General features: G+C 35.9%; 2 protein-coding genes across 4 annotated transcripts in view; one reads left to right on the plus strand and one right to left on the minus strand.

Moving 5' to 3' along the window:
* bwa (alkaline ceramidase) overlaps positions 1-7,184 on the plus strand; it is a 17,018-nt gene extending 9,834 nt beyond the window's left edge. For all 3 annotated transcript variants that reach the window (XM_090171647.1, XM_090171646.1, XM_090171645.1), the window contains 6 exons: positions 69-104; positions 171-217; positions 856-957; positions 1,400-1,504; positions 5,148-5,193; positions 7,030-7,184. In XM_090171647.1, coding sequence (XP_090027773.1) covers positions 69-104; positions 171-217; positions 856-957; positions 1,400-1,504; positions 5,148-5,193; positions 7,030-7,083 — 390 coding nt within the window. In that variant the 3' untranslated portion in view covers positions 7,084-7,184. The remainder of the gene's footprint in view (positions 1-68; positions 105-170; positions 218-855; positions 958-1,399; positions 1,505-5,147; positions 5,194-7,029) is intronic.
* Positions 7,185-9,185: 2,001 nt separating this feature from the next.
* tst (superkiller complex helicase subunit twister) lies at positions 9,186-35,980 on the minus strand. Its single transcript, XM_090172117.1, has 20 exons — positions 35,901-35,980; positions 30,128-30,276; positions 29,954-30,060; positions 29,447-29,643; positions 20,671-20,828; positions 20,019-20,072; positions 19,652-19,798; positions 19,435-19,580; positions 18,717-18,863; positions 18,408-18,492; positions 18,239-18,345; positions 17,825-17,971; positions 17,231-17,540; positions 16,900-17,010; positions 13,530-13,760; positions 12,856-13,128; positions 11,048-11,370; positions 10,770-10,965; positions 9,903-10,376; positions 9,186-9,401 (listed from the first exon to the last, which is right to left on the minus strand). The coding sequence occupies exons 2-20, from the start codon at positions 30,227-30,229 to the stop codon at positions 9,201-9,203; spliced, it is 3,516 nt and encodes a 1,171-aa protein (XP_090028243.1). The 5' UTR covers positions 30,230-30,276; positions 35,901-35,980; the 3' UTR covers positions 9,186-9,200.
* Between the last annotated feature and the right edge of the window lie 36,109 nt (positions 35,981-72,089).

Consider the following 72,089-nt stretch of genomic DNA (forward strand, 5'->3'; position numbering starts at 1 on the left):
TTAAACTAGGGTATATGTCACATCTCTTTATAGTAAATAAAATTAATATATATTTTTTTCTGTTACAGCTTTATATTATCTACAGAGAACCTTTAATTCACCAAGTGAGTTTTTGTTGTTAAGCTGTCACATTTTTTCTTTACTAATAAATAAATACAACCTGATTTCAGATATTTTATGGATCTATTGTTCTTTATACCACAATTTTGGATTTGCAGTAAGCATTGCTATTAGTTTTTAAATTGCACTAGCTCTCATTATAGAAATAAGTAAGAACTGTGAAAGTATTATATATAAAAAAATTCAAATCTTCTTGCTACTTATAGCCCATGAAGTTTTACTTCTCAAACTCTAGGGCCTACATTTCCCTACAGCTAGTTGAAATCTATAAATTATAATTTATTATTATCATTATTTTTAAATTAGAAATGATTATACTTCAGTCAGATAATTTAATTAAAAAAATTATATTCCCATTTTTTACGTTAAGGTGTAAAAAAATAGCCATAAATCCTGAAGCATAAAAAATAGTCTAGGGTGCAGAGTAATTCTCAGTCCCAGAACAGGCTCATAGTTCGTTTTAGGATTGAAAGAGAACACCTTTAGTCTGAGAACATTCGAAAAGTATTCACCTAGTATGGCCACTAGTAATCAAGGAGCTGGACATTCAGCTTTCTTTCATTCACAGGCTGTTAACAGAAATGTCACCCATAAGTTTCTGCCCACGCTAAATTACTTTCACAAAAATATTATTCCTTATATGTTGTTGGTATTCCAACAGCTTTTCAATTTGCATTTTGAGAACCTAACTTCTAGGAACTGTTTAGTAAGACACAATTTTTATATTTCACATAGAACCAAAGATGCACCAATGAAGATGTTTTGCGCTGGAACCCTAATGTTTATTACTGGATTTTTTCTGTGGAATGTAGACAACGTTTATTGTTCTCAGCTTCAGTAAGTAACTTATAATTAATCTGGTTTAATTTTTACAACTTAAAAAAAATCAAGGAAAGTTTATATTAAGTAAATTTAAGTTTATCAGCACTGATAAAAATTTACCTTAAATAAATGCACGATCGAAGGAAAACACAACTAAAGCTTTGAGTGATCTCAAAATTGGTTTTGTGCATTATACTACCTCAAATTGTTTGGATCAAGCAGGCTGATTTATTTATAATTTTAGACCATAACATGTAATGGTATTATAACAAAAAAAATGAATTTTGAAATCGGTCAATTAGCAGTTAGTTTTTAGACGTATAATTATATAGCTACTCATTTTATTTCTATTGTTAATAAATGTAAGAAAAGTTTGATTTTCATAATGGTAGATCAAGAAATCTCCTATTCTGTAAGAATACCCTGGACTGTGCCTCATTAATATTTTTCTGGGTAGGAAAATAAGAAAAGCAGGTCCTGTGATTCTTCATCCGCTGACTCAACTACATGCGTGGTGGCATGTATTAGCTGGATATGCAAGCTATATGCATGTAGTATTCAGGTAAGCAGAAACTTCTCTTAATTTTGCATGGTTTTAATAGTATTAATAAATTTTGTTTTTACTATTTTGATTGTGCTTCATTTCATTCCAAGCCATTTTAACCACACATGTTACCATATGAGATATTTAATAACATTTTGGTGTATTTAATAGTGGTTCCTAGCAGATAATTATTATTAAAACTGGGGATAAGAGTTCTAAAGAGGCAGTTGAATTTTGAGCATCCTTTTTAGAGTTTGGTAATGTTGTGCCTTGAGCACCCTCACTTTCATATGGTTATTTTTGATGAGTTTATTCATGAAACTGAAACCATGTTCCAAAAACGTCATAAAATACGTCGAATTTAAGATGTTGTGCATTTTATCAAATTCATTGGCAGGCTGCTGGTGAAGAAAATGATGAACACTCACACGAAATATATACTTAACAACAAAAGAATTTAACGTGTCATGTTTTTCACAAAAGTGATCTAGTTTCAAGTAAAATCACCTAGATGGTTTATAAAGAGCACAGGAGGTTAGTGAATTTATATTCGAGGTTGACAAGGCTTAATATTGATTGGTGCTGAGTTTAGCTTAGGATATCATTAGGGAAAATCGCCATTGTAAACTACACCTGTTTCTATGCTAATCATCAGGGTCACCAGTCTTCCTTAGGCACATATAGTTTCCTGGCTTAATCAGAAGCTCCAAACTTTCTATGATATCTAGCTCTCTCTGCTAGTGGTAGCATGTTTTGTTGAATTGGCATGGAAATAAATGTATCATTTTAAAGGATTGAAGTATTTTTTTTTAATTATCTCCGCTTCTACTATTTTAAATAGTGGCAAATGTTTACCAATGCAGTGATTCATTTAAATTATTAATTATGGTTTCAATTAGAAAATATAAATTTACAAGGCTATAGTTATAACATTATTATTAAACTAGTTTTAAAATCGTATTATTAGGCTTCTACTAGAATTGAAATCTATTTTAGTAACAGTTTTGATTGATGACACGGCTCCCAACTTAATTGCTATATTTGTAATACAGTCAATTTGACAAAGGTTGAAGATTTTTTCATTCAAATGTATATTATACATTTAGCTTATACACTTGGTTCTGTCTTGAACTTTATTCAACTAAACATTTACATTTTGCAAATAAGTAAGTCTATATGACTAAGTTCCAGTAATGTAGACATAATAAGTCTCACTTTCATTTGTGGTTTAATGCTGTAAACATTTCTAATCTTTAAACTTTATCTGAAACTCAAAACTTTCTTTACATGCCTCCAAAGTCCTTTTTCATGATATTTCAATACCTTTTTTGATAAATCACATATATATGCTATGAGAGAATACACCAAAGCCCCCTTATGGAAAGTCAAAGTGGCAGAGAGCCATCTTGTAATGACTATTTATGCAGAGGGTACAGAACATAAATTAAAATAAAATATAGATCAAATTTTGCAGCTTGCCTAACACCTCTATTGCTTAATTCCTTTTGGGAAAAATGGTTTAGTGTGCGCTTCTGCACATTCCTACTTTTAAGTTTCTACTGTTTTCTATAAGGATGTTGTTACTGAGCTCTAGCTAGAAAGATGTGTTCATTGCACTTTTTCACAAAAATGACTTATGTGCTCTTATAACCAGATGGTTAAAAAATTGTCTTTAAAGTATGCATTCTTAGTTAGATTATCTACTCTTAATTTTTAATTTACCATATAAGCTTGTATGTGCTAAAGCGGCTTTTTGTTGGTAGTTCTGGTGTAAAATATACCAATTGTGTTATTTTTATAATAGTTATTATTTTCTTGTTTAGATCTACTTTTGAAAAGCGGTTTTTTAGTCAAATATTTTTGTGCTAAAGGAACCACACAGGCCTAAATCAACTAGTGACTTGTAAAGCCAATTACTGTTGGCCGAGTGAAATTGAGTAGGAGGGTCGTGGCAAGCCCAAACAGCTTGCTACACTTACTATTACCATTAACCCCAGCAATCTTGGAAAGGGGAAACCGAAGAGTTCGGAGGAAAACCCCTCGAACAAGCAGGGAGAGACCTTAATATCTCAATGCAGGAGGAGTACTGATTCTGAGTTTTAACCCATTGCCACAAGCTGGGATCAAACCTGGCTTCTCTTACTGCGAGGTGAGAGTGCTAACCACTTCGCCACCCCACACATCCAATTGAACATTTCATTTAAGATAAAAGTTAAAAGGATCCACCTATGGACTGCATTTTTTATTTTATTTGAGTTTTTCACTCTAAGATCTATTTGGTCCGAGTTTCGCGCCTTTTTGTTTGCCCGAAGACCTATCAGTACGAGCTATTAGTATGTTTTTAAATTTCTTCAAATTTGTTTAGGGTTTAGCTTTATTATCCCTTTTCTTAATGGACTAATGTAGTTATTCGCTAATTATTTCATTTAAGAGCATTGCGACATTGCACTGTAATATTTGAAAGTTGGTTGCATTCCCTTAGTCATAATAACTTCAATGAGGAATAAAAATACTGTAGACTAGGCGAAATGAGCTGTCACTATTTGGACATGGCCAAAAGTCTTTACGGGGCACATTTTCTCCTCATTACTTGTGTGCTCTGAGCAGAAATATAAAATCTGTTACACATTTTTTTATTTAATTTGAAATCTGTAAATTTGACAGAACATCAATTCTTAAGATGACTTCGATTATCCTTTTTCTAATAATCTAAAAGGACCCTAGAGACTGCCCTTATTCTTGATTTTATTTGCAATTTAGGGCTAAACTGGGCCACTTCCTAGCTTAAAACAACCATTCAAACCAATATTCTCCTAGGTGTTAATTATATACACTATGAAGTGCAAACTACATTTTAAGTATCTGTTTAAGAATACTATACACAATTATAAGATAAAGATTTACCCTAAGGAATGGAAAATATTAAAAATTTAGGTTACTCTTTGCTTTCTTGATATAAGTAATTTAAAATTATTTATTTTTCACATTCTTCCATTTGTTACGCGTTTGCTGTGTGACTTGCAATCTCACACTTTTACAATTCTACGTTTTCTCTTTCTGTTCTTTGACAATTTATTTTCAAATACTTCTTCACCCTCTTAAGTGGTGTTCAAAATCTTCCTTGTGCCATTTCCTTCCAGATATCATCATTTTGATGAGATACTAACTACCAGTTTCACATTTTAGCAGGTGAAATATCATGAATGTATACCTTTTTTTCTCTAATTGCTTAATTGCTATTTTGCAATTGCGTTTTAAAAAATTTAAGAAAACCCATTTATCAAAATTCTGCAAATGTAGTTTTTAGAAATGGTACTGTACAATTGATTGAGGGTTCTTAATTGCAATTACTACTAAAAATTATGGTCCTGCGCAGTTTTAACGAAAAAACCATATTCCAATAAAAATAGTATGGTGTGCTGAAACAGTGTAGTAAATTCAAATTTAGAGACCCATTTATGCTGGTACCACTGTCTGAGATAGTAATAATAAGAACCTCTTTACTGTGTTAGGAGTATAGGAGGCCTGCTTTTTTTTTCACTGCTTTTGCTGAAGTGATTTTATTTATTTTTTTACTTAAATTTGGAAGTTTTATGTTACTTGTACTTTTTAAATATAGCTACAATTTCAGACCATTCATTTTTAATGTCTTTATATTTAGTTCTGGGGCAAGAGCAAGATTCCTTAAACAAAAATGTGCAGTAAAGGTAAGCCTGCTCAAATTTAGCTTAAGATACAAATTACCAATATTATAACATTTTGGTGGTGCCCATTTCCAACAGAGTAGGAGCAAATAAAAACAATAGTTTCTATTTAAAATACGGTATGTACTCTAAAGAGACAAAGGCCTATGTGTGATGTAAAAGTCAAATTAAAGTCAAAAATGTTTTTTTTATTGATTATGGGACTGTCAAGGGACCTGATCATAAATCTATCATGTGGCAGAGCAAGAAAGTTATCTGATTTTGCAAAATTCATAGTCTATAGTATAGTGGTAATTTCTTAGATTTTGCACTAAATATATTTATGCTGAGAGTAATCCACATGATTATGATATGAGAACCAATGTAAGTGGTTCCCTTATTGATCGGAAAGTTGTAAAAAGTTAAAAATGTATAGGATTGATTACTATTAATACTTTAACAAAGAACCTCATTGGAAAACTAAATGTAAATATCGCTATCGCTTTATCAAAGAAACATTTAGTTATTATTACTGCAAATGTATAGGGTTTGTAAGAAACTGAAAATAATTGAAATGTTATCACAGTACCTTCTACGGCCAGTATTGCTGATATATCTAAATATTGTAAAATATCTAGATACAGTTTAAGTTTTGCTAAGTATTTTAAATTCCAATGAATAGTAAAATGAGGTGCTACAAGCCTATAACGTTAAAGAGATAGTGTCAGAATATTCTTGGTGTATTAGATTTTTGCATGAGGTGTATAAATAGATGATGATAATAATAAATGGAAGGGTAGGCTTCACTGCATTTCTTGGGTGCGTATTACTGACGTCATTTGCGGGTAGATGTTAATATTGGTTGTTACTAGAGCGAGCCGAGAGATATTGTTTAGAGAGAAAAAGCTTACAAGCCTAACTTTGGGATTTTGCACACTAATACGACATTGGATTCAAAATTCTACCTTTAATAAAATAATATAATTGTTTTATGTATAAGGAATTTAACTATCAATAAACAGAAATCAATACCTTATTTCAAAAACAAGCGATAGTGCTTTAGAAAAATATTGGTGGTTTTCATTGTTTTCCTATGCACTGTTAAAATTATTGAGTGTGCGTGTTTTTATTTTTGAAGGGAGCAAAATCACATTCCTCTAAAAGATTAGGAACGCTGGCCAAAAGAATAAAACATTATTTTACACACGTATTTAATCATAAACATAACTAGACTGGTTGGGTAGGAAATCTTCTAAATATCTCTAGCTCTGCAACAATTTTAAATTTCATAACTATTTGTTTTAAGTGCCATAACATGTTTATTTTATAATTCTGGACATAGTCTTTCTTATTATGTACCAGAAAAATACCAGAATCAATCAAAAACCTTAAATAATAATAATCAGCTGGCTAATACCCAAGGTACCAACTTAGGCTAAAAGTCAGCTAGCGACTTGTATTGCCTTTTAATCAGATTGCTGCCACTGTCCATACTGAAAACCAATGCTCAATTTGGGGGGTATTTTGTCTGATAAGTTAAATTTGATGGGGGGATATTGTCTGTATTCTGGTGGCAAGCCCTTGCCAATTGAGCCAACAGCTCCCTATAACATTAACAACCTCAAACATTATTCAAATCAAAATTGGGCAACGTCTTAATTACTAATTATTAAAAATGTGTCGTATATAAAAATGGCTATAAAGAATGTTGACAACATTCTTCAGTCTACTGGGCTTACATAAAAAAATTAACTTTACATTTCATACTGTTTGAGTACCTGGACTGGGTACCTCTGAATAAATTTTTTTAATTGCTATAATTGTTTTACTTTTATTATAGATAATAATTATTTTTTTCAGTTTGGATGGATGGGTGTTTACCTAAGCTATGAAGATAAGCACAAAGTTATTTAAAATATTGTTATTCATAGTTGCCTTATATAAGTATTGACTTAAAATTAAACTTAATTTTTTATTTTATAAATTATGGGCATTTTCATATTCGATATTTTATAACATTGTAAAATAAGATAATAAATTTTTAAGTTTTTGAAATTTTTGTACAATGCTTATTACTACCTGAATTAAGATATTTAATACAAGAGATGGAATGTCAGTTAATAAATTTTCATTTTGTTGAAATTTATCTGTGATACATGAGGGTCTTTGAGAGTTTTAATTAGCAGTCTCTTAGCAGAGTTAGCAAAATAGAAGTATTCAACTTTGCACATCTTCAATGGGATCTCTCTAAGCCATTAAAAATTGAAGACATAAGTGGCGGCAATAAACAGCAGATTGCTGTTTTTTTCTGTTAATTTTGTTGGTAAAATTTAAAAGTTACTAAAATAATGTTTTTAGCGTAGTAGTCTCTCTCACTTGTTTATTTTTATATCAAAATTTTCATTAGGTTTGCCATTGTTTGATAGGTTGTACCCTGGGAAAAGGGTGTGTTTTTAATTAAATTTTAGTTTCACAGGAATTTCAGCCCATTTGGTTTTAAATGCTCTAATTTACATGATGTAGAGCATCTGCATGCAGTGGTATTCCCAGGATTTTTTCGGGGGGGGGGGGATTTTAGAGAGATGGTTGACCAACTTTCTAGTAGTATAGATTTAATAAGTCCATTGACTAATATAGTTGTTGGTGGCATCGCTTTCTAGCCCTTATGAAAGTTTTACTACTTCTCACAGTGAAATAGAGCCGTGACGATAGAGGGTTGGAAAATTGAAGTTGTTGAAAAATATTTCTAAAAACACTGAAAATACCAATCTATGGGCCCGTTCCAGAGACAAAAGTCTCATTTTAATATATTTGCTCCACTATAATAAAAATTATTTCAATTCCTCAAATAGAAGTATTTATTATTGTAGCTATCATTTAAGAGAAAGGGGGACGCATCTCCTTTTTGACCTGATACCCAATGATAAAAAAGACCCAAATTTACTTAATGAAATGTTTATTGAACCCCAAACTGCTTTTATGGGTAAAAAATTACAGGAAGTTGATAACCACATTGAAAAATATCCAATTGAAATTAAAATCTAACGCCAAACTGATATTAAGAGAGAAACAAGTATGAAGATAGAGACAGCTCTGACGGAAAATAACAAAAATTTTGGTCAGCTGACAATAATAAAGAAATATTTTTTGTTGTGGGAAGTTTTACATCTGAAAGCTAGAGAAAAGGTAATTAGTAATATTCATTAAATTTATTTTAAAGGAGTAGACATACTGCTGGTAAATGTAATTATCTTTCAGGGTTATTATTAGTTTATAAAGGCGAGATCACTGAAATAAAATTTTCAATTTCCTTTTCAGCCCGAACAAGAGTTGTGTATGGCCAAAAGAATTTTATTGGTATATCTAACATTGTCCATCTTTGTTTCTATGCTTTTGTAGTCAGACCATTTTGTTCTAATTTGTGGGCCCGTTCTTTTGGTTCCCATACCAACGGCTGACACTTCCTTTAATTGCAATCTCTTTCCATGCTTTTTATACGTTTTTCTAGGCTTTCACTATTCTATAACTCTGTTGACCAAACCCATTCTAGCTTCAAGCCCAGCAACAATTGCTTCCTTTTCCTTTCGTTAAACCGGAAAGCGAATAACTGAATACACAAATTTAAAAATGGGCCAGAAATTTGGAAGTCATTTTGGCAAAGCTTCATTTTAATGGTGTTTCAATGATGTATGTATCACAATGAAAAATTTGAATTTCAAACACAAAATACACAACATTATATTTCATCTGTTCAATAATCATTTTGAAGCCTAGTGAGAGTGTAAACTTGAAGCTTGATAGTGCCCCCGTAAAATAAATTTCAAATTACAATAAAGAATATGTATTGTATTGTATGATACAAAACAAGCAGTTGCGTAAAAATCATATAAACAATGTAAAAAGTTTAATTATGCCTTAAAAATGTACAAAATGTGTTCCATGAGTTTATTTTTAAATTACAATTTTTAAACATTTCACTACCTGTATCAAAATAAAACTAATTTTCGAAAATTCAAATTTTTCTTTAAATTTTACTGTGTGTATAAACTTGTTGTAAAAACAATATCTCTTTTAACAGATTGAATGGCATCTTCCATTTTAGCCTTGAGAATATCATCACCAAATGTATGAGCAGCATTACGTATATCTTTCATTATTTCTGTTAACCTCTGAATGGTTCGCACAATAATACCTTCATCAACATCTGTCATTAGTGCAATTTCTGCGAACGCCTGTTAAAAATAATAAATATAAGTAAAAGTATCAAACATTTATCATGTGCCTTAAGATTTGCAAGTAGTTACAGCTTTAAATGGGGAGAAACACACACACACCTACACTTAGCCAGTCTGAATTTCATTTCTAATACCTCACACTACAGAAAAATGGCATTGGGAACTAACAATGTAAATGACTTTATTTCAAATTCCTCGTGGATATCGGACAAGTATTTCTCCCAAAAACAACTGCGCCATAGAATAGTATTGGCTACCCAATTTTTATATGAAAAAGTCCACAGCTTTTCCATACATGGCAAAAAATTGCGAACCCTGTATTTGGTGGTGTTTCATTATAAAAATTAATAAAATTCAATGTCATTGTGCAGTTTTTTCTGGAGAATTTGGTGAAGAGTTAGTAAATGTCTTTTCTGCTTGTAGGGGTATAGTGCTTTGAAACAGAACCTCTGGTTTAATCACTGTGTTTTTCAAATGATCTACTAAAATGATACTTACAACTCCTTTTGACCACTCATGAACCACCATTGTTAATCCAAATTTAAGTTCATCAATCAATTTATAGTCTGGTTCATTTTGTAATCCACATTTATTCTGCACTGCTTCAATTCGTTTAGCTGTTTCCAATATTTGTTCAACACCTTCCTTTAACTGCTTTGTCATGTCTGGTTCCACTTTAGGCTTCATTTGAAACACGAAACATGTTACAAGTCCTGCTATTTCAGCTGTGCTTTTATCGGCGAAAAAGTTTGAGCTAAGCAATTCTGTTAATAGTATTTCATAATTGCTAATTTCACAAGCCACCAAACCCTTCATACAAAGCATTCTCTGTTCACTAACATATCCTAGATGAAATAAGACGTCAACACAACTTCTGTAGTTTGGAAGAAGCTGAAGATTTTCGTCTGAAAGCAGTCGTTTTGTCTGATTCAGTTTCTCTTTTGTAGTTAGGTTACTTAAGGAAAGTTTATACTAAAATAAAAATAAAATAGTATTTATAACACATTACAAAGGACCCAATGATGTGGTAGAACGCAAAGTTTGCCTAAATTTGGGGTAACTTTGATACATAATTATATTTTAATATCTCTATCATTATTTCAATTACAATGATTTTATTATTTAATAAATTGGATAAATTTTTTTCAATATTTTGGGTATGGATAAAATTTATAAAAACATTTGTCATAAGTTTCCTATTAAACTGAGTCCAAAGCTGTCCTATAAAACCATTGAGCCATTATAATTTAAATTATATTTTTAGTTTTAAAATACTAATATTGCTAAGCTTAAATTGTAAAATAATTTTTAAAATATTTTTCAGAGATTATTGAAAAATATATTTGAGAAGATACAAAAACTTACATGATCTATGAATTGTGGGCATTTTATGCATGAAAAGCTATCCAACACTGCTTCATTTGATGTTAATTCTTTTCTCATTTCTACTAATTCTAAATCCAATTCAGACACTACTCCCCACACAAGCGTCTTTTTTTTATCAGCTATAGTTTGTAAATCTTGCAACATTGCATTGCCTATTTCTTTAACAGCTTCATTCCTGAAAATAAAAAAGGTTTAACCTGCATGAAGCAGAGGCCAAGTTGCAATCCTTATAACCAATATGGAGTTTTCAAACCAACCTTAATTTTTGAGCCTTCTTTTTACTGAGGATGATAATTTCTCCTGAAACTTTTGTCACACAGTCCACATCTATTTCTGACAAAATATCGGAACCACCTTTCTTGTCAAAGAATATTTCATTGGAAAAAGCATGCATGGAGGTAGCAATTTTGGAGTTGATTGCTTTATCTTTCCTTGTGAGGCAAATGACTGTGAGGCTCTTTTTTTGATAGTTACAGCATAAAACCGCAGCTAATACATTAATGTGTTGAGCAGTTGAAATGGTCACAACTCTTCCAGAACAAAAAACCTTTCCATTATGATCATTTGAGAAAAGATTGTTCTGTAAAGTTTAAACATATAATGATTTGGTCTGATTGTAAAATAAAAATTAAAATCAGGAGTGTTGTATTCATTGAAGGATGTAAAAATAAAAAGAGGTTCGTATGCATTAAAAGACATAAAAAATTGAGGTAAAATAGTATGCATAAACAGACTTCAACAATGTTGGAGCAAGGCGTGCATTAAAGGGTATAAATAAAAATAAAAGGTGGAGGATGGTATGTCCAAGCAAGTCGAACAGCCAATGGGGTCACTTTTTGGGCCTGTTGGTCGATGAAATATTTTAACTCAGTTTCCACAACACCTAGGCCAGATTTTAACGAGACAATTTGCTCTGGTGTTGTTGGATGTTGGAGTTAGTGAGAATGGAAGGAAAATTGGAATATTTGATAGTCAAAATTACTTGAGTGGCAAACAATACAAAGTAGTTAACTTATTTTTGAGGATTAAACAACAATGCAAAACTAGACTTTTACTGAGAGAGCTCTAGAAGGGGCTGTAGACCAATTACCTAATGCAATAAAATTGACTAGAACCATAAATTGTTAAATTTATTTGAAAATGTACAACCAATTTTTTTATAGTACTAAATTGTGATTGCAAGTTAAAATAATTGAAAGCTAGGTTTGGGTATAAAAATGTTAAGTAACATTAGAGCAACCTTCCCCCTCACCCCTGTAACATTTAGTACCACTATAAAAAAAAACCCCATTATTGCATTACATAATTTGTGAACAGTCCTAGACCGCTCAAGTTTTTTTAAGTTAAAAAGGTGTTAGTTTACACCAATTTTATTAGCTCTTTGGGTTACACAATCTCAACATCATTTAAAAACTTGTCAACCATAGCAGAAGCTAGAATATGCGATAAGGTCAAGACTGTCCCCCAATATTTACTTTCAGTCAGGATTGATAGCTTACTGGATTTCTAGACAACTCAGAATTTTTGGGGAGAACTAATCGCAGTTATCTGCGTCATTAATTTTTAGACTTTTTTACATACCATTTTCCAAGATAGCAAATAAGATTTCAACTTAAGGTTAATCTGCTGACCAACACAAAATTGCTATCAAATTAGCTATACAAATTACCAATGTTAGGAATAATTATATTAGCAGCTAGATTACAGCTAGTTGAATAGTAGACAGTTAAAGCATAAATGCATAGTTTGATATAAAAACACAAGTTAGAGACAAGACATTTAAATGAAATATTTTTAAAAGTGATCTCTTAAAAATATTTAATTGATATTATTTTCCATCATTTAACAATGAGAAAGTGATAATATTTCTTCACTTTTCCATATCTGGACTGCCAAATTTTGTATTTAACACCGAAAACCTAACAAAAAATTATCCCAATTGGTAGAAAAATTTAATTATATCTACCACATTGTTGTATACTTTGTATAGTTTTAATGAACAATAAATCTAGTTTATTGGTTCTGTAAAAAGGTTTTTAGTTTTAGCATTATTGAGTATACTCACAATATAGTTTATTCTCAATGTTGAATAAGATTGTACAGCAGTGTAGTATTTATCAATGTCTTCACATATATAGCAATCAAGTGGAATTATATTGGCCAACTGCTGAGTTAGAGATTTAAGCTCTAATTCTGACTCTCCTTTAGCCCTCTGCATTCCTGCTTCTCTGAATGACATTTTAAGAACTTCTTCAACCTTAAGCTGGCGAGCTCTCAATAAATTCAAAACCATGCTGTAAGTTATTCTAAACTTTGAAGTCATCATTGGTGGTTTGCCCTGAAAAAAACGATAACTTTTGCATTAAAAGATGATAGGTTCATAAAAGTTATAAGTGGCGGTTTATTAATTTTAAAATCTTGACTATACAATTAGTTAATAAATAGTGTGGGAAAAGTATGACTCACCATCACTAAAAAAAACATGCAAGTAAAATCTATTTTTGTTGCTTTTAAGTCTTATGACAATACAAGAGCTCAAACATCCTGAAAACCTTATGAAAAATATTGAGTTACTTTGCATGGAAATAAAATGAAACTAGATAACATTCTAAGTGTCGGCATACACTGTGGGGATTATATTAATTATTTGTCTATTTTCCCTCCCCCATCCACCAACATTATTACCAATTTGACGAAGTTAAATAAAAAATAGACAAACGCAATAGTGATAAAACTTACAAGCATCATAATTTTCAATGTAGAAATCGGTGGCATTTCTCCCTTAATAAGAATGATAACTGTTCCTGTAGTATCTAAACCTCTTCTACCTGCTCTTCCAGCCATCTGAATATACTCTGATGATATGAGACTTCGAAATTCTTTACCATCATGTTTTTGAATGCTATCAAAAACTACAGACCTAGCGGGCATATTGACACCCATAGAAAATGTTTCTGTTGCAAATAAAACCTAGGAATTGAAAATATAATCAGAAATACTATAATAAATATAATTGGAGCTATTAAGTTTAATTTTCAATTCTAGTTTTGTATATGTTGTTTAGCTGAACATTACTAATAACCACTAACAGGACGAACACCCAATTGAAAATTTCCCATGGACGCAGTGGCATATCAAGCGGACTGAAATGTATTGATAGGGGCACAGCAAATAAAGGAGTCACCCTGGGTGGCAAAAGCTCTAGCTATGCATGGCAGAATGACATATGCTTTATAAGGATCAACTTTATATGAAGTTTGATTTCATATAGTCAACTAGCATTTAGTAGTAGTAGCAGCAATCAAGTTTATTTCAAAAATTTCATATGGGACAGCTAACGTGCACATTTATGCATGATAAGCTATCTAACTGCTTCATTTGATGTTAATTATTTTCTAATTTCTACTAATTCTAAATCCAATTCAGACACTACTCCCCCAGATTTTTTTTATACTTTAGATGATACCGAACATTTGTGTCAAAATTATTTTGCGGAAATGAAAATACATAGTTGTGATCCCTTAAATCAGCTAAAAATCTACACTTACAAGGAGACGACCCACGGTGTTACACACCGATTTCGTTCAAACTCGAGGGATTGGTAGACCTTCATGTAACTTGAAAAATCCTAAAGGGAATTTATTCAATGGGCAACGGTTTTGCCATGGCAATGAAAAATGTTTTTGACAATATTGCGGCCCAAAAAATTAGTTTAGTAATCTACGCGTCAAGTGCTACATTCTCCACCAAAAAAAACGAAATTACATGAGGCCGCTGTAGTGCAATTTTGCCAAAAAATTCAAACATTGAAAAAATTATTTCAAAATTAATTAAAATAATTTTATTTTCAAAACTGAAAAAAAAATATAAAATTGAAAAAATATTGATCAAAAACAGTAGTTTCGATCAAAATTGAAAAATGTTAATAACACTAAAAAAATATATCAAAATCAATCCCTTACCAAAAAATAAGTTGGCTAAAAACCACTTAGGACAACTTGTATATCAACTTGGTTTTCAGTTTGTATTTGGGACAAATGCCTACTTAAAAATAAATTAAATCCGCTTTATTAATCAACTTATTTCCAACTAAACCAGAATCAACATTTACATTTAACTACTTAAAACCAACTTAAAAATAATATGTAACTTCCTGACTACTAAAAACCAACTAATTACAATCTTAGCAAAAGAAGTATTTTCCTACCAACTGAATAACAACTTATTACCCCTTCAACTAGTAACTTGAAATATGCTGACAACTTGAGCTTACTTAATACCAAGTTAATATCAACTAATAATGTGTATACAAACTAAATACAAACTGAACCAACTTATTTTTTGGTAAGGGATAACTTCGATCCAAAACGATCAAAATTGATAGGGATTGAGGGAAATTTATTTATATAGATAAATTACTTTTTTTCTAATTATTTTCCAAATTTGGAAAATAATAGATCAAAATTAGCAAAATCTTTAAATTTTGTAAAAAAAGTATAAACATCAGTAGTTTCGATCAAAAACCGCATTAATTTCCAAACTATATCCGTAGTTGTTTTGGTTGTTTAAGTTCTAAAATATTATTAACTTGATAAATAATAAATAAAAAAATTATATCAAATAAAATTGGGTAAAAAACTTTTTAAAAGTAAATATTTTGATTAAATTTGGGAAAACCTTTGAAATTAAGTTATTTGTAAAATTGGGTGAAATTCATTTATTATTTGACCCAAACTGAGAAAAAATGCTTAAGAAAATTCACTAAAATTGAACCAAATAGGGAGAAAAATAAAAAAAATACTAAAATTGGGTAAAATAAAGAGATTTTGCTAAAAATAAGCCAAATTGGGTAAAATAAAGAATAGTCGCCAAATGACAGCGATTTTGACCATTTTGGGCTTTTATACGTAAAACCAATAAATATTAGTCACTTCAAGTAAAATTGGGAAAATTATTAATTATTTCAAATAAAATTGGGTAAATGCGTAAATATTTTAATTATACTCGAGTAAACCATCAAATAAGTTACTTAATTAAAATTAACAATTGTTAGTAAAAATCATGTTGGTTGGTAGAAAATGTAAATGACGAACTAATTTATTTCCTATATAGTATTATAGTACTGTATATAAATATGTTTGTGTAAATATAGTGTACATAAAAAGGTAAAATATGACAAAACAAATGAGTAGAAAAACCGAGAAACGTTTAATAACAACGAATAAAACAATTTTGCTTTACACTGTTTCTTAAAATAATCAATAATAATAATTATTATTTAAAAATTTTGCTAATCTATTATTTTCGAAATGTGGAAAATAATTTAAAAAAAAACAATCAATTCCTATTATTTTGATCGTTTTGGATCCAAACTTGATTTGGATAATTTTTTCAGTGTTATTAATATTTTTCAATTTTGGAAAAAAGATATTTCAAACAATAGTTGGTCGAATTAAGTTTATTTTTATATAATTTTTACATATCTTTAAAATTGGGCTAATTTAGATCCATTAATTTCCAATTTGGGTCAAGTTTGACCAAAATAAATACTTTGTTTTTCAAAAAACCTCATCAATCAATTTTTTCGTCAATTTTTTATAATTTTGGTATTTAAAATTTTTTTCAGTTTTTTAAATTTTTCACTGGGGGGGGGGGGGACCCTCGAAATCGGTCAAAATCCTATGTTATTTTCAATGGGAAAATTTCCATTTACTGTTGTCAAAAACATTCTTCGCTGCCATGGCAAAACTGTTGCCCATTGAATAAAATCCCTTAAGCATTTTTCAAGTTACATGAAGGTCTACCAATCCCCCGAGTTTGAACAAAATCGGTGTGTAACACCTCGGGTCATCTCCTTGTTAGTTAACGTGTTATACCATCTGGCTTATACTTTATTATCAAGATACACCCTAACAAACGTATACTCATTTTTTTTACTTAGGAATAACAAAGAAAGTTTTATTGGGGGAGAGTTATTTTGTAGTTTCGACTTATGGAAGGGGGGGGGGGATTTTCTGGTTTTACTAACTCAAACAAATTTTGTCAACTCTGGAAAAAGTTCCCTCCTTTTACATTTCTTAATTACATGGTTTACTGAAGATTTATTTACCTTTATAAGACATTCTTGAAATAACATTTCAACTATTTCTTTAAGTACTGGCAGGATACCACTATGATGAATACCAAAACCTTGTTTTAAATACTTCTCCATGCACAATATCTAGACAAGAAATCTGTAACTTAGAATGTTTCATTTACAACAAAAAGGGATATGGTTTAACTATACTATGTAAAAGAAGAGCATTGCCATAAAAAACAGCTTAGGACTAACTCAAAAACTTTAAGTACACTTCATAGCAAAATTTTGAGTTTGAAGTGTTAGCACCAAACATTTGTAAATTTGATAATATCACGCTTTTAAAATAGTAAAAATGATTAACCTGTGGAAGTTTTTGATCTGGTGGTTTAAGATTAGAAATACTTTTTTTGAAAAATTTGTGAATAGCCGATTTTTCAGTTGCCGAAGTCAAATCCAATCCACTTAATATTTCAGCACTTAAATTGCAACGCTTTCTTGACAGGGTAAAACAAATCACTGGTAACTTGTCTTCCTTATTCAAATGGGCAATGATTCCTCTATAGATGTTTTTATCCTGATTCAAATTGACAACATGCTTTGTCCCTTTCGCTCCAAAACCCTGTACACTTTTCTTTGATCTATCATCTTTGGCTTCCTTAGCTTGATTATACCTACAAAGGAATTTACCCATCAAAATTAAGGTTATCTTTTCTTTAAACAAAATATATGCCAACAGAAGGCTGGTATCATAATTCCCGCAGTTTTAAAAGTGAAGAATCACCATTAGGTATTATTTATTTCATTTATTAAGAAAGTGTGTCTAGCCACATCTGACCCTCGAATTTAGTACTTCATTTAAATTTTAAAGGGCCCTTTTTGGGACAAAAAATCTAATAACTTTAGATATGACCCGTGACTAGTTTGTCATAAAGAAACAACACTTTTAAAAAATTACTTGTGGTCCAGGAACTGGTTATTTGAATCAACAATCAGGAATTTTTCATTTTGGGTTTTTCCAACACTTCCAGTATAAAGAAAATGCTCCAAAGGAACTGGTCTTTTCAAAGTACTTATCACATAAATTTTCTTATTTTTGGTTCTCCTTAAATAAAATTGTCTTGTTTAGAAAATAGTGCCAAAAGATCGTAAACATTTATGTAGAAAGCATAAGCATGGCTTTAACCCGTGATGAGGTATCCTCAAAGTAATTTTCAAGATAAAATATAAGAATATAAAAAGGAAATATCAAAATAAAATTTTTATTATAAAAGGTTTAAGGTGATAATCCAAAATGGTTATTGCTTATGCGTTCTAGATAACATTAATTTATTGTTGATGGTGGTTATTTAGTATAGCAAGAAAAGCATACCCAACCCAATCAGCCAAGTCCATAGTGTTTGAAACTGTTGCACTAAGAAGAACAAGTTTCACTTTTTCAGGTAACATAATTAATACTTCCTCCCACACAACTCCTCTCTGAGCAACAAAAATTTATTTGAATTTAACAAGACACTGTTTAAAACAAATGACAATGTTACCTCAGGATCATTAATGTAATGAACTTCATCAAATATCACCCATTCCAAATCTCTGATAGTCTCAGCGCCTCTATATAACATTGACCTATGAATAAAAGTGTACCATTTTAGTATTGAAAGTGTTAACGGAAGAAATAGTTTTTTAAATAGAGCAATCTTTTTTAATGAAAAGTATCCTAATAGAAAAATAAAAAGAAATTTAACATAAGGGGGATCAACTTAAAAAGTTTTAAAGTCATATCGTCTTATTTTTATTCCACAAATAAAGTACTGAACCAAACATTTACTCGCGTAAATAAAATTAATTACCTAAGGATTTCTGTCGTCATGATAATACACGACGCCTTCTCATTTATTTGAATATCTCCAGTTAAAAGACCAACATCAGAAAATGTCATCTTAAAATCCCTATATTTTTGATTCGAAAGCGCTTTCACTGGCGATGTATAAATGACTCTACACATGAAAAAATAAATGCCATGAAATTCATTAAAAAAATGGTAAGCCTGAAATTTAAATCTAAAATATTTTTTGTAAGCTACATACTCTGCTTGGGAAAAATTAATTTAACTATTACAGTGAGTTTTAAAAATGTATTTTAAATTAGGGCTGCCAACTCCAAGGGAAATTCAAACTAATTTTATTCAGAAAGTTTGGAGATTGGTACATATCAACACAAAATCAAATTAATTTAATTAATTAATTCAACGAGTGGTGCATTTTCATTAGTCAATAGTGAAGCAACTATATGTCATTAGCTTTTTATTTTTATTCAAATATGTGAATCAGTGATAATCTATTGGCTAAATTTGTGTAGACAATTTCTATCAAACCCTAGAGATTAAATGTCACAGCTTTACACTTATCCTGCTGCATATTCATAGGTTAAATAAATTCAAAGTTAGAATTAGCTGATTAGCGAGCCAAAAGACTTAACCACAAAGCTGTCTCTTTTTAATTTACAATAGTTAGTCATTATTTATATTCGAAGAACTATATTACTTTTCATGCATATAGATTTTCCCACCTAGTCCCATGTTTCAGAGCTAAAGCAATTGCATATTCAGCTACAACTGTTTTTCCAGCAGATGTATGAGCAGCAACAAAAACGCTGTCATGAGACTCCAGTCTCAAAATGGCTTGTTTTTGAAATGTATCAAGGTCAAAAGGCCACTGAAAATTAATAATGGAATTAAATACGTATACTTACAGCGTAAAGTTTTTATAAATATAGTAATACTTACTTCTCGTGCCATATTTGGAACAAGACTCTTAAAGTTTGTCACTGGTTGAGTGACATTAACATAAACTGCCCATTTATACCTTTGTGACATTTGACTGTCACCAGCCTTTTTCGCATTGCTAATAGCCAATACAGGTATTTCAGGTTTCTAAAAATATAAAACTTAAATAATTAAAGAAAAATACATATTCATATTTGCCAATGAAGACCTATCTAGCTACAAAAATTATTATTTATGTATGACTTTCTTTAACAGTGGAACCATACTATAAATTCCATAGAAACCACTTTTAATATATAAACAATATATAATCGTTAATGCTATAGTTAAAGCTATTAGCAAATATTTATAGAATAAATAGTCTTACATGTTTAAAAATTTCATCTATGTTGTCAATAGTCCCATCATTTATGTCTTCAGTCTAATATGAATATAAAAAAAGAGCTGATTTATGATATAATAATTACAAAAGGTAAATGTTTGTTACATGATCCTCAATCACTTTCAGTTTGAATATATTGAAGTGTTATCACAAGGAACCCTAATATTAGTCAAGGGACAATTGTCATTTTTGAAAAAAGTTTAAGTGTCTCAATCCAAACAACACCACTTATTGACCATTCAAATAATTCAACAAAAATTAAAAATTACAAGAGCAACCAATCGGATTGCCTGCAAGGATGCCAATGGTGGTTTTATAATATCTGTTTAGCCCTCCCTTACAAAAAAATAAGTTGGATTTTAGTTGGTATACACATTTTAGTTGACGTTAAGTTGGTTTTAAGTATACTTTTTCTTTTAAGTTGGTAATTAGTTGGTTTTTAGTGGTCAGAAAATTACATATTATTTGTAAGTTGGTTTTAAGTAGGTTTTAAGTTGGTATTTAGTTGGATTTAAGTTGGTATTTGTTCCAAATACCAACTTTCCTAGACCACTTATTTTTTGGTAAGGGCTTTTTTTGGATAATTAAGATTTTACTTAAAACTCAGGGAGTAAAAAACCCCATCAATAGTTGATACCTTAAATGTAGACTTTCTAGACGATTCGACGGTATCTTTTTCAAATAATGATATGCCATGCTCAGCAAGGACTTCAGCGATATCAAAATTATGATCAAAGGTTGAATCACCATCAAATAACAAACCAGAAGAAAAATCCGGTGGAGATGTTAGAAATTCTAAAAAATGTTTAATAAATAACAAATTTCAATTTCAATAAAACAGTGGAACTAAATAATGTATATATTGAATGTCAAAAAACACTACATTGAGAAATATTACTGTGCATCTATTTAAATCCAATTCTGATTACTACGAATTTCACTAATTAACCTTTGGTGATTTTCACCATTTAGTCCTTTTTATGGCATTTATTTTAAAGGGTTTTTCAAACATTACTTAGGGCCCGTTCCAGAGACATTTTAAAAAGTCTCATAAGTTAAAAAGTTACGAGATCAGAACTCTCTTATTTTAAACGCGTTCCAGAGACAATTTTCCACGAATTCATAAATTCACGCTATTGTATTTTTGGCCTATTTTTTAATAAGTGGAAATTTTCCACTTTTGACATTGTAATCTCGGCTTATAAGTTATTTTATTATATATTTTATATTATCATTTGTTTTTATACATTATTTACATTTGTTTTTACATATTATTTACATTTGTTTTTATACATTATTTAAATTTGTTTTTATACATTATTTACATTTGTTTTCATACATTACTTACATTTGTTTTTATACATTATTTACATTTGTTTTTATACATTATTTACATTTGTTTTTATACATTATTTACATTTGTTTTCATACATTATTTACATTTGTTTTTATACATTATTTACATTTGTTTTTATACACATACATTTATTATTTATACATTATTTACATTGTTTTTATATATTATTTACACTTATTATTTATAAATGTAAAATTGTTTAAAAAATGGGGAAAGCGAAGAAAAAAAAGACTGAATAAGGAGAGCAAAGGGCAAAGAAGTTTAACGAAAGGGAAAAGCAAGCAAATGTTGCTGGGCTTGAAGCTAGAATGGATTTGGTCAACAGAGTTATTGGAATAGGGAAAGCCTACAAAAGTAACGAAGACGTAGCAAAAGCATGGGAAGAGATTGCAAAGGAAGTGTCAGCCGTTTGTATGGGGACAAAGAGCTGCCCCATAAATTACAACACAGTTGTCTGACTAAAAAGCATAGCAAAGAAACAGGTCCAAGATATCATAAGGATTGGAAAAGCGACTGGGGGTGTTCCAGTCATTTACAATGAGCTGACACCACTTGATGTTAAGGTGGTGAAACTAATTGGCGAAACTGTGATTCATGGTATAGCAGGTGGTGACAATCGCATTGATACTACAGCAATGAAGAAACAGGTACATCAAACGGTACTTCATTTACTTCTTACATAAAATTTTAATTGTTAAATATACATTACATTTTGAAACCATAAAAACATAACCCCCATACCTTCTACAAGCGCCAGCAGTTTCACACACCACCAGCCAGAACATGTGGTTTTTTAATTGTTACGCCAAGTGTGGGGTGTTTTCACATTACTCGTATGAGTACTCCACCGAGTATGGGTGTTAGTGCTCCCCTTAGTTTGCCTTCACACTATGATCATCAGACCTATCCTGTCCTATGCAGCTGTGGTCTGGTGGTCAAGAGTTTCTTTAAAGACTGTGCAGTTTGATCTGCGCACTCTACAAAGGCTGGCTTGTGTCGGTTGTCATAAGGCGTTTAACAACTTTTATTCTATCTTTAATGTCTCTAGTATTGAACTGAAATCTCTCAAAAATATTACAAAAATTTATAACATCAGCCTCGTTTAGAAATATAACATTTCTGCGCTAAATTTATCCAAAATCTCGAAATATGTACTTTTTAATTTCTGGCTAACGTTCATGTTTTCATTTTCCCTGTTTCCTAAGCTATCGTAAACTGTGAACTCTTTCAATTTCTTACTAACTACCCTTTTCCTTGGACCAAATTCACTCTTTGGTATTGAAACATTTACTGTTTTGGCAAGCTTGGAAGCTTCGTCCCATATTTAAGTAAATTTAGTATCAGTTCTCATTTCTCTAAGTTCACTATATAACAGTAGCTTTGCACAAAGCAACGGCTCATGAATATGCCAATTTTTAGTTTTGTAAATATTCCGAAAGACCATTTGTTGTTCCTAAAACCTCGTCTAAAGCAATTAACAGTACCAAGTTTTGAAAGTTTTCTAACTGAGAAATGTACCCTCTACACTCCGCCAACTCTTCCGATTTACCATTTTCAATAATATTGTCTAAAACTAATAATCCAATCTATTTTTGAAGTAGTTAATCCCTTTTCGTTTACTCGACCACCTTGTATGGCAACTCTGGGGCATTTTCAGTACATACTTGTAATTGAGAGCACTTTGTGATTCTAAAAAAAACTCGGATCTAAGTACTGAGTTGCACTGAAAGTTGTAAAGCTTGAAGAAGTCCAAGAAGTTCTCTAACGGGCTCTAACTTCGAACAGCAATCTATTAAAACTAAATTCAAACGATGAGCGTAACAGTGTATGTAGGGACAAGGGCCACCAACAGCGGTTTGAATTTGTATGTTTACACCACTTATATTTTCTGACATAACACTCGCACCCTCATAACTTTGAGAAACGCAGTTGTTAATGCGAAGTCCACTTTCTTCAACAATTTTAATTATACCAGAAGAAATTGATTTGGCGTCAAATGAGTGTAGGTCTAAAAATCCAATGAACCTTTCTTTAACGGCCCCATTAACAGTGTATCTGACGCATACACTCAATTGCTCTAATCCACCTTTATCTCTCGACTCGTCCGCAATTACAGAGTAGTATCCACCAGAATAATCAATTTCTGATTTTATCATTTTTTTGAATTACGTTACCACTCAAAGAAATTAATTCATTCTGAATTATACAAGTAGTGTACTTCGCATTATTGGGCATTTTATCTAATTTATTTTTTAAATCAGGGCACATCTTCTTAACCATCTCTAAAAATTCGATAAAGTTACCTCTGTTGTCCGAATCACTCATTTCCCTATGTCCCCGAAAAGCAATATCTTGCTGAGCGCAAAGAATAACAATTTTAACCAACGTAGCTAAAACGTCGCGATTCCGCGTAACATCGCTTTCTCTTTGATTATCAATTTTCGTCGCGACTGATCCGTTATTTTTACTCTGACGATACATTGGAAACTTTTCGTATGCAAACATGTGGGGTGATTTATCTGAGCTAAAGAGTTCTTTAAATCTCATGTCTGTATTTTTCCAGTCTGAATAACCGTTAGTCAAAGAATTCTTAGCAATAGAAAAATGACGACAGCAAAAGCAATACGCCTTCTTGTTTTCAACCGAATATTCTAGCATTGGAAATTTATCATACCAATTGAAATTTCTTTTTTGCCCATTAAAATCGGTTTGTGGAAATATTTTCAATTTAGGCTGAACTGGGTCATCGTCTTTACTAAAGCTAATATCTTTAACAGGTTTTATTGTTGGTATCTGTGCTTTGTTTTTATTTTCATCTTTTGCTGGTTTGTCGTTACTCAATAAAACAGTAAATGCTAGTCTAATGTCAAGCATTGAATTCGCCAAGTTAATCTCACCAATAGTATTTGCCCATGTATTAATTATTTATTCGTGTTTTGGTTCGGAGTCGTTTGAAATACATTGATCCTCAACAAATTCTCCTTGCCCACTTGGTTCTGTAGCTTTTTCTTGGGCTTCAATAATTTCATTGGTTTTAATTTTGAAAAACTTTCGAAGTGTATCCTTTTGAGAATCAATTTGTTTTTGTTCTAATTTTCTCTTCTTTCATATTTAATCTCCACACTAAAACTAACCATTCAAATGAACTTTATAAGAGCGGGCTGAGCGGCTTTAAAAAATAATTTTTTTTCCCCAACCACGAAAAATTATTAACCAGAGCAAATAGTTGAAAAGTCCGTAGAGGCCCTAGGAGAAGTCAGAGCTTAAACCCTATAAAGGACCGTCTTAAAAGGTGACTTTTAATAGCCTTGAAATGGGCTTTTTTTTTTAAAAAGTAACTTCTAATAGCCTTGAAAAGGCCGTTTGAAAAAGTACAAAATTACAAATTGCCTTGAAAAGGCCGTTTGAAAAAGTAAAAATAGCCTAAAAAGGCTGTTTGAAAAAAGTGCAAATAGCCTTAAAAATTATGTTTCCAAATGTAAGTGCCTTGAAAAAGGCTGTTCTAAAAAGTAGCTAGTCACTACTAATAGCCTTGAAAAAGGCTGTTCTAAAAAGTAGCTAGTCGCTACTAATACCCTTGAAAAAAGCTTAGGCTGTTTCGAAAAGTAGCTACTAATAGTCTTCAAAAAGACTGTTTAAAATAATAACTAATTAGCCTTTAAAAAGGCTTTTGGTTTGAGATATTTTATCTAAGTGTTTAAATTTTAGAGAAGCGCATTAAGGCTTCTTAAAACCTCGAGGAGTTAGCAGTCCCCACACTTTTCGTTAAAAAAAGTTCCGATAAATTGAATTTGATGTTTTTTTATAAGCTAAAATTTTGATTTCCATTTTATAAAATTTTCATAAAACACTTAACCGTATTGTAGATGGAAATGATTTTTGGGCGGCGGGGACCCCTAGAAAATTACGGGTAGGCTGTAGCCTACTGATGGGTCTAAGGCCCACTATGGCACTGGTGCGAGGATGTACTGCCTTACTAATAATTTTGGCTTTTATGAAAGCCTAGGGATACACACTAGTGTATTCCAGGCGGGAATTTTTGCCATTTGCTCCTGTGTTGCTTACTGTCTATATCAGGGGTATCATAGGAAGGTTATCCAGATTTATTCGGATAGCCAGGCCGCTCTTAGAGCTCTCAGCCAGTATAGTATTCTTTCTTAACTGGTTTTTAGCTGCTTAGATCTCCTCTGTGCTCTTGGGTTGCACAATAAAGTTCAACTTTGTTGGGTGCCTGGGCATAAGGGGCATCTTGGGAACGAAAGGGCCGACGCCTTGGCCAAGGAAGGTGCGAGGGCTGGGTTCATTGGGCCGGAACCTGCTCTCCCCATCTCCTGGGGACTTGTACACGGCTTGATCTCCAAGTTTATGTCAGATCATCAACTCAGACAATGGTCTGAGATTGAGGGTCAAAGGCAGGCCAAAGAGTTTACTCTTGGCCCTTCTTGGGAGTGAGCCAGAGAATTACTCTCGCTCTCTAGGGCTAGTATTAGGATTGTTATTGGCCTACTTACAGGCCACTGCCATCTAAACATTTAACTCTTATTGGGGTCAGTGATAACCCGATTTGTAGAGCTTGTCTAGCTGAGGAGGAAACTGCCTCACATATCATCTGTAGCTGCGATTACAATGCAGCCCAGAGGTTTGAGCATTTGGGTATGCACCAGTTGGAGACGTATAACGTCTCTAACATCACGGCCGGGCAGATTTTAAGCTTTGTGTCGGCAATAGGACTCAATTAAGTCACCCAGTTTGGGGATGCACAATGGACGAAGTGCTTGGCTTGCCACCCCACTCAATAATAATAATAATAGCTTGCCTTCAAAGAGACGTGGTAAAATATTTCTAGAAAGTAAAGGGTATCATTATTTTATTGAAATTTAATCAAGCTTTTCATATTGATGACAACAAAACTACATAAAAACAAAAATAGACATTGGAAGAAATTGTCAATAAGAAAAAATAAAGCGCGAGCTGCAACGAATGGAAGAGTTGGAAGTTATTACAAGAGTCGACAAGCCGACAGAATGGGTCAACAACATGGTGGTGATCAAGAAGCCGAATAAAATACGGATCTGTTTAGATCCAAGGCAGTTGAATGAAGGGATAATGCGTCCGCATTATCCCATACCAGAACCAGATAAACTGTTTGCAGGATTTCAAGGCTGCAGTATCTTTACGTCGCTTGATGCAAAGGATGGCTTCTGGCAGCTGCCGTTGGATGAAAAGTCGTCATATCTTACGACATTTGCAACACCATGGGGGAGATATCGCTTTCTGGTCTTACCATTTGGACTAAACAATGCGCCAGAGGAATTCCAAAAGGCCATGGATGACATATTCGAGAAGGAGCCAAGAATCAACCCCTATTTTGATGAAATCGCCATTGGTTCCAAAGAGGTGGCTGAGCATTGTACATTGCTGCGTAGGACTCTGTCCGTTGCGAGAGAGGTCAATCTTAAATTCAACCCACAGAAGATTCAGTTGGCCAAGACGAAATTGAAATATATTGGTCATGTCGTTTCCAAAAAAGGTCTAGAGCCAGATCCAGGGAAAATTGAAGCGGTCGTAAAGTATACCCAGCCAACGAGTAGAGAAGATCTGCGAAGATTTTTGGGTATGATAACATATCTCACCAAATTCACCCCAAACCTGTCAACGCTGACCCACTCTTTACGTCAACTGTTGAAGCAGTCGTCAGAATGGTGCTGGGACGCAAATGTCCAGAGCGATTTCAACGCAATCAAGGGCGCTTTGTCTGAAGCGCCATGTCTGAAGTTCTTCAATCCTGGTCAACCAGTCCTGCTATCAGTGGATGCCTCCAGCACCCGTTTCTGAACCAATCCACCACGCAGCTCCAGTTCCTGAGTTACGACGCTCTCAACGTCTCCGTAAATCACCGGTTTGGGCTAAAGATTATGTCGGCTAAGTATTTACCGGCATATCCTCGTTTTACGAAAATTTAAAAAAAAAATCACACTCACAAAAGGGCGTGTTATGTTTTGTTTTGCTAATCTAGTTTTTTATATATGCTTTGTTTTAACAAAACCTAAAAGAGGTCTATTTTATTTGTATATAAACTCATTCGCTTGGTTCTAATAAAACACATTCAAGTAACCTTGGTGTTACTCTCTCTCCTTCTTATATTGTGGTACACTAAGCCAGGACATAACAGTTATCACCTTCCTGTAATTTTTTACCCATAAAAACAGTTTGTGGCTCAATAAACATTTCATTAAGTATATTTGGGAGTTTTTATCATTCGGTATCAGGTCCAAAGGGAAATGTGTACCCCTTTTTCTTTAAATGATAGCTACAATAATAAATAAATATTTATATTTTAGGAATTGAAATAATTTTTATTACAGTGGAGGAAATGTAAAAAATCAAGGTGTAATACAAAAAATAATTAGACTGTTCATGTTGTGAATGTTTCGACAAGCACTCAACTTGACAGTTCTGTGTCGAGAATAATTCGCCGTCTTTCCAAAACAAAAACAGCATATGATTTTGAAGATCTTTAATAAGATTAATTTTATTATACAATTGCTCCAAAAGTGACATTTCAAATATATCAAAACGAAAAGATCGTTCTTTCTTTTCGTTTTATTATTATGGTTAAGGAATTTTTACCTGCGTAGCATAATCTATGGGCCGCCCTTCAATACGGGCCTTGGCCATTCCCATTTGTAGCTCAATAAATGTGGTTTCAGGTAAATGTTTGATTGGTAGTGCCAAAAATTCTTATTTTATTAATAATAATAATAATAAATAGCTTTTATTGGATATTCCAGTTCAGATCATATAAAGATCTGATTTACAATGTAGTCCGGTATTAAATTCAAATAAAAATAATTGTCAAAATATTCCATCGCATTATGTGATTTAGTTCTAAGTCAAATTTTGAATGTGGTACTTTATTGCCTTTTTGAAATGCGGCAGAGAATTAATTTGTTTAATTACGCTTGGTAAAGAGTTCCATAAGCGGATGTCACGGACTTTTACACTTTTATCCATAATACTGGATTCCTTATGATTTAGTACAAGGTTATATTGACATGAGCGTGTAGTATATGTATGTGAAATATTTTCAAACATTTTAAGAACATAGTCAGGCATAGAATTATTATGTATTTTAAACATAAAGATACTTAAATTATATAAATATTTTTGTAATTCATAGTATTGGGTCACTCATGATACATTATTTTCAGTGGGACATCTGTTTCGATATGGTTTACACCTTCATTTATCACTTTAGCTCAAAGGAACTTCACCGCCATTTTCCTAAAAAAAATTATTATTTTTGCCTCCAAATGCGTTTACGAGAGCTCTACAATTTGCTCAGGAGCTCTTGTAGAAAATTCTAGACTATTTCTCGTTAAAATGTCTCTGGAATGCGTTTTTAAAAATGTAAAGTATTTTAACGGGACTTTTTCGTCTCTGCATTATTTTTTATAATTTTACTACAGGTTCTTCATTGGTTCTAAGGCAGTTTTTAATAAAATATAAAACGACAAATAAAAAAAATTATGATAACATAAGAACTATGTCCTAAAGGTAGCAAAAACCCCAAATTATATCATAAAATAATTAATCATTGATGTAGTTTATTATTAAAAATAGCCTGTTACGCAAAAGATCTTAAATTCTCAGATTTTTAGAAAGAGCGGTTGAAGTTAAAACCACATTCCCGCCAATCTGATTATTTTGGGTTGTTATAATGCCAGATAAATTTGTACTTCACACGTAGATTTGGCACTATATTTAGCTCTAAGTTACGAATTTCCATTAACTTTTTTACATCTAAAAATTTCCAGAAAAACTTAATTTAATAATTAAAAATACAAAATTCACCAAAAATTAAAAAAAATTATAACTTAAAATATAATTTCATTTATAGTCTGGAAATTTTTTAAATCAGTTTCTTAGTCTACTATATTTGTTGAAATATCAGCAAATTTCAACTTAAAATTAACACTGAAAATAACAACCTAGTGTATAATAAAGTATTGTAAAAAAATTGTAAAAAAGAATAAAGGTATGCAGAGTTAAATACCTTCAAAAATAGTAGCACTTGGCTTCGTGTTACCAGAATCACTATTAACAGTAACTTGAGAATTTTCAATAGATATGACTTCTACAAAAGTTTTAATTGCTCCTGTCGACGGATCCCGCACAGCTTGAAGTGTTGTTGGGAGTGGTAATATGTCAAATTGATAAAGTGACTTTGGGTTGGGAGTCCTTTCAATTGTCCTACCCATAAATATTAACAACATTAAGATTTACAGGATTGAGCTGATAATTTTTGCTTGCTATGAAGGTTCTAGATTCAACCAAACTAATATTTTCGTAACTCAACATTATCCTAGTTACATTATATAGGTTACATTATTGCTGTATGCAAATTATAAATAAATTTCATAGTCTAAAAATTTTTTTTAAATCATTTAAAATAAAAAATCCTCTTGAAATCAAATAAATCAATCTTTCAATTTATTTAAAAAATTGCAATAAAATAAACAACCCTTACTAAATACTATTCCCCTAAAAGAATGTCTCTTACTTTTGAACAAAATCTAAATCATGAATTGGAAGCCTTTCAGGTTGAGACAACAAATTTTCCAATTGGTCTGTCAGGTCTTCATCAATAGGTGCTATTCCAAAAGGGAGCTAGAAAATAATTACAAAGAAAATTCATCATAAGCTAACAATTATTCTGTACTCTATAAATACATACTGCACAAGCTGGCAAAGGTCTTTCATCAAGTCTAGGAAAAACATCGTGAGTTTCGGGTCCTATTCCTTGATAAAGATCAAGAATGCCATTCACATATTCCATATTTGTTATAAAATCATGATTCCACACATTTAAGTTGGTATAAATTTCTGAAATCAAAAACCATACATTATTTAAGTAATGATATTGTATACATATCAAAGAGAAAAAAAGAGTAGGCCAAGATTTATTTATGGATTATGCCAACTCAGTACAGTTTACAAAGGTGCCAATTAGACAGTTTTCCTGCCTGATTTGGTTTATGCTGTCAGTTTTTTCCATTCAGTTAGAAGGGTTTTGAAAAATCGTCACCTGTGTGTGCTTTTATCTCGTTGTAAGTTTTAGTGAACTAATGATTTTAGTGAACTGGAATGATTTGATTTTTTAAAGCAAGGGTCAGCTCAACATCAAGTAGCTCTTTTTCAACAGATGTCGCTATTGTCATAATCGAAACAAGTTACTTAAGAGCACATTTTTACCCAAAAGGCGGTACTTATAGGTACCTCTAGCGTTGATTGGATCGTTTGTGAATTGGTCAATGTCATAAATTACAGTAATTTTAAACAATATTTTTTACACGCGATATATAGGTTCAGGTTAAAGCCCACTAATTAGAGTATAAGTTGTCGAAATATAATACTCTACAAAGGCTCTTTGACAACGTTATCATTTGGCTATTTTCAATTTAACTTCCTTTGCAATTAATAGATGGCACCATGCTCTCCACTAAAGTCCCTTTTTCTCGAAGAATCGGATAGATTCATGGCCATCTCTAATAACAGGGCTCTTTTCATAATACAGGTGGTAATGATAGAGCCGACAGTTGCTTTAAGGGGATAGGAGGGAGCAACATAAAGAAATGTTTATCTGGGATTTGGACAAAGGGATTTTGGTAGGTTTTAAGATTTGGTAATTTTCCTATTGGTGGTTCTTCCAAAACCGTAAAATTATGAGAAAAACGACTTTTAAGAAGCTCCTGACAATGTTAGATTTATAATAATATACAAATTAGGCTTTTGTGACTCAAAATTTGGTTGTACCACATTTCAATTAATTGAAATGTTTCTAAGAAAAATTAAGTTGAGCGCCATCTATTAAAACTTGTTGGTATTAAATACATACAGAAGTAGGTGGCACCCTGTTTTTTATAGCAAAAGTACAAAAAGTACAAATCTGTATTCTTTAAAGTTACATCCAGATTATCACCCGTATTCTTCGCTAAAGGTAAGTTGAACGTCATCTTGACTAAGAGCTTTCATTGGGCGGAACACTGACGACCCCCGCGTTTCACCCCTCTTGACTAAGAGACCTGATTAGCGAGATCAGATAGAGTTTGAGTGACGTAAATCACAACTTCCGTCATGTTTTCCATAGACTTTCAACAGTACTCAAAAGTTTGAAATTTATTTAGTCTTTGCTATTTTCCCCATTATTTCCCAAAACACCTCGTGCTGGAGCTGTTGCTGTTATAGATGCAGCTGTTGCGGAATTAGGCTTAGCGAATAACGAAATTTATAGGAGGCAGCGACGAGATCCGTTCGAACTTCCAAATAGAGAGTGCAGAAAGAGGATGTAAGTAACTTGTGCGAAATATTAAAGAATTGGACAAGCAGTATGTTGAACAGGATGTTCTAGCTGCTCTGGTTTGTTTCAACGAGTAGTAGCAAGTAGCTACGAAAAAGAGATGAGCCAACCATCTGTTAGTATGGCAAGAGTAAGAGTAAGTGAAGCCATTATAGCTAGAATGTGCATTTCCCACACAACCAGAGTACGCTGAAGAAACCAAGGTACGTGCAAATGACTTTATTCAACATATAATACACTAATTCTGATTTTTACTTTTCAGAGGTCATTCTTGAGTAGGTGCATTGAACTGTACACATGTCAATTATTCCATCAGTGTACAAATAGTCTGCGATAATCATCTGAAAATTATCATCCTTTTTGCTGGCTGGCCAGGCTGCATCCATGACTCATTTATTTGGTGTCACTCGAGTATGTTCTGAGATTTCGTGCACAATAGAATGCCTGTGGGATATCTGCTGGGTGATGCGACCCTGTGTTATGACTCCATTTCTAAACCCTAACACTCCAAACGAGGTTGAATTTAACATACGCGACAAGCGAGGTATTCCATAACTTTCGCCAAAATAGTTCCCAAACGTTTATGTCATTTATTAAAGGGAGGTGTATGCCATCGTAGCCAGCAAATCCAGGATTTCTCCAAGATCTCGACAAATATGCTTCTTGACTTGCACGAAGTCGTCCATCACACTGCCCAGCATTTGTTTCAGAGAAAGTTTCTTTGATGGTGGCTCTGGAAGTAGGAAATGGTTAAGCTTCAAGTGGAAGTTTCCCTACCTCCAACTGATGAAGGCCAAGCAGTCAGAAACTGAGTGATTTGAGAAAAGCGTTCTCAAATCAGTCTTGTAGTGGTTATCAATATCGTTTCATCTTAGCAGGTAGTTCTCATGAACAAATGGCAATAGATATTTGTTACTAATGGATTTCAACTTACCAGTATTGTTGATATTAACTTGGTATTAAGTAAGCTCAAGTTGTCAGCATATTTCAAGTTACTAGTTGAAGGGGTAATAAGTTGTTATTCAGTTGGTAGGAAAATACTTCTTTTGCTAAGTTTGTAATTAGTTGGTTTTTAGTAGTCAGGAAGTTACATATTATTTTTAAGTTGGTTTTAAGTAATTAAATGTTAAAGTTGATTCTGGTTTAGTTGGAAATAAGTTGATTAATAAAGACGATTTAAGTTATTTTTAAGTAGGCATTTGTCCCAAATACAAACTGAAAACCAAGTTGAAATACAAGTTGTCGTAAGTGGTTTTTAGCCAACTTATTTTTTGGTAAGGGAGACGCTGCTTCTTTGTTGATTGGAAGAGGACTTGGAATCGTCTCTCCATGGTGACCGAAGAAAATATATGCAATGGAGCTCTAATGACTTTCTTCACCTTGTTCGTTCAAAGCCGTATCAGCGGAAGGAACAAACTCACTGGACCCGGATTGGCAACTTATGTCATGGGCCACAGCATTAAACAAATCCAGGAAGTTGGTGACTGAATAACCATCGCTGCCCCTGGATAAAGATGTTTTGTCAAATAAGTACTGTACATTCGAAGTGTAGGGAAAAACTTCAACTCTAATACGTACCAAGTTGCGAAATACCCAAACTGCGCAGGGACGGTGGTACTCCTTCCAAAGACATTCTAATATTACAAGTTGTTCAGATCTTTTGGAGAAAGATATTTCTAGTCATTGCTGTGCGTTATTCATTGAAAGAATGGGTTTTGTGGGGGTATGTTTTAAAAAAATGTTTCTATATTAATTTCTCGCATGTTTGTTATTTTCTTTAATTTATTCCATTTCATTTTTACTTGGAATTTTATCATATTTTGATTCTGGAATATTGTGCATGTACACGGTTTTTGACATCTGATATGTTTTTGGTTGGCTTTTTCAATGACTTAACCTATTGGTTTTAACACATGTTTTAATTTCAGTACTCATTGTTACATTTTGGGCTACCTAAGTAGCTAGCTATTTCATTGGAACTATGTATTGCTAAGCATGAATTGCATGTTGGTAACCTATTGTTAATTAGTATATTAGATTTTTAATTGCCATACTCGTTACTTCCAGAAGGAACTGGTGTCTCTTGGGGAAGAGTGGAATCGTAACTCCCTTGTATCCCTTAATTTATATGTGACTTTAGTTACGAAAGGGCTAATGCGCTCCTCCGTTGGAATTAATTCAGGCACATACGATGAAGATCGTCCATCTGTTTCTCGCAACTTCACAGTAACATTAGCAGCTTTGTCCTAATTTCTTCAGGCTGTCTGTGGTTTTGTCCAACTTCATTATTCCACAGTTGGTGATGATGTCCCATAATTCAGATTAAGCGGATGTCAGAGCCCCTCCATTATGGCTTCTCAATGCAGTAAACCCATCATAATCCATCTTCGATACAAGCAGGGTCGTGCAGAGGTTTGCTGGGCCCCGGGGCTAAAGATACTGGCAGGCCCTTTGATTTGCATCCCCCTCGAGCTTGGATTTTTTTCCGTAGATCTCTAAATTTATTTTCGTAGGTCTTCCCCCCTTGATGTTTATCTGTGGGCCCCCTTTCCGTACCTCATGGGCCCTTTTCAGTGGGGCCCTGGGGATTTTCCCCCCTCTGTACGGCCCTAGGTGCAAGTACTTCAATTTCTTCATGATTGTACGTTTTCTTTCTGGACTTAGGCCTCATAGGAAATAGTAATAAAACCAGATTTTTGTATTATCACAGCTCAACTAAATCAGCAAAACTAATTAAAGAAGAAATTTGTATATCATACCTGCTTTAAATACAAAGTATTATACCATAAATAGAAAGAAGAATCATTGTTTTATTTTAATATTGTATTTTATGCTTTTATAGTTGTATTCCTATGATTTCATTGAATTAAATTAATGGTAATTGGATGAATATTAGCACCATTATTGTATGTAAATTCTAAATCCTATGAAAATTTCAATTAAACACATGCCGGCTGCAGCATGTAAAATTTCATGCGTTTAGAGACTTACGTAACAGGTGGCGGAAAATATTAAAGTTCGATATGATTTGCATAGATGGCAGTCAAATTACTATTGTAGGTCACGCTGTAGATGGCAGTCAAATCAAGGTCAAATTACTATTGTAGGTCACACTGTAGATGGCAGTCAAATCAAGGTCAAATTACTATTGTAGGTCACACTGTAGATGGCAGTCAAATCAGGGTCAAAATACGTTTGGAGGTCACGCTGTAGATGGCAGTATTTGTTTTTGGGTTTTTCTCCAAATAGATGGCACTTTATTATGAGCTTTGAGTTATGCTCAAATAGATGGCAATTAAATATTTCTTCCGGAAAATGCGTAACATGTGACTTTGACTCACTCAGATCCCGCTAATCAGGTCTCTTAGTCAAGAGGGGTGAAACGCAGGGGTCATCAGCGTTCCGCCCAATGAAAGCTCTTAGTCAAGATGACGTTCAACTTACCTTAAGCGCAGAATACGGGTGAATAACTAGCGGCAACACTGGTCATTTAATAAGAAAAATATCCTAGTTTTTTAATCTTCGCATGGCGCTACACACAGATATAAGAAAAGTATAAGAGGATATTCCAGCAATTCCTTGGTTATTGTAATGTTTAAGGTGGATAATGACAATATTAAATATATTAAAAAGGTGAAATTGGTAACTGTTAAAAGAACATGCTATGATATTAAACACTTGATTTAAAAACTGAGCCATGGTTACTTTTTTTTCCTTACTCCTGTCTCAAACTCACGGATTAAATCTGGGTATCTTAAACGTGCAGATTCTTTCTAAGTGAATTGAGGATTTTATACCATTAACTTAAACTTGAGGATAGTGTCTTACTGTATGAAATTTGAACGCCACCGACTTGCCAATTTAGTTGTGTAGGAAAATTGTTTGTCTTAAACTTCCAGACTTGGATCATAATTTAAACTGTAACTCAAACTGACTGATTAATTTCAATTTGTAAACGGGCTGAGAAATATACCGACTTCAAACTTAAATTAATTGTTATTACCATAAGTCTATAATATTATCCAGTATCAAGCATTAAAATTAAATTATATGGCTGATTATTAAAAATAAAACTTAATAAAATAAAATTGATTATTTTAAAGTGATTGGCAACACGCTATACAAGTTTAATTAAAATATAAAAACTTACAAAAGCTGTTAACGTTACCCAGACAGTTGTCTTCTAAGCCAATAAAAAAACTAAATCCTCTATTATTATTTTGTAAACAAACCTTACCAAAATAAAATTACAAGCACTTCGCACACAAGACTTCCGTAACAGAAGCGGTAGCAGACAAAAAGTACTTGCAGTCAGGTAAGGGCTGTACACAAACTACACATGTCAAAGAGGCTTAAAGCCCTGGGCCAGGGCTACAAAGTTCGGTGGCAAAATGTGTGTAAAGTCAGTAAAGTGCGAAATTTACGGTTAACTCTGCCCGCCTCTGCATGCTCAATTTTATTCTCATAAAAACAGGCATGTTTTACAACGGAGATTTTCGTATGTTATGTGAGGTTACACGTGAAATCATAGACAGTATATTTCCCTAAGGGAACGAGAAAATGCCTACCTTCCCCTGCATTAAAGGGACTCCAAAGTTCGGTGGAAAAAAAGAAAAGAAAATTGAGCATGCTTCTCCTTCTCCCCAACCTCTCACTCGGCCTTGGCAGGGGCGGGCAGAGTCAACCGTAAATTTAGCACTTTACTGGCTTTACACACATTTTGCTACCGAACTTTGGAGCCCCTTTAACGTCGCTGTTTCTCTCACTGACGCTCTGTTATTGAAAGAGGGGGGACCAAAACGTAAGCTTCTAAGTGCTTCAAATGACCTTGAAATCTCCCGTTTTTAAAGTACGGCCGTCTTCATTCAGTTGGGGCCCTAGCACGAGGGGCTGTCACTTCGAGGAATCTCTGGAATATTCGAATATTCGGAACCTTGGAATCCTACTCGAATCGATGGATCACATACGAATCACGGAATCTCGTGCGAATCAAGAATAAAAGATTAATCACAAAATCTAAATTTGATTTAAGGAATCACAGTCATAAGCCTCGGTCACACTTACAGCAACTGTCGGCTCTATCATTGCCACCTGTATTTATAAAGGCCCCTGTTAATAGAGATGGCCATGAATCTTATTCTTCGAAAAAAAACGACTTGAGTGGAGACTGTGGAGCCATCTATTAAATGGGCTCCAAAGTTCGGTGGCAAAAAAAAAGAAAATTGAGCATGCTATTCATTCCCCCCAACCCCTTACTCGGCCTTGGCAGTGGCGGGCAGAGTCAACCGTAAATTTCGCACTTTACTGACTTTACGCACATTTTGCCACCGAACTTTGGAGCCCCTTTAATGAAAAATGAAGTTAAATTTTAACGTCCACTTTGTATTTTATGATGTGTTCAGCGCGGAACGCGTTTCTCTCCCACCCCCAGCAAAAGGCGCCAGGGGCGGCGTTGCGATTCTGGTTGCTAGGTCTCTTCCGACGCTACAGTTTCCTTCCCCAGGATGTGTCGGGATGGAAGTGCTGGCTCTTAAAGGGGCTCCAAAGTTCGGTAGCAAAATGTGTGTAAAGCCAGTAAAGTGCGAAATTTACGGCTGACTCTGCCCGCCTCTGCCAAGGCCGAGTGAGGAGTTGGGGATAAGTAAAAGCATACTCAATGTTCTTTTTTTCCCCACCGAACTTTGGAGTCCCTTTAAGATCCGCTTTACCACTAACTGGATTTCGCTTTTTAACATCTATGACTGAGGTGGTGTAGCCTCCAGACAATTTTTCGACGATCTTCTCCTAGGAGTTGACACACCAGCTATTATCCTAGGCGCTTTCAACGCCTACAACACACTCTGGGGTAGTAGTGATACGGATCAGCAATGCCGTCTCATCCAGAGTTGGCTAGAAGCCCAGGACAGTCTGGTCCTCCTCAACACTGGAGACGCCACCCGCCGCACAACTCGGGGCCCAGAGGCTGGCCTAGATCTGACTTTCGAAAGCTCCACATTGGCTCACTCCCTCCCCTGGACAGTCTTTAACCGAGGAACAAATGATCATTTCCTTTTTTTATAGGCGACCCAGCACACACTACAAGTTCTACGACAAATGGTATGCATTGGCACTAATCAACTAATCATCATTTGGATGACACACTGGGGGACGCTCCGTTATCTGGATACTCTGCAGAAAATCTTTTCCGCCAGACGGCCCTGGTTGCGATTCCTATCAAAAAGGGTGGGGGAGGCTCGTCTCCTCGTCAGCCTCCATGGTGGGATGAACGCTGTTCTAACAAGGCCAAGGAAGTCCGTCAGACCCGTCGCAGGGCCCAGCGGTCAGGCATCCTGTTGGACCAGGTTGCTTACATAAGGGAGAAGGCTGTCTATAAACGACATTATGACGTAGGGAATGAAAAGTCACCTGCTACTCGATCTTCGGGCTGGATTTTTCAAACACCAGTGGGACCCTTTTATTAAGTGGGCCAGTGAACCACTGACCCCTCAACTGACTGTTATAATAGATGGCGCTTCCCACCTAAATAGATAACGTGCTTCCCGCCTAAGCCGCTTATCAGTCTTTGTATAGCTATATAAACTAATGTAACTCGGCATAAGACAGGGTTATACAGTCATGTAATAAACTATATTTTATCTCTACTTACTTGTCATGATTAGCCTAGTCTAAACTACTTCATGGTGTCAGAAGTGGGATGTGTATCTATTGTATTAAAATTTAACAGAGTTATTTAGCCTAGACATAAGGCCTCAGTATGGCTACAGCCTCGTCTTTTCGCGCCCCAGACCAGTTCGATCCGGGGACTGTCAATCCTGCCTCTGCATGGGCTGCTTACAAAGAGAACTTCAAGATTTTTTCTACAGCGACGAAACTCTCCACTGAAACTGCAAGTACTCAAGTTGCCATATTTTTATATACCTTAGGCCCAGCTGGACGGAAGATTTACGATGCTTTGGTGATTCCATTACCACCAGAGCAAGCACACCCTGCTTTGGAAGATATTTATACTGCATTTGATAATTATTATGCACCATATCACAATCCAGATTCTCACCGATATGCTTTCTTCCATACCATACAAAAACAGAACCAGCCGTTCGATGAGTTCTTGACCGCCCTCCGCTCTCAGGCCAAGAATTGTGAGTTTGATACTGTTCACGACTCATTAATCCGTTACCAGATCCTTGCCGGTGTCTACAAAGATGAATTACGCAAAAATTTATTTACTCGTCACAATCTCACCCTGCTCCAAGCCATAGCGATTTGTCAAGCGGACGAAACTTCCTCACATCATGCCGCCCTGCAACGCCCTACGTCTCTTCAGACTACGGGTCCTTCGTCAACTAGCCCAGACGCAGTGTTTCAACCAAACCGTACACGTCCTCGACACCCACCTCAAAATTTCCAGCCACGTGCCTTATTGCCAAGACATCCGTCTCCCTATCGGGGCCGGGGTTATTCGCACAATCTGCCTCAATCTTCGGCGCCACGACGACCATTTTTGACCTCTTCATCATCGCAGCGACCCTCCTCTTCGTCTTCACGACAACCAGGATGCTTAAATTGTGGACTCCAGCATCGATACCCGGGCCGCTGCCCTGCTGCTGCTTCCCTTTGCCACAACTGCCACCGCAAGGGTCACTGGGCTGGCCTTTGCCGATCAAATACACTACAGTCTTTGGATTCCTTACCTGATGATCACTATCTACTTCACTGACCACCTTCGATTTAATTCTGAAACTGACTTAGACAATTTTTAACTGGTCATTTGCCTAGTCACACCGCCTTTTCTATAATATTCGAACAACTAGATTGGTTTTGGTTGCGAATAGATGAATCAAGGAACGAACTCTTGGAGTTGGCTGCCAAGCGAATGTGGTAGGATCTAAAAATCATAGCGTATTCTCGTCCCCGTTAAGAAAATAAACTGTCTATGGTTAAATAGGCCACAGAGTCGACATTAAGATTTGACCCTAATAGATCTTAAAAGAAATTGATTTGATAAACTTCAACGGTTCATTGTATAAATCATAGAAATCGGATAACAAACTAGAACGCTTAATCGATTGGCTGGCAGCCCACCGATTAGATTCTTGGCTAAACCGACAGTAACACCATCTACGCCACGCGCACGAAGCTTATTTTATCTAGTGATCAGATCTACTTTGTGAATAACGTAACCACTGATGCAAATAACCAGGCCCGGACTGACCCGGCCGGCTAACCGGCGATCGCCGGTCCAATCGGGGCCAACTCAAATTGTTGATTGTGCCATTATGCCTTTGATTGCCGTGCGTTTTATTGACCTTTCTTGTTGCGGGGATGTTGAAAGCAACCCTGGACCTGCTTCGAACGTTAAGTGGATTTGTGGACATTGCGAGAAGCCGGTTTCGAAGAATCAGATGGGTCTCTTCTGCGTTGGAGCTCTTTGTCAAAAATGGTTTCAAATTAAATGCGTCAATATGACCCGCGACTAATACCGCCGTATTTGCTCCGCAAACGAACCTTACACTTGTCCGACGTGCGCCTTACCCGCATTCAGTGACTCGTTTTTCGCTGTTGGTGACTGTTCGTTTACGAATTCCACACGATTTGACGCTTCCCTATCACCGAAACGTTCCAGCTATGTCACATTTCTTCTCTCCAACGTTTGTAGCTTACGTACCAAAGTTATGGACTTGACGCTTTTAACTTTGGAGCGCTATGATGTTATTGGTCTCACTGAGACTTGGCTGGACCCCTCTGTTCTGCACTCGGAAATATTTCCCCTAGATTATGTAACTTTTCGTTGCGACCATCCTTCACGTGGTGGTGGTGTCCTTCTCACTATTCACGACTCCCTCCATCTTCTTCCAGTGGCAATACCTAAGGAATTACTAAAAACAGAAGATGGCATTGTCATTGAGGTGATCTTCTCGACTTTTACGTGTGGTACCCTAACGGTTGTGACTGGATGCGTCTACCGTGGAATATGTTACCAGACTTTGTGACATTCTGCGATATTTATACGAGACTCCTCCGCCTCATGAGGTTTTCTTCCTGATGGGAGATTTCAACCTGCATGTTGACTGGATGAATCCATCTCCTAGTTCTGCCAAAGAGCAAATTTTTTGCGATACTGTACTCGGATTTGGACTTCAACAGACCGTGCCATTTCCGACTCGTAAAAAAAATTCCCTAGATTTGGTTTTTAAAAACGACCGACGTTTTCTCAAGAAGATTGGTAGCAAAGCCAACCTACCAAGCGATCATTGCGCTATTTCTGGCACCCTTAACTTACCACGGTCATTTGTACAGCGGATTTCTCGAACAATACTCAGCTACAAGGATTTATCTGAGGGAGATCTTGTTGAGACTGTGTCCTACGCTCCGTGGGATATGGTTGTCGATGAGACTTGGGAACTTTGGCTGGATATTTTTTGGGCATGCGTTAAAGATAATATTCCATCAATTACCATCTGGGGGAAAAAAGCGCTCGCCGTGGATTACGGGTGATATGGTAAATGACAGTCATGTGAAGAATTCCCTTTTAATAGGCCAAGAAATCACAGTTCAGAAATTTTAGCAACATCCTAAGAAGAAAAACTCGAGATGCCTACGATTTGTTTATTTCTCAATTGCACGATACTATCGTTGCGTATCCCAAACGGTTCTGGAGTTTCGTCCGCTCAAAATAACAGCTTCCACCGCCGTCGACATTTCAAGTGGAGAATCGTCAATTGTCATGTCCTTTGGCCATAGCCGCGGCATTTGGAGATTTCTTTTACCACAGCTTTAGTATTCCAGACCCAGACTTGACTCTTACCTTTTTAGACCTTCAGAGAGATGTTTCTCGTTATATTCTGTTGATGCTTCAGATGTAGCCTTGGCCTTTCAGCGTCTGAAGAATGGCTCTGCCTGCGGTCCGGATGGTATTACTCCTAGGCTTCTCAAGATGATGGCTCCAGCTATAATTGACCCGCTTGTGAAGCTTTTTAACTTGTTGCTCTCAACGTCTTCTCTTCCTTCTTGTTGAAAGTTTGCTAATGTCGTTCCTGTGTTCAAAGGGTCTGGAAAGCGTACCGATATTTCATTGGCAAGTTACTTGAATCGATAGTTTCCGAGAAGCTAACCAAATTCCTAGATGACAATTCCATTATACCTGCCACAAAATTTGGATTCCGTCAGGGCCGTTCTTGTACCCACCAACTCATAAAATCTTTCAACGAGTGGTCATCCGTTTTAGATGAGCGTATCCCGCCTGACATTCACGTGGTTTCGTTTGATTGGTCAAAGGCTTTGACTCAGTTTGCCACAAGCGGTAATTTTCAAACTGGAGAAAGTTGGTGTTAGTGGAGAAGATTTGAGAGATATATATATATGTCGTTGTGAATTCAGCAGTTACCGACCAGTTCGCTCTGGTGTTCCTCAGGGGTCGATTTTGGGACCACTACTCTTCAACATCTTCGTCTCGGATCTACCGTCTGCATTGACAACCGAGTGTTCTATTTATCAGTACGCGGATGACAGCTACATATCGCTCGCGATCCGATCTGTGACGAACCATTTCACCTTGCAAGATAATGTCAATCAAATGTGCCAATGGGGTGTTACGAACAACATTTCTCTCAACATCAAGAAGTGCAACTTTTTGGTGATCTCTCGGAGGAAGCCTCTAGATGACGTCATCTACACAACAATCAACGTCCCGCTAACTCGTGTTTACACTATGAAAATTCTCGGGGGCATCGTTTCCAGAGATCTGAAGTGGGCGTCTCACGTTCATTACGTTTTTAATCGAGCTCGACGACTATGTCGCCTAATTCGAAGAACCGCTGATTTTACGCGCATCCACCAAGCTATTAATAATAATAATCAACTAGGCTAATACCCAAGGCACCACCTTAGGCCTAAGTCATCAAGCGACTTTTGAAGCCTTTAATTCAGGTGGCCGGGTTATAATGCGTAGAAGGGTGGTGACAAGCCCTGCATGCCACGCGTTCGAGCCAACAGCTCCCTACACTAACTATTACCGTTAACCTCAACAAGTTTTTATGGAATGGGGAAACCGAAGAACTCGGGGGAAAACCCCTTAAACCAGTGGGGAGAGAACTTGCAAACTCTACGCAGAAGGAGTTGTTCCGAGTTTTTACCCAGTGCCACAAGCTGGGATCGAACCCGGCTCCTCTTGCTGTGAGGCGAAAGTGCTAACCACTCCGCCACCCCACTTTATTTCATTTGATGTGCCTACTAGTTCTTGACTATGCGTCTCCTGTTTGGAATCCTTACATCAAGCAGGATATTACATCGTTGGAACGCGTGCAGCGTAACTTTACTCGATTCTTCCTGAAATCTCCTCGACCTAATTCACCTGGTCATATTCCTTACGAAAAGCGCCTCGTAACTCTCCATCTGTTACCACTATCTGTTCGAAGAGATGTTACAGACTTGATTACGCTCTACAAATTCGTCAAGTCTACTATTCGATCTTGGTGAATATATGACCATGATTTCCAGGCGATCCCTCCCTACTTACTATGAGAAGTTTGCTAGATGCTTGGCTCTGGAGAACTCATTTTTCTTTCGGACTGCTCGAACCTGGAACAGTTTGCCCAATGACATCCGGGAAAATGCCACTCTGCTATCTGTTCCTCAATTTCATTCTCTAGTCCCTGAATTTTTATTTTCTCAATGAAGTCTTCAAAATTCTTGTTGCATGTTTGTGGACTACTATTGCGGATTATCTACACTTGGTGGTGTTTTGTAGCGGACACTCTGAAATCGGAGTTATAACGTTGGCATTGTAGTCCAGGTGTAAATGGTCTTAGATTTAATCCTTACGGCAGTCAATATGAACTTAAATTGAAGTGACCCATTATTCAGACTTTCCCATCATTTTCTCTCACACAACCCTCACAATAGCTTCATTTTCAAGCGATTTATTGCAGAAATAACAAGAGTTAGCTGGGTGATAAATTTTAAACGCGGTTACATGAAGAGCGGCGGACGCGTTTTAAGTCAACGAAGGCGCAAAATTGTAAGACGCGTTTCGGGTACAACGTCAAAACCGCGAATACGACACAACGATAGCTCGTATGTAAAATTTCCATAGAACATTTTTTGTGGAAAATAGTCGGACCCTAATGTTCGTAATTGGGTTTATAGCCGTACATACAATATTAACGTAGATATTCGCGATAAACCATTACTGTGCACTGGTTTGCCCCATAACCATTGCGCGTAGAACAACTATTTCTAACAGTAACCTGTGAAAATATATGTTTTTGTTTGTGTAATTACTCCCAGTGGCGTCGCCAGGGTTTCAATTTGGGGGGGGGGCATTCTGGGCCAACGTAGTTATAATATCCAAATCCTTTATTCCTTAAATAATTATATGCGGTGACAGGTGGTAATAAACTTCTTCAACTACTTACGATTTTTATGTGAAATGATTTACATTTAAATGAAAAACAATTTTATTTTTTTATTAAAATATACATTTTGTATATCAATTAGTTTAAATTATATTTAGATGTTTGCACTTCATCCATCATCAATAGAATTTTTTTAATATGCAAATATTACAAGATTCCTCTTTTTCGATTGCTATGAGAGTAAAGACGAAAGTCGAACTTGACCCATAGTGTTTCTTAAGTAACTTTTAACCCATTTCAAAAGTGAAAATGAGCGTTCACAGACAACAGATGTCACGGGAAGTGATAGAGAAATTTGTAACACTCTACAAAGATCGGGAAAAAGATTTTTCGGTAGCGTGTTCAGAAGATCTAATATTGAACCTGGTAGAGCATTTTCTTCTAGTTTTCCCAAATAGTTCTTGGCAACTAATATCTCAGCCTCAGGAACTTCCATATTGTAATGTGCACAGAATCAGCGTTTTGTCCACCAATAAATCTCCATTCCATTTCATTTATTATTCTATCCAATGAAGCGTAGTAGATTCCAATTCTTAAAGTTTGGTTTGATTCCTCCGTCCGTTGTCCAGTTAGTTCCGTTATCACAAAACTACTCATCGACTTGGGTAAAGTTTTTTTCCGCTTTGGTCGACCCCTCGTTAAAGAACTTGCTGTTGCCACAGGAACTATCTCCGATTCGAAATCCACCTCGATATCGAGATCCTGTGCTAGCTTTTTCGCTTCGTGAAGAAGATTTTTATACGCATCCTCATTTCGAAATCCTCTTAGAGTAACTATCACTGCTTGCACCGCCATAATAGCTTGGGATAGGTCAAGATTGGTTGATTGAAGTTGACTATTTAAAAGTTCAGTGATAGAGAGTATTTTCTCAAAAACAAGCAAAGTAATTACTGTATAGTGGAAAACTTTCGAAGAAAAGTGTATAATCCGAGAGCCTTACATCGCTCGGAGCCATCCTTTGGATCCTCCAAATACTGCAACAAAGCCAGGTACGTTTTCTTAACTGCCTTTATCGACCTAATTTGGCATGCCCAGCGTGTATTGCTAAGAGCTTGAAGTTCAGTACAACCTAATTGTAATTCTTGTTGGATTTCTCGAAATTTCCTATGTGCTCTGCCTGAAATTGAGAAATAAGAATGTACGCTGTTTAAAAGATCAAAAAAATCCTTGGCTTTCTGAATGTCGTTGCAAGTGTCAACCAAAACCAAGTTGAGTCGATGGACGTAAATCGCCATTGGGTGGTCTTCTTTAAATTGCGTTTGTACCCCTTTACAATTACCGCTCACGACGCTAGCACCATCGTATCCTTGGCCCACGCAAATGGCGGAATCAAAGCCGTACTTTGATATTCTATCACAAATGGATTTTTTTAATCCAGCCGCTGATAAGTCTTGGACTTCTTGAAAGCACAGAAATCGTTCGACAATTTTACCATTTCAAAAATAACGAACGCAGAAGCTCATTCGAGTTTACTAATATCCCTAGTGTCATCACACATAATTGAATAAAATTGAGCTTCTTTAATTTCCGCAACAATTTTGTTAGATATAATACTAGCAGAAACTTCAATTAAGTCGACCATTTAACCTTAGGTGAAATAGAGTGCTAGTTCACTAGTGCGGCGCAGATGGCGTAACTTTCATTGCCAGCCAAACGAAAAGCATGGGCCAAAGGCAGGGTTCTAATCGGACCATGCGACAAAATTTCAAAAATCGTTCTAGTTTGTTATCCGATTTAGATGGTATAAATTGCTTCGCGCTGCTCTGGAAGGGATAATTTTATTGGCTAAGACTGAAATAAAGTAAACGGGAACGAAAGTGAGTTAGTTAAAACATTTATAAGTCGAACATTGAAGGGGCTCCAATGTTCGGTGGCAAAAAAAAAGAAAAGAAAATTGAGCATGCTTTTCTTCCCCCCAACCCCTCAGTCGGCCTTGGCAGAGGCGGGCAGAGTCAACCGTAAATTTCGCACTTTATTCACTTTACACACATTTTGCCACCGAACTTTGGAGCCCCTTTAATGATCTTAGAATGTAGCTACTTTGTGTTTATATACAGTTTGATTATCATAAACGAGTTCTTTTTATAAGATAAAGATTCGTAAAACATGTTGTGATGGTGTTAAAGAGTTCCATCTACCGGGAGATGTTAGTATTACTTCAATTCCATTTTTTTATATAGTAAGTTTGTGAAGTTTCTTGACAATAGACGTCCAGATCGGGGAGTTGCCACATTGTTCAGAGAGGACTTAAGGACTGTGTAGTAAATGGAGGAAGTGTTGATGGAAATGGAGATGGCGGGATACGGATAAGATAGTTATGTTCTATCATAGGCAGGGGCGTAGCTGATGGTCCGCAGGGCCCCGAGCTTCAGGGGGCCCCGCTCACCATAAAAAAATTGAAAAGGTGGGGGCCTCATTGAGATTTTTGCGCGGGGGGCCTATGGGTTCTCAGCTACGCCACTGATCATAGGAAGATGATAAGTATTCTCGGCAATGGTATGTGGCTTGATATGAATGATTAAGGGCCTGGTTGAAGTCGATGATGTACTTGTGATTTCTTGTGGAGTAGGTTGAGATAAATTTAGGTTCGGAGTTTGATCATGATTGATTGATTCAATTTGATTGTTCAATCTCGAAGTTGACTTTGATCATTTTGTCGTGGGCTGTGCTTCAAATGCTGGGCGAAGTTTGGTTTGGTCCATATAGTCTCGTGATATGAAGATGAAGAGAATTGTCGGGATATATGTACATCAGGTATGGATTGTTGCAAACGTGGTGAGATTCTAGCTGTAAAGTCAGGTCCCTCTGGGCAAGGATGTAGATGATATCGCGTTCTGTGAAGGATCTTCCCATCCAAGGTCTCTAAATAGTACGAATGTGGTTCATCGGTGTATGAAAGTGCTCTTACTAATAGCAGGAATCCATAACGCTACTTGGAATGAGTATCTCCCCATATCCCCTGTGGTATTTTGTGGCGGAACATTGTGGGAGGGGCTAAAACGTCAAATTCAGTGACAAACAAAGGCTTATAAGCTCCGTCTACTATGTTCCGCCACAACGGCGGGGAATCGAAGCCGTTATTCATTCCAAGTAGCGTTATGGATTCCTGCTAATAGTTAGTTGCGATGTCCGGCCTGGAAATAAAAATTTTGTTCCCAGAATAGAAAGTGGATGGCTGTACATCGAGTTGAACCCTGTGCCAAAGTCATCTGTTGTTACTTGGTCAAGAGAGCGTCACGGACTTGGTGTATAGGATAATCTGGTTGTAGTATTATGGTTTCGCAGCTGTCTACCCATCAACATATGGGCTGGGGATGGTAGGTGTCCAATCGGTGTGGTATGATACTCCAGTAATACGTAGTGAGATCCACCCAAAAATACGATTTCATCCCCCACTCCCTATTATTTCCTGAAGTATGGGCCCACCTAAGAATAATTTTCTAGAACCGCGCCTGGTGAGATCGTCGCCATCTCTCTTAGCTTTAATATAAAGATTCTTTATTGTTTTAATCCAGTAACTTTAGGAAAAAAATCGACCAAACTTCGGAAAAAATCATAAAAATCGAATAACAAACTAGAACGATTTTTGAAATAATGTCCTGGGGTCCAATTAGAACTTTTAAAAAACCCTGCCTTTGGCCCATGCTTTTCGTTTGGTTGGTAACGAAAGTTAGGCCATCGGTGCCAAACTGGTGAACTAACACTCTATTTCGCCTAAAATTAAATGGCCGACTTTAGCTCGACGCTAACGCGGTTTTTTTTAAACATTTAAAGTAACTTATGTTTAATTAAAGTTAAAGAATGGCTCAAAACTGCGTAATCAAATCGTGTAAGAGTACAAACTCAAAAGAAAACATCTTTTCACAGGGGGGAAACCGGTGCATAGTAATGGTTTATCGCGTATATCTACATTAGTATTGTATGTACGGCTATAAACCCAATTATGAACATTAGGGTTCGGCTATTTCCTACAAAACATGTTCTATGGAAATTTTACTTACGAGCAATCGTTGTGTCGTATTCGCAGTTTTAACGTTGTACCCGAAACGCGTCTTACAATTTTGCGCCTTCGTTGACTTAAAACGCGTCCGCCGCTCTTCATGTAACCGCGTTTAAAATTTATCACCCAGCTAACTCTTGTTATTTCTGATTTTAGAAAGTAGGTTGTAATTCGGAACGATATTAATACTTTTCGCGAATTTGGTCATCAGTGAATTAAAAGTTTCAAGGTTTATTTAAAAGTTAGTTTCATAACTTTTCATCCATTGGTTCGTTCAGAATTATTCTTTAAAGTAGACGAAACTTTTAAGGCGGTGAATCTTTCCCAGTCTTAAGCCTCGCTTTAATCTACTGCGTATTTTGAAAAGGAATAACCCGATTACTATCGTTAAATCTTGGATTAATAATATGATATTTTTAATACGAAACAAATAACGAAATACGTGGAATTTTTGGCGTTAATAAGCTTATAGACCAGGCAACGAAAAGGTATAGGGGGAAATGTTGGGAACACAATTTCTGACTTGGTAACTTTGTTTGGACTAGTTAGGAGGTGAACATATCAAAAGTCCCCGCCCGTAGCCCTTGAGCCGGGGGGGGGGGAGGAGGGGGTTTGAAGGTCCCATTTTTTGGTTTTTCGCTTATATCTCGGAAACTATGCGTCCTAGCGACATGGTCACTATATACACAATGAAAGCTGATTAAATTTGCTACAGGTCTTACTCAGACACGGTTTTTGATATCTTGCATAGGTTTCGAGATAACCGCTCTTGAAAGTCTGTAATTTCGGAAAAAAAACATTTTTGCCTCACATTTTTTGCTCTTTTTGACCGGATAACCCTTCAACGATGCACCCAAAAAATAAATTCCACCCATAGGGTTGTAGAGCATTAAATTCACTTCAATAATATATATTACTTTACTATTTTATCTATTTTCCTTCCAATGTTAAAGCAATTTCAGTGTTGAGCGTGAAATCTGAAGTTTTGCGACAACTGCCGACTAATGAATCTTTCAATTTCTCACCATTCCCAGTCAACTTATTGGCCAAAATATGCACCATTATGTACACATAGTGAGTACTGGACGTCTAAATAGCACAGATACTCATTTTAGAATATACACTGAGAGAAATTTCTACTGCATAAATTACAGAAAATATCTGGCAAACCATCATTCCAGAAATGTTCTGATTTCTTTACAGATATTTCCATAATAAAGGTTTACAGAAACCAACTGCTTTTTTAACAGATAAAAAAATGTTTTTCACTTACAGATTAATTATATAAAAATTACAGATATTTGTATTGTAAATAATACAGAACAAATATGTTAAATAAAAAGGTAACTTTTTTTTTTAAAAATCCATGTTCTGTACATATTAAAGAATGTTTTATTTAAAAACTGAACAAATTGTGTTTTTATAAAACGGACTTCTGTAAATATGGCATACATTTCTGTAGGACAAACTGAACAACCTGTGTTTTTATAAAACGTACTTCTGTAAATATGGCACAAATTTATGTAGGGCAAACTGAACAACCTGTGTTTTTATAAAACGAAATTCTGTAAATATGGCATACCGTTCTGTAGGACAAACTGAACAACCTGTGTTTTTATAAAACATACTTCTGTAAATATGGCATACATTTCTGTAGGATAAACTGAACAACCTGTGTTTTTATAAAACATACTTCTGTAAATATGGCACACCTTTCTGTATAACAAACTGAACAACCTGTGTTTTTATAAAACGTACTTCTGTAAATATGGCATACCGACACCGTTCTGTAGGATAAACTGAACAACTTGTGTTTTTATAAAACGTTCTTCTGTAAATATGGCATACAGTTCTGTAGTACGTCTTATGTGTTGCAAAAAACGGAATTCTGTAAACATTTCAGATAATTTCGGTAAAAAACACTTAACCTAGATTTTCTGAAATACTTTGAATTCGGTTTTTTAAGGAAACTTCTTTTGAAAAACGGACATTCCGTTGTGATAAAAAACCTATATTCTGCAAATAATACAAAATATTGGATACAATTTCGAAAAAATCATTTATTCATGAGCCAATTTCCCAAAATTACTACAGGATTTTATTTTTAATTAATATCCAATCATATTGGGATATTTTGTTTATAAACGTGAAGATCTTTTTTATATAACCTCTTTCGGATTCTCTGGATTTATCTTGGCGATGCATCTATAATATTGAAAGAAAATTAGTTAAACCTTGACCTCAATAATTTATGTTTAGTAGTAGAGTCAGCCCGCATTCAAAGAAAGGACTTATTATACAAGGAAAGATTATTCCCTCTTAATGTTAATACGGGTTGCCAAAACGTTTTCATTTAAAAATTCCCCAACTTTTCCAGGTTTTCCCTGACCGTCTAAAACAATTTTCATGGACCAATCAGTAGAGTAGCTAGGGGGGCGGCACTTTTCACTTCATGGCAACTGAAGCGACGGTCAATACTCCATTTTAAACTAGTTTTGAAAACTATTTCTCTGCAAAAGGTCTAGCTACGCCACTGGGACCCATAACTTCTTTTGAAGTTGTAATTAAATATGAACAAGAGCACATAATATGCTGACATTAGAAAGCTATAAAGAAGTTAAAGACAGTAAATCTAATGTGGTCACCGGCCAGTGATGGTCGTTGTTCTACCCCTGTGAGAACAGTGTCAGAATCTGACAGGCGAGATGCGCGAAACTTCAAAGGGAGAGGAGCGTGAGAGGAGTTTCACAAAGTACGCGTTTCAGATTTGTCAAAAAACGTCCAAAATATTAGAAAATAATTCAATATTATTGTAGTACAGTCCAAACGAAATAATTCAAACAATGTCATCTTCACGAGTTCTACTACAGTCGAACTATGGTCCCCAGAAAGCTAAGTATGGTTTGCACAATCTTTGCGTCAATGTCCGTCATGTGTTCTACGGCACCCACTCCCATATAGTAAAATTTAGCCAACGGGTTTACTTAATACAATAGGTGTTTCAATAAAATAATAAATAAAAATTAATTAAGCTTACTTTTAAATTAGTTGGCTCACCACATAAGCTCCAGTCTACGTCACTATTTACATTCCTTAACATCAAAACTGGAACATTAAAATCGTATAACTTTAACTTACGCTGCGCTGCAGCACGGCCAACTTAGATCTGTTCTCGCTGTACTCGCACAAGAAGGCCCGCCAGCTTGAAACGACTCAATGTTAACGAGCGTATGAGAAATTCACGTTTTACTCGAAAATATTCCGCTTGGGGCGCCAAAATACGGGAGTACCTTCCTAATGCTTTCCTATGGGAAAATATTTTGTAAAGTGGATCACTTTTCCGAACCTTTTTCGTAACTTTACCGATTTACGTCAGTGCCGAGTTTCTTATATGATTTCAGGTAAGTTTCATTAATAAATTCAAGCCTAATATCGTAATTTTCCATCATTTGGTTCGCTCACAATCTATTTTTGAAATCACCGATATTTTTAAGGCGAGGAAGCGTCTCCTCATTTTCCTTGCAATGGCTTTAAGCCATTCATTACATAAGATAGGATCATTAGGAATCTCAAGGAAAGACAACCCAGCGGTTTTATTTTTATCTGTAGATTTACAGAACGGTAAACAACAAACTATTACCATTTTAAATGATGTTTATTACGGGTTTTTTATTGAAACATAATAATTGAAGTTAAAAAAAGAGGCAAAACTGTGTTTTATTTACTATTTTATTTACTGTTCTCAGTTTTACATTTTCAAATCTCACGCGCGCGATACGACTCCAAGGCTTAAAATCCGATGAGGAGACGCTTCCTCGCCTTAAAAATATCGGTGATTTCAAAAATAGATTGTGAGCGAACCAAATGATGGAAAATTACGATATTAGGCTTGAATTTATTAATGAAACTTACCTGAAATCATATAAGAAACTCGGCACTGACGTAAATCGGTAAAGTTACGAAAAAGGTTCGGAAAAGTGATCCACTTTACAAAATATTTTCCCATAGGAAAGCATTAGGAAGGTACTCCCGTATTTTGGCGCCCCAAGCGGAATATTTTCGAGTAAAACGTGAATTTCTCATACGCTCGTTAACATTGAGTCGTTTCAAGCTGGCGGGCCTTCTTGTGCGAGTACAGCGAGAACAGATCTAAGTTGGCCGTGGCTGCAGTTTCGACACTAACTTCAGTCCGGAGTCATGAGCAGTGTTGCCACTCTATGATTTACAAAATTCCAAGATCGAGCTCGAAAAAATGCCAAGAAATGACAAGCGCGAAATTTGAAAGCAGAAACGAAAATTAAGCGTGAAAATTTTGTTTTATACAGGTCACCATGTTTTATAAAAACAAAGTAGTGGGCTCAAAATGACTAAATTTAATTACATAAATTAACTATTTATGTTTTAAATTAATCTTGTGCACTGGAAAAATTCGTCGTCTACGTTATTTTAATTTTGGTAATTTTTGCGCAAGTTGTTAAACTGTAATTTAAAAAATAAGACATTCGGTTACCATAGAACCTCCAGCGGCCAACGCGAGAAGTTCGCTAAACTACTGGATTTCCGTCTGCTAATTCGTCTACTCACAGTCTAGAGTAGAGAAAAAACAACGCAATTTTATTTGATGTTGTGATAACTGACCGCTCTTTTTCTGATACATCAAAATAATCACGTGCTTGGTTGATACTTTGCCGTGGCGTTGTTGATTTCTTTTTTTTTGCACTAAAGGTTTGAATAGTTCTTTCTATAAAGTAACATGGCCTTCTTGTTTTAATGTAGCTCTTACGTCACTGCATTTACCTTCTCCAACACTACGAGCGCGCGCTCGCATCACGAGGAGCTTCCTATTTTCTAACGCTCGTGCAAATCGCGCGTGCTAAGATAATTCCACCAAAGCTCAGTCTTGTGACGTAAGAGCAACATGTTATACTTCTACTTTTAACAAGTTGGGTAAGCGTAAAATATTTATAGAAAGAACTATTATAAAAGAGGTGAGAGTTGCTTGTCGCGTCGTGAGCGACATTTTAAATCGTGCCTAGCTTGTGCGACGACGATAAAACGACCTGACGGATGACAAAGGCTCCGTATGCTTAGGTGGCAAATCTTTGGTGTGGGATTTCACCTAATCTGCTATAGGGTTTATTTCTCAGTAGCATGAATGTTACATAAGTAAGCCTATCATCAAGAATTAACTTTTTAATTTATTTAAAAAAAATTGGTTTACAAAATTGAAACAGTAAAAATTAGTGGAGTTTGTAAAGAAATTCCCCAAGAGACGAGCCTAGTAGGAACGTGTTCAAGACGGCGGCCGCAATGGCTATGCGTTGGCTGATGTATTCCACGGAACGCGGCTACCCGGTTACTTTCCAAAATTTCCGGTCAGTTGCGGGTTCCAGGGCCAAGCCAAGAGTTTCAACAGCCAAAGCACAGAACTGGAAGCGATGACCGAGGCCCACATTTATATGGCGTTTTTCTTCAATTCAGCCTGGATGGCGGCCCAGAGAGGGGCTGTAGAAGACGAAGCCAAATACGAAGGCGCTATGGGGTCGGAGCATGTGAAATCCCATACTAATGATTTAACACCGGACCAAGGGACAAGGGTCATGCCATCTGGGCGTTTGCCGTCGTCCCTCGACAAACTGCGGGGGCTCGAGGACGGAGGGCACACAGGCGGACATGTCACGAGAGCGCGCCGTACGATGTCGTTGACGGCGGCGTGGCGGGACAGACGACCAGCGTTTTTTTTTGCAACTTTACCATGGGTCCCGAATGATTCGACATGGGCACCTCAGTTGCAGATGCGCGGAATGCAGATATGAACAACCAAGCGAAGACCGATGGCGATTCTAAAAGAATCATCGTCGAGATGAGTACCCAGAGACGGAGAAGGAAGCGCGTTCAGCCAGGCACCGGATTCCTTTGAAACGACAGATAGGAGCCGCGCTTTATCGTGGTCGCAAGAGGCGCGTTCCGTTAGGTGCGACAGTGGCTATCATAGGCTTATGGTAATAACCGCAGAAATTTAGAAAATTTCGTTTCTATAAAATATTTATATTACAACTACGGATATACACGTAAAACTTACATTAAATAATTGTAGGGCAAATTACAAGACGAGATCTGTAATTTTTGCAGTTTTTGGTGAAAATTACAGTGCCACAAATAAACATATTTGGTCATTTTAACAGCCAAAATCGTTGATAATGGATTACAGAAATAGTTCTGTAATCTCTACAGTTCTTAGTACAAATAACAGTTCTGTAAGTAAAATATACATAAGAATATTGTACAAAAATAAAATGACTGAACTGTTTTACTTGCTTACAGAAACGTACTGCAAAAATTTCGCACACATTAATACTGTACAAAAACTCTGTAGAAAGTACAGAAATTTCTCTCAGTGTATACTAGTGGGGCCGCTGACCAGGCGACCAGCATCTTCACACTTAATTAAAGAAGACCTAGACCATTTTAATGGGAAAATATGTTGCTATGACCAACGTTGTGCATATATGAGTGTCTATAAGGCATTGGGATAGTGACGAGAAGTGAAGTCACATTGGCTAGTTGGCTGATTTTGCCATCACCCCTCTCTTTACGGGCTTTTTACTTCTTCAACACATACAAAACACTTGCTGGTCATTTTGACGACACAACACTCATGACATCGTTAAATGTGACACCAAAACATCCCACTGAAACAAACAAAACCAACTATGACAAAAACAAACAAATGAGTGCCCAATTAGGTTATAACTAGCAGTAAAGTACAAAAACAGTTTATTTTTGTGTAAAAATAACCTAACCATGTCACAAAATGCTAGCCGAAACGCTAAAACTATGAGACTCATTATCGTAGCGATCGCCGTCTATTATTTATGTTAGATACAATAAATCTTCAATAAAACAGCTAAAAATAACTTAAATTAAATAAAAATTAGATTATTTACCTACCAATGATGTATTATTTTATTATTTACTAGCTTTAATACCCGGCCTCGCCCAGGGTCTTAGTTTTAATGAATTAGATCTGATTTGTACGCAAGAAAGATAAACGCTGTAGCAAAAACGCAACACTCGTAGCAAAAACGGTAGCAAAAACGCAACACGTCCTGTACTTAAAAATCCCAACTAAACCTCCCTTTCTACGATTGGAAATTGCAGACGTTTAAAATCAAATGGCAAGTCGGTTGGTATGCGTGGAATGAATACGACGGTTAGCAATCTCAAGACGCCCCTAAAACCTGCCGACAATGTCACAAGCCAAATTTCATGCGACTCGGACAATTATCTTAGGCGTGCATAGAAGGTAACAAACCAATATTTTATTTATATAGATTTGTATGTCATGTTCCTAAAAACTCGAAAACGGTTAGCTCTAGAGCTTTGTAATTTTAACTCAATGCTCAGGGCCTCATTTCCAACTAAACGCGGCTTATTTCAAATACCTGACATGGTTATTAATCTTATTCAATTTTACTCATAATTCAATTTTATTTTAATCGACTTTGGACTTCCACCCCTTTGCTTCCCTTACATCCTCTCTTTAGTTCCTTGCGCCCGTCCCGACCTTTAACGGGTTAGTGTGAAATTCGTAGAAGGGGAGTTAGTGTGAAAGAAAGGGACTTCGTAGAAAGGGAGGTTTAGTTGGGATTTTTAAGTACAGGACGTGTTGCGTTTTTGCCGCCGTTTTTGCTACGTGTGTTGCGTTTTTGCTACGCGTGTTGCGTTTTTGCTACAGCGTTTACCTTTCTTGCGTACAAATCAGATCTAATTCATTAAAACTAAGACCCCGGGCGAGGTCGGGTATTAAAGCTAGTAAATAATAAAATAATACATCATTGGTAGGTAAATAATCTAATTTTTATTTAATTTAAGTTATTTTAGCTGTTTTATTTAAGATTTATTGTATCTAACATAAATAATAGACGGCGATCGCTACGATAATGAGTCTCATAGTTTTAGCGTTTCGGCTAGCATTTTGTGACATGGTTAGGTTATTTTTACACAAAAATAAACTGTTTTTGTACTTTACTGCTAGTTATAACCTAATTGGGCACTCATTTGTTTGTTTTTGTCATAGTTTGTTTTGTTTGTTTCAGTGGGATGTTTTGGTGTCACATTTAACGATGTCATGAGTGTTGTGTCGTCAAAATGACCAGCAAGTGTTTTGTATGTGATGAAGAAGTGACTGCATCGAGTCCTGATGTTTCTAAAGTGGGTGAAAAAGGGATAGTTTCCCTTTAAAAAGCCAGTAAAGAGAGGGGTGATGGCAAAATCAGCCAACTAGCCAATGTGACTTCACTTCTCGTCACTATCCCAATGCCTTATAGACACTCATATATGCACAACGTTGGTCATAGCAACATATTTTCCCATTAAAATGGTCTAGGTCTTCTTTAATTAAGTGTGAGGATGCTGGTCGCCTGGTCAGCGGCCCCACTGAAATTGCTTTAACATTGGAAGGAAAATAGATAAAATAGTAAAGTAATATATATTATTGAAGTGAATTTAATGCTCTACAACTCTATGGGTGGAATTTATTTTTGGGTGCATCGTTGAAGGGTTATCCGGTCAAAAAGAGCAAAAAATGTGAGGCAAAAATGTTTTTTTTCCAAAATTACAGACTTTCAAGAGCGGATATCTCGAAAACTATGCAAGATATCAAAAACCGTGACTGAGTAAGCCCTGTAGCTAATTTAATCAGCTTTCATTGTGTATATAGTGACCATGTCGCTAGGACGCATAGTTTCCGAGATATAAGCGAAAAACCAAAAAATGGGACCTTTAAACCCCCTCCTCCCCCCCCCCGGCTCAAGGGCTACGGGCGGGGACTTTTGATATGTTCACCTCCTAACTAGTCCAAACAAAGTTACCAATTCTGAAATTGTGTTCCCAACATTTCCCTCTATACCTTTTTTTGAGCATTCGTTGACTGGACTATTAGAACGTATTTCGTTATTTGTTTCTTAATACAAGGAGCGTTCGCCATCATTGAACCAAGATTTAACGATAGTAATCGGGTTTTTCCGTTTCAAAATACGCAGTAGATTAAACCGAGGCTTAAGACTGGGCAAGATTCAGCGCCATAAAATTTTCATCTACTTTAAAGATACATTCTGAACGAACCAATGGATGAAAAGTTATGAAACTAGCTTTTAAATAAACCTTGAAATTTATTTCAAGTCATATTTATAATTCACTGATGACAAAATTCGTGAAAAGTATTAATATCGTTCCGAATTACAACCTACTTTCTAAAATCTCATTTAGCTTTCTAATACGCGCGTTGACAACACAAACTTTACCTAGACGAGCAGATGTTTTGTTATCTACATGGTGCGGGAAAAATATTATTTTTGAATGTTATAGGCCTAAAGCGATAAACGATTTTTCAAGACGATTTTATATTACATTTAAGTTCATATAAACGGGAAAAATTGTCAGTGGAATATTTCTTATATCATTTGGTAGGTTAATTAACGTTTAATTATCGCCAACTTTAAATTAATTTCAATGGGGCGGGGGAAAGCTTTTAACCAAGTTACGCGCGAGCGCGCCTCTAGAGGCAGCGCAGATGGCGTTACTGTCGTTTTAGCCAAGAATCTAATCGGTGCCTTGTCAGTAGAGCGCCGCCGATCGAACGCCACCGCCGCCGATTATTTAGATAACGCCGAAACGCCGCCGCCGAAAAATTTAATTTCGGCGCCGCCGCCGCCGCCGAAATTTTTTTATTTCACCGCCGAATTCATTTCCATTATTAAAGTATAATAATTGCGTTTTGAGATTTAAATTCGAAATACATAGATTTTTTTACTAGCGTTATAAAATTGGAAATAATTAATAATTTCCAAAAGATCTGGCACCACTGCACCGCGCACACCAAGATTTTCTGCAGCAGATAGCTGGGATCGGAGAGAGATAAAACGAAAACGGCTTTGGAGTTGCCTCGCCTCGTATTTTGTAATAAGTACAGAAACGTATCAGCTGCATTCACTATTATATTTTAAAAATTCCTTTGATACAAAGATAAAATAATTTGTGATAATAGGTGAAAAAACCGGTTTTGGGGGGGATGAAATTTCTGCGGTAGAGGGCTGGCTCGTTGGTTGTCTGTACGATAATGGCGGCGCCCAGTAAAAGGTAGTAAATAAGTACAGTATTGTTATTACTAGCGTAAATGTTTTAGTTTAATAGTATCATATGTAACATAGATACTCATAAGTGTGCCTCTGTTTAACATCTCTGTATTAAAAATTTAAATGAGACCCAGGAGCGGATCCAGGCTATCAAGTAAGGAGGGGCGATCATGTGCATTCAAAAGCCGTCTGCTATTTCTTCACAAATTTAGTTGGCAGATATTAAAGTAGATGGCTATCGAAGCCTAAATGGAGCGTGAAAATGTAACATGGAGCTCTCATTTGCTTAAACGAAGTACTTTCTACAACTAGAAAGTCTAGTATACTCTAGTCTCTCTCTAAAAGTCGAAAACACGTAAAGAGTAGAATGAAAAGGCAGAACAAGTAACGTGTTTAGCTGCCACTTTATGCAGTTAGGAAAGTTTTGTACGAAGCCTTATCAGACTTTTCATTCATATTCTTAAGTATTCTAGGGGGGGGGGGGTGATTGCTCCCATCGCCACCCCTATGGATCCGCCCCTGATGAGACCTTGTTTCACAGCCCCCAAAGAAAATACAGCACTAACGTCGCGTAAAACGGGTTTTAACTTCCTCCCCCCCCTCCGCCAGAACTAGTTTTGATGACGATCAAACCGTCATCGACTGGGAAGTGACGTCAATTACGTCATATCCTTGCAACAAGGTCTCATTATGAAAAAGTTATTTCTGGCACACTTATTAATAAATAAGTTACATATGATAGTATGTAACCAAAGTTACCTCTTCTTCGTTTTGGAAACAAGTGGTTCCTATTTTAAAGGGCAACGCAAGTGAGCTGGCATTTGTGTGAATATGTATGCAAAGTGCGAAATTTACGGTAAACTCTGCGTGGTCTCGCCAGTACTGAGGGGGGGGGGAGGTGTGGGGGGTTTAAAAGCACGTTACTTTTTCTTTATTTTGCCACAGAGCTTGCGTTGCCCTTTAATAAAATACATTCTATTAAACATGTATTTTTTTAAAATGTGTTTAACAGTTTAAGTTCTAGCGGTCTATTAAAAGGCTGGCGCTATTTCGGGGGGGGGGGGGGCAGTGTTCCCCCTTAGGCGCCGCCACCGCCGATTATTTTCTGCAAATCGGCCGAACTAATTATCGTTCCTGCCGCTGCCGTTGAAAATCGGTTCGGCGCTATGCTCTACTTGTCAGCCATTCGATTAAGCGTTCTAGTTTGTTATTCGATTTCTATGGAAAAAATGCCCCCGGGCTGAATTTTTGCATACACCTTTATTTAGTGTCTATAAACGTTGTGTCAAAAGTCCCCATCATTGGGGTGTATGGAACTTTTGTTTTGGCGGGAAAATGCCCGGCAAAAATGGTTTTTCAACAATATCTTCGTTATTATTACTTTTACAGCTATACTGTCATTTACAAAATTAATGATGAGCACGCTTTTGACAAGAATGGTCTTATTTTAATTTAGGGTCTGAGCAGTCGTTTCTGCGCAATCGCAGTGCCAATGTTTTTAGTACGGCTTCCATGTTTTTTTTTGTGGAAAAAAATTTGCCATACCTAAAAATTTCACAATCGATTAATCGAAAGAGGTTATGGTCTTATAGAACCTCCGCAAAGTCCTAAAGTCTGCAGTGCCAACTTTAAAAGATACGACTTATTTCGCGGCTACGTCAATGGTTCCTAGTAAAATATCTAGTCATGCCCTAAATGAAGTTTCTACGCAAATAAATTTGAACGAAACTGAAATTTTTGTGGAATCATTTTCCCACACAACATCAAGTATACCAAATAAATCTAGTCATTTACTAAGTGCAGTTATTCCACAGTGCAATATTGAAAATGCTCGGGTCATTTCAGTGGAACACGTTCGTAACTCTACATCTTTAGCTTCTAATCAGTCTAGTCATTCCATAACTGAAGACGAGTTTAACTATTACAAAGAAAATGAAGTTGTGAACTTTCAGCGATATTGTAAAATTGCAAATATTGCTCAGAAAACTGATGAGTGGAGAAAGTGTCGAAAAGATCGTTTAACAGGAACTGTGGTTAAGAAATTTTTCGTCAGTCAAAATAGAAACAACACTGCAACCAGAATTTTACAAAGTCATAAAAGTTTAAAAGAGCTAGAGGTGCCTGCGGTAGTTTATTTTTGTGAACAGTGGTCTCACGAGGTCGTTGAGACTTAAATTAGGAAGGGGTTGTAGTGCCAAAAATAGGCCTAACGACAAAGAGAGCTTTCTTCAATTTTAAAATATACCCAAACATCTATGGTACGCCTATATTCGTTAACAAGACTTCGGGTAATGGGCTCCAGATGTTCGATCCGAAGGCGCTGGTCGCTAAGTGAAAGTTTCTGGGCTTTGGTTCAGCGGTGAGTCTTTGGCCAAGATTCTCCCTGGACCCCCGAGGTCGAAGTTTGTAGGGCGACCACTGCCAAGAGATAGCGAAGCTTCCCTCTCTTCTTTTATTGAAATATTTTTGAAGTAATTGTAACCCCGTTTAGCCACCCCCGTTTTATGACTGAGAGTGCCAAGCGAGAACCATTACCAGTTTTATTTTATTTTATTTTAAGCGTTGTTTTATTGTTGTGTCCCCTCTTCGGCGAGTGTTTGTGTTCCCCATCTGTGATGTTTTTGTGCGGTATTAACGTTAGATCTTTGGACGTCCAAGGGCGCACCATGGATCCAACAGAGACCAAATAGTGCCACTATACATAGAGTTGCTACTACGGACTCGTAAGCTTGGGTTGAGATGCGGACTATGTCCGTTATAATTTAAAAAGATGCGTGGTCGAGTCGTGAGTGGCTAACGTAGGAATGGTCACATGACGATCGCGAATAGAAAAAGGACCAAAGTTGGCGCAAAACGAGAGAAGGTCTTGGCGCAACGAGAGAGTGGAGACGCCTGAGCTCTGCCTCTGACTGAGGACCAATGTGAGCGCCCTAAAAGAGAGACGCTAACCGGAGTCACGCAAAGTAACTGCGTGTACCGTGGTACGGTCCAAGTGCAGTGCAGGTGTGCCGAAAATGCCACCCTTTCCTTAAAAGGACATAACATCTTCGTATCAACGTGTCACCCGCATCAGCGCCCACCTATCAACCGGAACCCAAGAAGTGGCCACCAGCCCAATTAGCAAACTGGACAAAGGACTAATGTTGTAAATATAATGTGAATAATCCCTAATGTCCCATTCCCCGCATGTTATATATATTGCATGATTAATAGTGTATTTATGTCGCGAAGGGAAGTACTTCCAATTATGTTTGTTTTAGTAACGTTTAATTTTAATTCTACTTTTAATTATATTATTAAATCTATTGGTACTCTCAAAGTCTCGTTTTCAGTTTAGTATAAGCCTAAAAATATTCATACCCCTAGACAACAGCTGACCCATGCTTAAGTATACTTCGCTAACTCCAATAACCCTTTTTGTAGATGGTATTTAGTGTCGACTCGAAAGAGAATCCCCGTATTATACTCCGTTTTTGAAGCCAGGAAATTACGGTTTCGAGGCATCCATTTTCCCTTTTAAGTTTCAGATTGGCGCGCATGCGCAACGGGAACGGGTGGAATTCAGAAAAAAGTTGCCAACTTGCCGACAGCTTCGTTTTGACGGCGGGTTTAATGCCGCGTGCCCGGCTGCCCGCGTGAAATGTTAATTTTCATATTCTAACATGATTAAACATAATGATTTAAAACGAACAAATCTTCGATGATAAAAGGTAAATAATATAGTTGGCTTTCATTTCAACCTAAGTTTGGTCACTTTACTGTATTTGGTAATTCTAAATCGATTTAAATAAAAGTTAGGTTAAAATTTTTGGCCTTGGGTATTATCACTGCCATAATTTAGCAGCCCGACTTTTCGGAATTTCACCTGGAATTCGGTAACAGCTTCATGGCGTATAGTCAATGTAAAAGCACCGAGATATCGAATACAGGATACGTATTATCTTTGGTTGAACTAAACTATCAGTATTTTTGAATGTTTATTTTTTTGACGGCTGTTAAGTTTGACAACTAATAATTTTCGAGCTTTAAAATTTGAAATACCAAGGAGGCAAAACGACGGGCTGAGTATTTGCGCAGCAAAGGTAATGGGTTTTATGGGGTTGAACTAATATAACAATATTTTTTAAGTTTTAAATTATTTTTCTATGCAGGCCTTAGTTCGGCACTTTTATTAGAGACACTACAAACATTTAATTTTTAATTTTAGAAAGCACTAATTTTTTAACAAATTATGAAATTGGGATGTAATCCTTGTAAAGCACCACGTCTCATAAATTAATGAATCAGCCCTAGCCGAACATGTATCTAACACTGGAGACAAACCCGATTTCGAAAAAATTACCTGTTTGTTTAAAACTGACAATTATCTAAAGCTCAAAGTTAGAGAGTCGTTAGAAATAATTAAAAAACGTAATTCTGACGAGGACCTATTAAATAGAGATGACGGTCCAGGTAGTTTAATCGCTCTGTTTTGGTTTAAAAATCTGTTTTGATTTGTTATTTTTTAACCTTTTTGAATCTCTTTACCCGACACGTTGCTTGTTATGTAAATCAACCTGTTTATTGTGAATTCTGTATACAGGGTATCTCAATTTGCTCGATCAAGCCATTTTTCTCGAAATGTATTTATGCTAGGGTGTATTTGTTAGGTATGGAAGGCTTTGGGTACTAAATTTCAGAAAAATCGAACGATTTTGTGCCGTTTTGGAAAATTTATTTTTTCACCGGTAAGTGTCACGCAAAATGTTTCAATAGAAAAAGTGTAGGGCATAGTCGAAAGTGTAAAAATAATTTTGATTCGGTTGAAAAAGACCTATTTTTCACTGAGTTTGGAGGTCGGGGGAAAAACAAGTTGTACTAGCAGGCAATAGCCTTTAACGAATTGTAGGTTACATGCATTTCAGTTATAAGATTACGAAAAATAAACAAATAATAATTAGCCCAAGTAACAAATGTTTTTTAATGACTTCTACAAAATGTTTTCAAAAATGCCACCTTCTGATGCAATGCACAAATATGCACGATGTTGCATATTGCGAAATGCTCCCCGAACCATTTCTGGAGTCACTCGGCGACATGCTTCGATGATTCTTTGTCGTAAATCTTCAACGCTCGTCACAGGTGTTTGTTATACGTAGTCCTTTACGAATCCTCAAAGAAAAAAGTCGAGTGGTGTTAGATCAGGGGATCTTGCAGGCCAACGAACAGGACCGGTTCTTCCGATCCATCTTCCAGGAAACTCGTCGTTTAGATATGCAACCACGTCACGATATTGGTGAGGTGGCGCCCCATCTTGCTGGAACTAGATGCGTCTGTACTCGGCCAGAGGAATGTCGTCCAACACGTTGGATATTTCATTTTGAAGGAACTCCCAAGTAGTTTTGACCGTTCAGACGATTTGGCAGGAAGAACGGGCCAATAATTCTGTCACCTAACAGACCAGCCCACACATTTAAGCGAAACTGCATTTGGTGGCGGTGAGGAAATCCCCAGTGTGGATTCTCGTAGTCCCACATATGTTGGTTATGACGGTTGAAAGGCCCATCTCTTCCGAATGAACATTCGTCGGACATCAGTAGTTGATCGTGAAAATCCTGGTGTGCGTCAGCCATGAGTCAAAACCAATTGCAGAAGTCGAGTCGGTGCTGTCTTTCACCGTCATGCAGTCCTTGGTGAAGTGTCGCTCGATAAGGATGAAAATGGTGTCTTTTGAGTGTTCTCCAAACGTAGTTTCGATCCAACCCTAAGTCAAAGCTGGCAGTCCTGACGCTCGCTCTAGGATAGGCGATGAAGTAGGCAAGTATGGTGTTTTCCATGTCGATGTCCTGGAGACCACGACCACGAAACTTCGGATTGATATTACCCCAGTTGTCGAAGTCGCGGACCACCCTAAAAACCGTCGTATGACTTGGTCTGCAATTGGGAAATCTTCGTCTAAATAACTGACTTACTAGAGTAGCATTACGACGACCTTCTCCGTAAAATAATTCTAGCATATGAGCGCCCTGATCTCGAGTGTAAAGAGGTATACTGGACAACAATCGGTCAAGCTGAGATAATGTTTTGACTTGGAAATGTAAACGCTTTAAATACTACTCGGACAATTGATATTTCACGTTAAAAAACAACAAAAGAAAAATAAGCGTAATTTTTGGTCTACAAATCTTTGTTTGATGATCTTACTCGTAACCACGTCGAAATGGAAGACGCGGTCTTTGTCTACTTTGTCTAATTAGGTGTTGAACGTAATAATTTTCTTTAACAATAACTTTTTGCAGATCTGATTATTAACTACATAGCTGAAAGCATAAGTTCCCTAAAATAAATGTACATGTGTGTTGTAATTATGTACGATTGTTTACGTTAAAGGCTATTGCCTGCTAGTACAACTTGTTTTTCCCCCGACCTCCAAACTCAGTGAAAAATAGGTCTTTTTCAACCGAAACAAAATTATTTTTACACTTTCGACTATGCCCTACAACTTTTCTATTGAAACATTTTGCGTGACACCTACCGGTGAAAAAATAAATTTTCCAAAACGGCACAAAATCGTTCGATTTTTCTGAAATTTAGTAAAGCCTTCCATACCTAACAAATAAACCCTGAAAATTTCAGAACCCTAGCATAAATACATTTTGAGAAAAATGGCCTGATCGAGCAAATTGAGACACCCTGTATATTGGCTAACCGTACTACGCTTGAGTAAGACCTGATGATGTTCCCGAAGGGGCAACGAAACTAGTCGTCGTTTTTAAAAATAAAACTTTTTTTTGTACAAGAAGTGGATGTTGTTGTTTTTAAGTTATAAGTGTCTTTATTAATTTTAATTTTTTTAAGCATATAACTATGTACATTCTCAACTTGAGAATCAGTTACAGCCAACCTATCAAACCTATAGGCCTTATCAATCAGCAAGCATTTCTGGAAGAACCTTTTAATTGTATCACCAATCATATTTTTTTTAACCCACAATCCTGAGACTGATGTCACCTCTCCACTATGACTTACCGTCCTTATGGCTCTCAGTGACGCTACTCAAGATCCTGCGTCACAACGATCGGATGATGAATACGTAAATAACATTTCAGCCTCTGAAGCCTTGAGTGTCATCTTTCGTGCTAGAAAATTTAGGGTAAACACTCAGTTACATTCTATTCACCAAGGTGTTAATGCATGCCTTGCAAAGGCCAAGCTTCATGTTTATTGGCCTCAAACCACTAAGGACAGAATCTAATTCGGCTAAGGTCATTACGGATTTTATCAAGAATTGCACCACCTGTCGATATCAAGTTGTACGCTATGCCAAAGTCATTTGTTGTTGCATGGTCAAGAGAAGAGAGCGTCGCGGACTTGGTGTATAGGATAATCTGTTTGTAGAGAGTGTTTAGTATAGAGAGACGCAGTGCCGGATTAAGAACTAGGCACACTAGGCACGTGCCTAGGGGCCCCCGAGGGTCAGGGGGCCCCGAAAACTCCCACGTCAATACGCTAGTTCAAAAAAAACCATTATTTGGAAAAAAAAAACATTAAGCATATTTAAATTTAATAACAGTTTTACGCCATGCTTTTTCAAAATGAAACCATCAATAACTTTGAAACTATATTGATTCTATTTTTAATATCATAAGTGGATCATTCTCTCTAAGTATACAAATTCCGGGACTCGGTCGGGTATCTTAGTCTGGGTTTCGTGACGTCAGACCTTGTATAGAGAGCGAACTCCAAAGAGAAAAAATTTGAAAACATTTCGGCGGAGGCGCCACCGAGTGGTCAAGACGGCAACTAAAGGGGCGTTTATTGAACAAAACTCAACCCTTGGATCTAAAACTGACCTTGAACAAATATGGTACAGGTTTTTTGGGGGGAGAAATTCGATGGGCCAACCCCCAAAATTTCTCTCTCTCGGGCCCTCGAGACACGTTTCAGACGTGAAGAGTACCATATGAGATGTAAGAAACGTTACATTCGGCAGTATAAATTCAGAGTGAAGTTGAGGTGATACACAGTATAGGGCGGTTATAGAGGGCTGCCAGACCGACCCCGACAAAGACTCTAGTCATAGGTAGCATAGCGTTTTGTCTACTTAGAGAGAATGATACACTTATGTTAATATTTATAGTGTAAACGAGATATGAAATACTCTTTCGAAAAACACTAAAAAACGAATTCGAGTAAGTCGAAAAAGGGTACCGCGTAGCCTCTAATTCGTTTTACGGTGATCTATAGAGGTAAAACCGTACCAAAACGACTACTTTGTAACCTTGCATAACCAATCTCTTGTCCACACTGTGACTCCGTGTCAGGCCGCTCAGCAGAGAGGGGGCTGCCCCACCCCTGTTCATTTTGTTTGGCCCCAACATAGTCTTTCATATAAACATCGTTAGGATTTGAATTGACATTTTCCCAGCATTAAACAAATTTGAATAGTCGAACTATAATTTGGATAATCATGGTCCAGTTGTTTCTTCCTTTAAGTGGGTGCTACGTAATGTTTTTGTTTGTTTGTTTTAGTTACGATGTGAATTGTCACGCATGGAAATCAGGAACGTATGTAATTAAGTGCTTCGTCTTATAGAGGGGTAGGGCGAAAAGTTCGGTTTTAGCCTAGTCAAATAGAAAAGGGTTGGTTTTTGGGTTCAAATAGAGAGGAGCATGCAGTGGCATAGCCAGGTGGGTGGAGCAAGGGGAAAGCAATTTCCACGTTTGCCCACCTCTGCGGGCGCCTATAAAAAAACCACTTCCTATTTTCAAAATGGTCATTGTGTCCACTCTAGATAAAGTTGGTTTCGTTAGCTACCCTCTTACTCCATCCTTGAATCCTCTACTTGTATTAAAGGGGCCCCCGATAGCCTAATGCCTAGAGGCCCCCAAAGGTCTTAATCCGGCACTGGAGAGACGTATCTTCCTATTCCCGTAATCTTAAAATATCACACTGTTTTAAGACCATACGGGAATTGAAGAGAAATTCAGGATCCCTATACGCGACGTTACTAAAGGTAACTTTTCAAATGTATTGAACTGCTGGAAATTGTTTCCTATCATTTTAGGATGTTGAATTTTGTTAAGAAAATAATTCAATGTAAAATTTCGATGGAAATATAAAAAATAAGTACCGCATAGTTTACTAGTTTTTAATATTTCAATATTGCAAATTTTTTGTTTTATTAATTCAAGAAGTTTATGGAAAAAGACCAAGGTTTGGAGACCAGAATGTAGAGAAGGCAAGGTTTTTAAAATCGTGCATGCACTACTTGTAGAGAAGGTAAAATAAAAATTCAATAGGCCTTTCTATAAAGTAGCCTTGGTCTTATTGTTTTGATGTTGCTGCTGCGTCATGGGTGACCTATCGATGACGTTTTACTATCAAAAGCCCTGGACATAAGGGTAAATTCGGCGAATGAACTACATAAAAACAATTTCAGCAAGCGTAGCTTATTTTATAGAAAGGCCTATGTAGAGGAGAATAAATTATGCAATATAAATATCAAATATATGAATATTGAGCCATAAGTTTCAAATCAATTGTTTTTCTTGGTATTTTTAACAGTTTTCAGTCTAATCTTTTCTGTGATTTTATGTAGAATTGTGGTCTATATTTTGTTTTTTAAGGCACTTTGTATGCAAAACCCAATAAAGATATATATCATGTCTTCAAAGAATCATGAAACCAGAGTCCTTATCAATTGGCCGCTTGATAAATCGTTGCAATTCTCTTTAACGTTTTTCACGTAAGAGAGCAAATTAAACTTGTTTCAAAAAGCTGATTTATTTCTGTTATCAATTTCAAGAAAGAATCGGTTGCTACAATTACATTACCATAAAAGTCTTTCGCTTTTTTTTAACCTTTAAAGTAATTGAGCACGTTCGTTGGGTCAATAATTCATTTATTCTATTTAATAATAATAATCAGCTATGCTATTACCCAATGCACTGCCTTAGGCCCGAGACATCGAGTGACTTTTAAATGCCTTTACACAGGTGGCCGGGTTACAATGCATAGGAGGGTTGTGGCAAGCCCTTCATGCCACGCGAGCCAACAGATCCCTACACTAGCTAGTACCGTTAATATCTACAAGGAAAGACCTTTAACCAGTGGGGAGACAACTTGCAAACTCTACGCACCCAGTGCAACAAGTTGGGATCGAACCTGGCTCCTCTTGCTACGTAGAGAAAGTGTTAACCACTCCGCCACCCCAGAAACTTGAGAGATGATAAACTAGCGTTTTGTTTGCAGAACAATTTCTGACCGAAAAAAACAATCCAGGTATATTTTAACAATTTTACAAATTAAATAAATTGTCAAAATATCAAATGTAAACTGGTTAGTTTTTGCGTTGTCCTCCACCAGAGTTGAAACGCGCGTTACTAGCTGGCGATACCGGTGGCGCCATCTCTTATCCGGCATTTTCAAAAATTTTCATCTAATTCTAAGAAATTTTCAAGATCTATCCAAGAAACTACTTTGCCCTCCACCATATTTGGATATCGTTTCAAATTATCCTCCACACTTTTCGAGAGATCGGGAGGATCAAAGAAGAAATGAATTTTCTCTTCATCAATTTCAATGTATGGCTTTTCAACTGATATCCCATACTTCTGAACAAAGTTTGGTTTCCCGTCCCTTGGTCACAAACCACAGCTTTGGCAATGAGTCCATTATAACATTGCCATTATATTGAATGCGTTTAGTTGAGAATATCAATTCAGGGCTTAAATCCAATTTTTTTTTCCATTGCCAGTAAGTTTATACTGTATACTGAAATGTTTTATCAATTTAAATCTAGTGTTTATCTGGGTTACAACTTCAAATTTAAATTACCATTTTTACAATTTTTTTCATTAGGGAAAGCGTAATTGTGCATATGGAGAATTTGTTCATTTGTCCGGTTTCCATTTACTACTTGTTCGAATAATTATTTATTAATAAATGTTAAGAAGCAAGTTCTCCTGGTAGATGTTTTTCTACCTTTAATAGGCGTAGGAGAAACTGAGATTTGATCTTCATTATTGCAAAAAATAGTTGGTATAACAAATGTTGTTAGTCTATTTCTAGTTATAACATTCATAAAAAACGTTAATATATATAAAAAAAAATATTCATGAAACTATCGTCAATAAAATTGAGATAACAAAGTGTCTGGTTTGTGTTGTGTCGTGAGTAAGAAATAATACGAACTTATTTATAAACAAACAAGATATTATTTAATAAAAATGTATATAATCGTTTACAACACTTGTCTGTTCCATTCCTCCTCTGCCCCTGTCTCGTTTAAGTTTTTTAGCGATAGGTGAATTAGGCGCTTCTATGAGTGATATGTGGAAGTGTAAAGCAGCGTTCAGACTATGTGAAAATATTACGTTAGCATCAGAAAGGAACCAACCTTGCACGGAGATTAACATAAAAGGTGATTGTTCATCCAATCAGAGCTCAGTAATTACGGCGGACAGGGCCGGCAGGTGGTGTTCGGCTCGTGTGGGTAGTTGGCCGGTAGGGGGGAGAGCCTCTCAAGAAAATATATAAAGAGGAAATTAAGGAATGACTTATAATAAACAGGATAATTTTATAGGTAAAAAACTACAAAATAAAATTGTTTAAACTCTTATCACATAATTTTTTTAATTATCAAAGGACACCGCACACGGCCTATGAAAAAAAACTTTCGGCCAATTTTGTTGAAATTTAAAAATTATGTACTACCGACCACGGTGAACTAATATACGTTTGGATCATTGAACAAAAATTATTTGTTTTGCCGCTAGGTACCTTCGAAAAAACCGATTTTGCCATTGAAAAACATACTGTTAAGTTTACACGATTAGTATCATTTAGTTAAAAACAATTCTATCTTCGCGAGTTCGACGTTACAATATATTGATTAAAACGTTACACAGCCTATGATATTAACTATTTTTCAAACCACTTTTGAATAACACATCCAAAATGAATTTTAAGGCTAATACATGACAATTGTTTAAGTGATTAGACGTTAGTAAAGAGTCTAATTGTACCATTGAGAATTTATTTTTATTATTACGCAGGAATTTATATAATTAGAAGTTTCATTTAAATCAAGGAATACCTCTGCGTATTGTTCCATACGAGAGTGACTGAGAAAAATCATATCACCTACGACCTTTGGGTTACCGTCCCAACGCCACTACCATTGGACTACACTATAAATTGAAATAATTTTTATCCACCTCTGATTGGTTATAGTATTTCGATGGTTATAAAGGTCGCCACTACCTAGTGTCAGCGCTTATGAGGCATAAGGCTAATTGTCTGCTATGAACTTTTTGAGCGCAACGAAATGAAAAAATTTAAACGACACGCGCGAAAATTTAAAGCCTCTGTTGAGAAGTCTGAACGGTGTAAGAAATCGAAAGAACCAACGCGATCGACACAAACGTAATATTTTCACATAGTCTGAACGCTGCATAACATATAATAATATAATGAGTAATACGGTTACAACAGTTTGTGTCAGCCTTGGAAATAAGGAATTTTTTAAAACTAGTCCTTAGGATTAGTGACCCCTATTGTCTACAAAAATAAACTGGTCCTTAGGACCAGTGACCCTTACCATGATTTTTTCTATTGGTCCCATTGTAAATTATTTTTTATGGAATGTGAAATGTGGATAGGTCTAGACTCTAGAAACCATATAAATGTTTATAATTCAAGAAGGCGCGAATCGTGAATCGCGCCGTGTGGTGTTTTACTTCATTATTAATTGTACTTAATACCACTACTAAAGGTTGCTGGTAACTTCGTAAGCCCTTCATCTAGTGTGACGTTTATTGTGTTAGAAAGAAAAAAGTCGGAGTATAAATTGGAAGAAAGCTTGAATTTTTAAACTGGTCCCGGCTCAATGACCATAAAAAAGTGAATTATTAAACTGGTCCTACGGACCAGTGACCCCAATATTTTTATTAAAAAACTGGTCCAAGCAATTAATAAACTGGTTTTGGATCAGTCACCAGTGGACGTGTGTTATTTCCAAGATTGGTTTGTGTACAAATATTCAGTTGTTTTCTGTGAGAGTTGGTCATTGTTGACATTTTTCAGCCACAATGTAGAACCTAAAGTTTTAAAGTTAATATATAAGCTTATCTAATAAAAATGCGTATTCACCGATCTTTATCCCTTGGAAACTTAAAAGAAGATAAAAGATACTTAATTTTCTTAGTTGACGGACAATTTCTCGCCGAGAAATACAACTGCAACGCCGTTTGTTAATCAAAATAGGAAGAGAAGGGTCAGTTATTACTGAATAGTAGCAATCCAAAATATTTCAGAGGTTAGTGAATTATTTCTGTATATTTCTTAAAAAAATTACAAACGGTTCTAAATCATTGCTTTCAGATTTATGTGGTAAAATGGCCCTGAACCAGAAACCATCGACAATTGGACCCTAAATTAACTTCCTTCAGTTATTCAAGAAATAACTTCAGTTGAAGTATATAATTACCTAGTGCAACAGAAGTCGGACATTGAAAATGCCAGCAAGAGACATTATAAAGGATTCATTAGAGCCGTAGCACATGATGCTGCCAATGGTGTAATTAATGGCATTGAAACTAGTGTGGTAAGTAGGATATTTATGGTGAGGTTATTATGTTGTATTTTTGCTTTAGATATACGACCAGTTTTTGTTCATTAAGTCGTGATGCTATCCTTCTATCAGGTTGTATAGCTATAAAACTGTGATAGTTCTGGATAACAAGTGGCGTAGCTAGGGGGGGGGGGGTGGTGGCCCGCCCCGAGTTCCACCCGTTTGGGCGTGATT

Source organism: Leiobunum rupestre, chromosome 4 (genome assembly GCF_980474605.1).
Source record: "Leiobunum rupestre chromosome 4, qqLeiRupe1.1.hap1, whole genome shotgun sequence".
Taxonomy (NCBI): Eukaryota; Metazoa; Arthropoda; class Arachnida; order Opiliones; family Sclerosomatidae; genus Leiobunum; species Leiobunum rupestre.

What these genes read in the sequence shown, in the direction of transcription:
- tst (XM_090172117.1), bottom strand. Translation starts at nt 30,229, where the DNA reads ATGGAATATGTGAATGGCATTCTTGATCTTTATCAAGGAATAGGACCC. An exon ending in CTAGAAAGTCTACATTTAAG is followed by an intron (nt 20,073 to 20,670) that starts GTATCAACTATT and finishes TATTCATATTAG; the next exon opens with ACTGAAGACATAAATGATGG. An exon ending in TTCCAAATATGGCACGAGAA is followed by an intron (nt 19,581 to 19,651) that starts GTAAGTATTACT and finishes ATTAATTTTCAG; the next exon opens with TGGCCTTTTGACCTTGATAC.